The sequence below is a fragment of the Syzygium oleosum genome, unplaced genomic scaffold (assembly GCF_021117445.2).
Source record: "Syzygium oleosum isolate NSW1041296 unplaced genomic scaffold, Sole_v2.1 Sole_v2.01, whole genome shotgun sequence".
Classification (NCBI taxonomy): domain Eukaryota; kingdom Viridiplantae; phylum Streptophyta; class Magnoliopsida; order Myrtales; family Myrtaceae; genus Syzygium; species Syzygium oleosum.
In genome coordinates, this window is record NW_026607485.1 from 33,332,466 (window position 1) to 33,393,366 (window position 60,901).

At 42.4% G+C, this 60,901-nt stretch overlaps 10 protein-coding genes across 12 annotated transcripts; 7 read left to right on the top strand and 3 right to left on the bottom strand.

The window, feature by feature from the left end:
* The first annotated feature begins 365 nt into the window (after positions 1-365).
* LOC130134542 (probable polyol transporter 6) lies at positions 366-2,069 on the top strand. Its single transcript, XM_030606727.2, has 2 exons — positions 366-539; positions 619-2,069. The coding sequence occupies exons 1-2, from the start codon at positions 422-424 to the stop codon at positions 2,004-2,006; spliced, it is 1,506 nt and encodes a 501-aa protein (XP_030462587.2). The 5' UTR covers positions 366-421; the 3' UTR covers positions 2,007-2,069.
* A 1,493-nt stretch (positions 2,070-3,562) lies between these two features.
* On the bottom strand, positions 3,563-7,137 carry LOC115682498 (uncharacterized). Its single transcript, XM_056310041.1, has 3 exons — positions 6,740-7,137; positions 6,384-6,593; positions 3,563-3,906 (listed from the first exon to the last, which is right to left on the bottom strand). The coding sequence occupies exons 1-3, from the start codon at positions 6,986-6,988 to the stop codon at positions 3,841-3,843; spliced, it is 525 nt and encodes a 174-aa protein (XP_056166016.1). The 5' UTR covers positions 6,989-7,137; the 3' UTR covers positions 3,563-3,840.
* Positions 7,138-8,666: 1,529 nt separating this feature from the next.
* On the top strand, positions 8,667-13,238 carry LOC115682494 (plant-specific TFIIB-related protein 1). Of its 2 annotated transcripts, XM_056314777.1 has the most exons (4): positions 8,667-9,327; positions 11,086-11,244; positions 11,850-12,680; positions 13,092-13,238. In XM_056314777.1, exons 1-3 carry the CDS (start codon positions 8,707-8,709, stop codon positions 12,654-12,656), a joined length of 1,587 nt encoding a protein of 528 aa, XP_056170752.1. In that variant the 5' UTR covers positions 8,667-8,706; the 3' UTR covers positions 12,657-12,680; positions 13,092-13,238. The 2 variants fall into 2 exon arrangements, with proteins under 2 accessions (XP_056170752.1, XP_030462585.1); XM_030606725.2 differs by lacking the exon at positions 13,092-13,238 and having other exon boundaries at positions 11,850-12,820.
* Positions 13,239-13,697: 459 nt separating this feature from the next.
* Positions 13,698-19,291, top strand: LOC115682536 (proline-rich receptor-like protein kinase PERK4). The gene is made up of 9 exons (XM_056314769.1): positions 13,698-14,356; positions 15,021-15,692; positions 16,193-16,744; positions 17,054-17,137; positions 17,211-17,281; positions 17,400-17,476; positions 17,636-17,780; positions 18,098-18,259; positions 18,718-19,291. Exons 2-9 carry the CDS (start codon positions 15,119-15,121, stop codon positions 18,952-18,954), a joined length of 1,902 nt encoding a protein of 633 aa, XP_056170744.1. The 5' UTR covers positions 13,698-14,356; positions 15,021-15,118; the 3' UTR covers positions 18,955-19,291.
* A 1,678-nt stretch (positions 19,292-20,969) lies between these two features.
* LOC115682514 (U1 small nuclear ribonucleoprotein 70 kDa) lies at positions 20,970-28,111 on the top strand. Its single transcript, XM_030606754.2, has 10 exons — positions 20,970-21,297; positions 22,041-22,155; positions 22,245-22,324; positions 23,404-23,479; positions 23,557-23,621; positions 23,717-23,779; positions 25,141-25,222; positions 25,353-25,521; positions 25,943-26,011; positions 27,276-28,111. The coding sequence occupies exons 1-10, from the start codon at positions 21,199-21,201 to the stop codon at positions 27,919-27,921; spliced, it is 1,464 nt and encodes a 487-aa protein (XP_030462614.1). The 5' UTR covers positions 20,970-21,198; the 3' UTR covers positions 27,922-28,111.
* Positions 28,112-32,565: 4,454 nt separating this feature from the next.
* Positions 32,566-37,176, top strand: LOC115682515 (sulfite exporter TauE/SafE family protein 3-like). Of its 2 annotated transcripts, XM_056320123.1 has the most exons (12): positions 32,568-33,022; positions 33,123-33,282; positions 33,628-33,828; positions 34,083-34,151; positions 34,236-34,271; positions 34,488-34,549; positions 34,654-34,740; positions 35,027-35,077; positions 35,833-36,054; positions 36,275-36,368; positions 36,567-36,707; positions 36,812-37,176. In XM_056320123.1, exons 1-12 carry the CDS (start codon positions 32,783-32,785, stop codon positions 36,892-36,894), a joined length of 1,446 nt encoding a protein of 481 aa, XP_056176098.1. In that variant the 5' UTR covers positions 32,568-32,782; the 3' UTR covers positions 36,895-37,176. The 2 variants fall into 2 exon arrangements, with proteins under 2 accessions (XP_056176101.1, XP_056176098.1); XM_056320126.1 differs by lacking the exon at positions 33,628-33,828 and having other exon boundaries at positions 32,566-33,022.
* Positions 37,177-43,521: 6,345 nt separating this feature from the next.
* Positions 43,522-52,145, top strand: LOC115682513 (vacuolar sorting protein 39). Its single transcript, XM_030606753.2, has 12 exons — positions 43,522-44,097; positions 44,432-44,643; positions 46,036-46,167; positions 46,262-46,405; positions 46,495-46,607; positions 46,909-47,344; positions 48,227-48,556; positions 48,710-48,931; positions 49,190-49,432; positions 50,611-51,066; positions 51,196-51,294; positions 51,476-52,145. Exons 1-12 carry the CDS (start codon positions 43,629-43,631, stop codon positions 51,674-51,676), a joined length of 3,057 nt encoding a protein of 1,018 aa, XP_030462613.2. The 5' UTR covers positions 43,522-43,628; the 3' UTR covers positions 51,677-52,145.
* LOC115682537 (uncharacterized) lies at positions 52,047-53,301 on the bottom strand. The gene has a single exon (XM_030606774.2). It carries the CDS (start codon positions 53,299-53,301, stop codon positions 52,375-52,377), a length of 927 nt encoding a protein of 308 aa, XP_030462634.2. The 3' UTR covers positions 52,047-52,374.
* A 1,532-nt stretch (positions 53,302-54,833) lies between these two features.
* LOC115682485 (60S ribosomal protein L6, mitochondrial-like) lies at positions 54,834-56,450 on the top strand. Its single transcript, XM_030606710.2, has 2 exons — positions 54,834-55,031; positions 55,942-56,450. The coding sequence occupies exon 2, from the start codon at positions 55,971-55,973 to the stop codon at positions 56,283-56,285; it is 315 nt and encodes a 104-aa protein (XP_030462570.1). The 5' UTR covers positions 54,834-55,031; positions 55,942-55,970; the 3' UTR covers positions 56,286-56,450.
* Positions 56,451-57,309: 859 nt separating this feature from the next.
* Positions 57,310-58,563, bottom strand: LOC115682538 (F-box protein At1g67340-like). Its single transcript, XM_030606775.2, has 3 exons — positions 58,460-58,563; positions 57,814-57,976; positions 57,310-57,711 (listed from the first exon to the last, which is right to left on the bottom strand). Exons 1-3 carry the CDS (start codon positions 58,561-58,563, stop codon positions 57,310-57,312), a joined length of 669 nt encoding a protein of 222 aa, XP_030462635.2.
* Between the last annotated feature and the right edge of the window lie 2,338 nt (positions 58,564-60,901).

Below are 60,901 nucleotides of genomic sequence, written 5' to 3' on the forward strand. Positions count from 1 at the left end.
GCTAAGGTGTCCGTTAATTAGAGGGGAAAAGGGTATTCTAGTAATGAATAATCAAGTGAAGGATGCCACGTCAGCGGGGATGAATGTCGGGTCTCGTCGGGTATGCAGGTCGAATGGTCCCCTCTCCCGGTCCTTGTTCTTAATATCGTCAAGCCGGTTTCCTACATTTGTTCGATTCTGCTGGTGGGATGTATCGGGACGGGTTTTGGCAGTAAATACACATCGTTCTTGAATGGGATTACAACCTCTCTAGCGTCGCGTAGAAAGCAACCACTGCTCAGTGTGTGACTGTAGCGTTGTGCTATATAAAAAGGGTCAGTTGGAACTGCGATTGCTTAAGGATGTTTATTATATTTGTTAGAGAGGAAGAGAGAGAGAGAGAAGCGGTAGTTGTAGTGAGAGTCATAAGCAGAAGATTGCGATGAGCATGGATGAATTGAGTGATGGTGGTGGTGAGGCTGAGAATCTTTCTGGGTTCAACAGATATGCCTGTGCTTGTGCCATCGTTGCTTCCATGATCTCCATCATTTTTGGCTATGGTCATCTCTCTCTCTCTCGCCCCTCATCGTTGTCCTTTCTTGTACTGATTCCACTTTCAATTTTGCAATTTCACTCCAGATACTGGTGTCATGAGTGGGGCCATGATTTTCATTAAAGAGGACCTCAAGATAAACGACACGCAGGTTGAATTCCTAGCCGGAATCCTAAACATTTGTGCCCTTGTGGGCGCCCTCATCGCCGGAAGAACGTCTGACTACATTGGCCGCCGTTACACCATCGTTCTCGCCTCCGTCATCTTCTTACTCGGTTCAGTCCTAATGGGCTATGGGCCATCCTATGCGATCTTGATGACGGGACGGTGCATCACTGGCGTCGGGGTCGGCTTCGCCCTTATGATTGCGCCTGTCTACTCTGCAGAAATCTCCTCCGCCACGCATCGAGGATTCTTAACCTGTTTGCTAGATATAGCCATAAGCCTAGGGATCTTGCTCGGCTATGTATCGAATTACTTCTTCGCGAAATTGACCCTAAAGCTGGGGTGGAGGATGATGCTAGGTGTTGCAGCGATCCCTTCCCTCGCCCTGGCATTCTGGATCCTTAAGATGCCCGAATCGCCGAGGTGGTTGGTATTGCAAGGCCGGCTGGCCGAGGCAAAAAGGGTCTTGCTCCTAGTTTGTAATTCAGAGCAAGAAGTGGAAACCCGATTCCAGGACATAATAGTAGCAGCCGGGATGGACGAGAATCGCAATGAGGATGTTGTCGAGCTCGCGAGGAAGACTCGCAGCGAAGGTGTGTGGAAAGAGCTCTTGCTAAGGCCCTCGCCCTCAGTGCGGTGGATCTTGTTGGCCGCGGTCGGTATTCATTTCTTCGCGCAAGCGATAGGGATGGTAGCAGTCGTCATCTACAGCCCACGAATTTTCAAGAAAGCCGGAGTGACCAGCAATAATAGGCTTTTGCTTGCCACGGTTGGGGTTGGCCTCACAAACATCACATTCACAACGATAGCCGCATTTTTGCTTGACAAAGTTGGTAGGAGGAGATTGCTCCTAGTTAGCATAGGAGGGATCATCATCACCCTAACTGGATTGGGGTTTTGCTTGACAATGGTGGAGCACGCGAAGGAACAACTCTTGTGGGCTCTCATCTCGAGCATCGTGGCCACGTATGTGTACGTGGCCTTCTTGTCGGTCGGGATTTCCCCAGTCATGTGGGTCTATAGCTCGGAGATATTCCCGTTGAAGCTGAGGGCTCAGGGGGTGAGCATCTGCGTCGCGGTGAACCGGCTCATGAACGCGGTCGTGTCGATGAGCTTCCTCTCGATATCGAAAGCCATAACCATCGGCGGGAGCTTCTTCATGTTTGCTTGCGTATCCGTGTTGGCTCTGGGATTCTTCTATTTCTTCTTGCCTGAGACGAAGGGCAAGTCCTTGGAAGAGATTGAGATGCTCTTCACAAGGAAGAATAGTAAGGCCATGAACAAAGGCATAGATCCAACCAATGTCTAGTGTAGACTGTACAACTTGGATTAGTGTGGTATATTATGCAGCGTATATAATTTGAAATGTGCAAGAGAGCAAGCTTTAAGCTATATCATCAAGAACCTTGTAATTTAGTTCAAATATCGTTGAGAAAGTGTACATTTCTCCAACTCGGATCAATATTAATGCAGCTTTTCCTTATCCCTCTATCTTTTAAGTGCTTCTGATCTCTTAAAACTTCAATTTACTCATTAACTGGGCAGCATTTCAACAGCCTGTACCACAATTGATTTCTTGTATATGTGAATGTGGACTTAGCATTGATGGTTTAAAATCGAGCCAAGTTGATCATATAAAATAATAATAATAATAATAATATTGTTTGGTTTAGGATGATGAAGCCATCTTGACTCTTCTCCGGTTACCGAAAACGACTCTTGTGTCTGAACTTTTCAAAACAGGGATTTCCATCATTTGATTATCCGTAGATTCTTGCGTGATTTTCGGCTCTTGAGGATTATAAAGTTTTGAATTTGGATCATCCACTTGTGCATGTCACCGACTTTTCGAAGGGCTCATTCTTAACTCGGTTTCGGGCCATGTCATGTGCTGGTCATGCGTGATCCTGTAATTGAATCATGTGCAAGGGTTGCGGCAATTAATCCACGAAGACGAGGTTCGGACATCGAGCGGAATAGAAAAATTGAAAGTTTAAGGACTAAGACTCCAGTTTCTCAAAGATCAGAGACTCGCAAATGCGAAAATCATCGAGCTCCGAGGGTCCAGAATTCAATTCGGTCGGTCCTGATATTTGATTAAGTTTGGGAACAGATCTTCCATCCTTACTGCATGTTTTGGTTTGCTAAAGGAAATAAAAAGGATCAGAATGATAATCCCACGGATACCTTTCAATTCAGATTATGTTTGTATCAGTAATGTCTTTGGTTTACCAACTTTCTAATCATCCTTCAAATGCGCGAGAATTACGTGCCGCTTAGAGGCCCCGAAAGGCACAATTGATACAATTGGCTTCGCCATACATTTGATTCAAGAATCGCGAAAAGCACAATTGGTACAATTGGTTTCGCCATACATTTGATTCAAGAATCGTGCACGGTCGTGTCTTCCGTAGCCTCGATGGCCAATACAAGCTCGCAACGCGAACCAAGATCGAGCTCAGAGTTCGGCTCGTTCTTAAATTTCCAGTTGGATCTGCAATGCCGGTCCGATTCTGTCTTTCTTTGTCTTTTCGTCGGTCAGGTTCTTGCATTTGACTGTCTTCAAGTACACCAACCTCTGCACATTCAAGTTACTTTGCTCATCTCTGACATATTCCATTTACAATCTCTCCAGCCTCAGCTGCCAAAATGGAAATTAGCGTGCAAGGAAGAAAATTTAGCATTAACCTAGGCGCAAACGTCACCTTACAAAGTAAATTTTGTCGACATGCCTACTTATGACATACATGTAGTACCAAAACATGTAAGTAACATCATGTGTAAGGTGTCAATCCTAAGCTTTTGAGCAAATAAATTCCACGAGAAATGAGCAGAGCTCTTGTTTCTGTTTGTATCCAAGGGGGATTGACTGCAAAAGAATATAGGTAATTCATATGAAAGAAGAACCATTCAATGAATTTCTCGACGTATCGGCTGTTCCAATTTACAACCATCAAAAAATTTCTCACATCAAATTGAAAGAAAACAAAATTCCCGTCTACATACATACGAGCTTGTCTCTGCCATAGAAATCTAGTGCTTCATGGCCACCATGAGGCATCCAGCAGCTGTGCGATGGATCATCATTGGAGAGGACAACGATTTAAAATTTCGAATCTCCATAATTTCTGGTTTATGTGTAATCAGCGAGCCACCACTGCCTCTCCTCTCTCTGTTATCTTGAACCTCTTAGTAAATTCTCGAGCATTCTACAAAAGGGAAGGGGACAGTTCTGTTAGATTTTATGAGCTACAAAAGGCTCGCAGCATAGGCAGTTTTTATAAATGCCCAATCAAAAATACAACTGAAAGATCCATGTGATTCGAGAAACAAGAAACACGAGCCATAGGATCAATCAGGCTGTCATTCATGCATGTTCTCTTATAATTCATCACTAATGAAACCGCTTTCAGGTTCTAATTACTCAGATTCCAGAATTGACAAGAACAAAATTCAGTTCCCACTTTCCCAGTACACTTCACAAATTTCTGTTAATCACTGGTCACGAGCCAACATCATTTGAAACAAAAGAACAAGCAGGAACTGTATTTGCAAGTTCATGAGAACCACCTGCCAAAACTCACTAACTGTAAATTGGAACAGCTTATGCTTATGACACGAAAAAATAGGAAAAAATGTAACTTGCAACAAAAGATCAAGGATGATCTCACATTCCCCTAAATTGGGCATACAGTTAGAAAAGGCAGAGGAGATAAGGGGAGGCCTGAAATCCAGCTGGTTCAAAAGCCAGAGCAGTAATTCTGTTTTTAGTTTTTTATTCGGTCACATATGTGCAACTATTGGCATAAAATTATATCCTAAATGGTGACCCAAGCCTGAAAATTAGATTTTGTTTTAAGTCAGTCTCTGACTCTCTACCAATCTCAAAGATCAAATTCTGATTATCCGAGCATGCCGTAAGAAGATTTGCATACATCAATTGACCCTCAAGTTCTTTTCATTTGATAACAAAGTAAATTTCATTTGATAAGAATTGCACTTGAGAAAAGCACATCAAGTGCCAAGATCACTCTTGAGAACATACTTGGTAAACCTTTCCACAGAGCAACTATAATTTCTAAATGGGAGCTTCAACCTCATTAGGCATCTAAAAAGAGGTTCAGAGCAGAAGTTTCTGAAAACCAATGTACAAGTTCCTAAAGGAGCTTCTCTAGCTTAGCTTTCGAAAATTCAAATGTCAATCTATCCTCAAAAGTATGAAAATTTCATTAGTAACTTTTAGAGCTTGGATAACATGAAAAGACCAACATAACAGAGAAAACATATGGGTCTTTTCTCTCTTTATCATCTTATAACATAGTAAAGTTGCTATCGATCCTCAAATGTTTCCAAAGATTCCTTCCATCTTTATCATCTTATAACATAGTAAAGTTGCCATCGATACTCAATTATTTCCAAAGACTCCTCCATGAATAAAACTCTTTATCCTGCCTTTAATTATCAATTACTTTGTAGCTTCAAAGCCTTAGATTAAAGCCCTGAGGCCACAGCTGCATCAGCACAAAACAATTGCAAAGGCACCTTTGCATGATTAGTGATCTCGCTTAGAACAGGTAGACAAATTTACATGCTACATCTACCTCCAAACTGCCAAAAAGATATTTGCTAAATATGAATTAAATCATTCGATGAAAGCAACCTACGTGCTACAGCAGAAAACAGGTCTATAGACAACTGTTTTGCGTGCACCTGCGCACGCTAGAAAGAGAGAGTTATCGCTCCATCCTAATGACCAGCTATAAACCTTGTACATTGGCCAATAAATTTCTGTAAGTGTATCAAAATAGAAACCTTATGCCAGCAAACAATAAGAGAAGTGCATTTATACACTAGTTTGACAGATTAAAGTCTAGTATCAGCTATCCAGGTTAAAATTCCTGGAGACAACATTCATGAGGCCAAATCAAACAAAAGCACCCACCCATTTGTTCACTTTCTTTCATTCCCTCCACATTTAGCTACTCTCCTAACCAAATGCAAATATTTCAGAGGCGACTACACTACTGATTCCACATACCGATGAATTGGCATTTGAGACATATCGAATGCAGATCTGTTTTAAACGGTTTTGTGTTAGATATGGATGTATTTGACATGTGATGTGAACCTCTAGCTCTGTCCAATGAGTTAGTAAAAAACTTCCGGTGGACAGTTCAAGCCCAGAACTCAGCTATAAAACAAACTCAGAAGCAGCTCTATATCACATACTCGAATATCTAAACTTTCTCCAAGTACAGTTGTTTATTCCCCAAATTCATCGGTTTGTTGAAGACAACCACATGATTACACCAATGATATTAACACTTTGCCAAGGGAAATAGAAATGCTACCAAGAGGCCACCCTCCCATTTAACTCTCCAAGTCACACTAACAAATGTGGCTTTCTAAAAGTCATTTTCATCTAAACCTCCTATTCCATCTTTTAAAACGCGTACTGATCGAAAGGATCACACCTCTAAATTGGAGGATCCATATCCTACTAAGCTATATCAGGAAAAACTGCAAGTCTTTTCAAGTACGCTCTTAGTACATTTCCAATAGTTTAAAAGCCTCATTTGCAGTCCAATTTTTACAATTTGAAGCATTACAAACTAACAACTCGATGAATGAACAAGGAACACAAAAGAACAACAATGAAAGGAGATCGTCGAGCGTTCGCACTTACCGTGGATTGAGCTGGAGGGGGATCGATGAACCGTATGGACATCTTAGCGATCTCTGCGATCGCATCCTCTCTAACACCAGGAACGTCACTGCTCAAGTCCTCGAACGCGGCCTCGAACGCCTCCTGCCAAAACTTGTGCATTCTGATCCGCCTGCTGTTCGTGTACACGTCCCACATGTGCTTCACCAACTTCTCCCTCTCCTCCATCTCCTGCACAAGCATTCACACAGAATCCCACCCCAAATCAACCCGACGAGATCCAATCCGAACCCTAGCGACGACGCAACACAACCTCAGAAACCCGCGACGCTCAAGAAACGAAAGCGCAGAGAGAGGGGGAGGGGGGAGGCACTGACGAGGACGTCGAGATCGTCGCGAATGGGGGCGTCGAGGTCGTCGGAGAGGTGGTTGAGGTTGCCGGCGGACCACCGGAGGGTGACGGTGCCGGTGAACATGGACCAGAAGGCGAGGAGGAGGATGGCGGCCAGCGCCCAAATCTTGTACCGGCCGCGGCCGAAGGGGCCGGAATCCGGGCTCTCCCTCTTCGCGTTGGCGACCGCCGCCGCCGACGCCGACGATATGGGGAGTAAATCGTCATCCTTCATGTCGGGAGACGCCGGCGAGCTCGGGTTGGGGCGGGTGGGGGATTCGACGGACTGTCCGACACTAACTCGCGCGTTGGAGCTACGGGGAGAGAGAGAGAGAGAGAGAGAGAGAGAGGGAAAGAGACGGGATTTGGGAAGGAGACGATCTGAGGAGAGAGAGAGAAGAGGGGTTGTGGCTTTGGGGGGAGGGGGGCAATTGAAACAATTTTTTTTTTTGCGGGCCACCGCATTATTATATTGTTTTTGCTGTGATCTTTCGTTGACGTCGAATCTGACTCCGGGTGGGTCGGTCCATCACGTGAGCGAGGGGAGGTCGGTCGGTCAGTCGCGCCACCCGGGAAGTCCTAACCACGAGGTTTTACCACCCCCCCGGTCCGGTGCTGCGGGTCTAAGTCTGCACTCCGATGGGTGGCGGAGTCTCAGCTCTTGACTGGATCGATGGGTGGGCGGGCGCACTTGACGAGACCGCCGCCGCCGACGCCGACGATATGGGGAGTAAATCGTCATCCTTCATGTCGGGAGACGCCGGCGTGCTCGGGTTGGGGGGGGTGGGGGATTCGACGGACTGTCCGACACTAACTCGCGCGTTGGAGCTACGGGGAGAGAGAGAGAGAGAGAGAGAGAGAGAGGGAAAGAGACGGGATTTGGGAAGGAGACGATCTGAGGAGAGAGAGAGAAGAGGGGTTGTGGCTTTGGGGGGAGGGGGGCAATTGAAACAAATTTTTTTTTTGCGGGCCACCGCATTATTATATTGTTTTTGCTGTGATCTTTCGTTGACGTCGAATCTGACTCCGGGTGGGTCGGTCCATCACGTGAGCGAGGGGAGGTCGGTCGGTCAGTCGCGCCACCCGGGAAGTCCTAACCACGAGGTTTTACCACCCCCTGTCCGGTGCTGCGGGTCTAAGTCTGCAGATCTCCGAGTCTCGCTCTTGGACGGATCGATGGGTGGGCGGGCGCACTTGACGAGCCCGCCCGAAGAAGAGGACTGGAGGGCCGAATTCTCTTACCGAAGGGTAGCCCAATTTTGATGAAGATCGAACATTTTGATATGCGTTTTTAATTTTTGAATGGAAACTCTCACACTTTTAAGATCGATCTTATCTAGCAATCACCTTACTTAACTTGGACGGCTTGTTGGGTCCTTTGATAGAGTTGGACCAACTCTAAAGTTTCAAGATCGAGAATCAATTTGCACAGTGCAAATTCTGGGGATCTCAAGACCAAAGACCGACTCAGTTGCCTTAAGAACTGGGAGAGGAGCGGCCAAGTTGAGCCATCCTGGACCGATACTCTTGGTTTGGGATCTAGAGTCTAGGGATGCAAGATTAAGTATTCGAAACATGAATTCACCGCTTGCTCTCTCCTATGAAATTATTTTATGGGACGAACACACGATTAATATCCGGCATTCTCTATTTTCTATTCCAATTTTGTGTCGGTTTTGTTGTCGTTGAGAGGCACATCACTGAACATGAAATCGTGCAAATTGAATTGAATTGTTGGTTTTCGACCAAAAAAAAAATTTGAATTGTTGGTCATGTTAGATAAGAAGGATCCAACTGAGTAAAATTAAAGGGTGAAGAATAAATCCAGCATTTTTATTGGATAATTAGGGATTAAAATCGAATTGCTATATAAGTAAATTCATATTAACAAAAATCAGTAATCCGCAAGAGAGAGAGAGACAGTGACGGCACAGACTGGGGAAGGAGCTGGAAATGAAGTGCCCGTACTGCTCGGCGTCGCAGGGGCGGTGCGCCGTCACCAGCGGCGGCCGCCCGATCACCGAGTGCACCTCCTGCGGCCGCGTGGTGGAGGAGCGCCACCACTTCCCCCACCACCTCTTCCACCTCCGCTCCCAGGACAACCCCCTGTGCCTCGTCACCTCCGACCTCCCCTCCCTCCCCCCGCAAGCCCTAACCCCCGCCGACGCCGACGACGATCCCTTCGAGGCCACCGGCTTCATCACCGCCTTCTCCACCTGGTCCCTCGAGAACTCCCCGCTCTCTCTCCGCTCCTGCCTCTCCTTCTCCGGCCACCTCGCCGAGCTCGAGCGGACTCTCGAGTCCACCAACCCCTCCTCCTCGTCCTCGTCGGCGAATTCCAGCTCGACGCCGTCGTCGTCGTCGACGGTGGTTGTGGACAATCTGAGGGCGTACATGCAGATCATCGACGTGGCGTCGATCTTGGGGCTGGATTGCGACATTTCGGACCACGCGTTTCAGCTGTTTAGGGATTGTTGCTCGGCGACTTGCTTGAGGAATCGGAGCGTCGAGGCTCTTGCTACTGCCGCTCTGGTTCAAGCCATTAGGGAGGCGCAAGAGCCTAGAACTCTTCAGGTGATGCCTCAGCAGATGTTTATTTTGTCTCTATGTCTGTTACTTCTAGATAAACTCATGCGATGCTTTTGCAATAGAACGTGTTTTTGTAGAAACAATCAGTGGTATTTCATATGAAAGGTGTAGTTGGATGCTCCTATGCATTGCACTTAAAGGGTGCACCTCAGGTTGATGGTGATCCCTGCATCACGTACTTTTTTGTTTACCCATACTAGTGTGGTGGATGTAAGACTTCATAGATTATTAGATGTGATTATCTTGTGTTGAAATGTGTATCTGTAGGGGAATCCCTGTTCTGCATCTTATAGGGGCTGGTTTAGTTGGAACTATACTGCTATGCATTAGACTTTAGTTCGTATGTGGATTCATGGTGGCAGCCGTCATCGCATACCGTCTTAGTGAGACCTTTGATGATGTGACGTGGATACTTGTTTGATCTCTAGGGCTCTAAACATATGTTTTTTTCTTCATAATTGAACTTTATGCAACGCATGGATCTTGAGCTCCATCAATATCAAGGCAAGTGCCCCTTCCGTTGCCCAAGTTATCAAATGTTGTATGTGAGTGGCAGTTCCACACATTTTCTGCGCTATGTTAGGATGATCCACGTTTCTCGTAGGTTGAAAATTCTTAACTCATGTTGATTTCCACTGTTTCTTGGTAGTAGCAAGAGTGGGTCTCGGGACTAATTAGACAAAGAGGGTAGGTTAAAAGTCCGTTGTGCTATAGGAGATACTGATAAATAAAACCTTTAGAAGCCTGGATATCATGCAAGCTTAAAGAAATCGCCATCAAGTGCGCGAAGTGGTCTTTGTCTGATAATTGTACATCCACTCAAAGTTGACTGTCACTGTCTTGCTTTACTGGCTCTGGTTGTTCCCCAAGTCCTATTGCCAACTGATATTGGCAAATATTTTCTTACAGATGCATGTTGATCCGAACACTAAGTCTGGGCGTCGGCTCAATGAATAACCTCCTTGTGTCTTCTGATTTTGTACTTGCAACCACTATTATCCATTAGGAGTCTGTTTTAGATTTGCGGTAGATCAGCTTCTTTTCTGTGCTATTTTTTATTTATTTATAAAATTGAGTTCAAAGTCTGTCGTAGCTTGTGAAAGAACAATGATTGGGGAAGAGTTGTGCATGTTAAACCTTTTGGCGAGATTTAGTTATGTCGACACTCTCATTAAAATTTTCACTTTCTAACAAATGAACATAGAAACCAGCAAACTCTCTCGTAACTTTTTGGACCAGCTGACATAGTCATCCAGGAACACACACGTTGCTAGCCATACACCTCAACCAAATATAGCTCAAATAGTACATCTTTTCATATGCCAATTGACTTTCAGAAGGTTATCTTTTGGGTAGTTATTTTTGTGGCATTTACAGTATTAAAACCCAATGATAGATCTTCATACATAACAGAACATATGAGCGCTTGACTGACCTTATGATACTTAGGAAGAATTGATGAGTTTTCTCTTGCTGGCATCAGAAAACATGTTCTGGTATGCTTAATGATTTGCTTTTTTGGTTTGAGCACAATTTCTATTATTCAATGCTTTTCTCGCGTTTCTTATTTGTCTGTAATTTTTCTGGTATTTGCTAGTAAATTGCCCTTAGAGGGATTTGCTACAAGTGACTTGTGTTCTACGTTCTGTCAATGTTAATTTCTTTGCTCTTTAAATACAATCTTGGAGCGTCTCAAACTTTCTTCCTTTCCTTATGGGATCTAACGTGAACTTTAATGTTCAGGAAATTTCAATTGCGGCCAATGTGCCTCAGAAAGAAATTGGGAAATATATCAAGATACTTGGGGAGGCTCTCCAGTTAAGTCAGCCCATTAACAGCAATTCAATATCTGTCCATATGCCAAGGTTTTGTACACTCCTCCAACTCAACAAATCTGCTCAGGTATTCTTGTGTTTGTAGATTTTACCATAGTTCCTATTGATTCGAGGTTGGCTATGTTGCCTCGTGTAAAGAGTCGACTTATGTTAGATGATATGATGCTATGGGCCACATTGTTAAGAGGAAAAAGAGCGATCTTTCTTGTCTTGTTTAGGAGATGGGGATCAAGCAGGACAATAAAGAATTAGCTGCAATCAGTCAGCCGTGTCTAATCATGGGTAAATTCCAGTGGTTCAGAGAACTTCCCCAAACAATTGTTCATAAGCTTCATATTTTAAGTTGACTGCATCCTATGAGAGTTTATGTTGAAGAAAATGAAAGCAAGACGTTGAGGAAACCTTTTACTTGACACACTGTAAAATAAGTTCCACTACATGGAAAGAGATTTTGGATGATTCAATTTTTTCTGTCCTATTCGAATCATTTTATTCATCTAATTGTGAGAAAAATGACAGTCTCTGGTTTGGTTGCATCTCTCTCTCTCTCTCTCTCTCTCTCTCTCTCTCAAGGGTTCAAAGACCACTCTGGAATCTAATAAATGTTAGAATGTGTCTTCCCCTTAAGGTTGCTTTTCACCAAATTATGCAGTAACTAGTTTCTAAATTCAGGAATTGGCTACTCATATTGGGGAAGTCGTGATCAACAAATGCTTCTGCACTCGTAGAAACCCGATAAGCATCTCTGCAGCCGCTATATATCTTGCGTGTCAACTAGAAGACAAGCGGAAAACTCAGGCTGAAATTTGTAAAGTGACTGGTCTGACTGAAGTCACCCTCCGAAAGGTTTACAAGGAGCTCCTAGAGAATTGGGATGATCTACTGCCGTCTAATTATACTCCAGCTGTTCCCCCGGAGAAAGCATTTCCAACAACTGCAATTACCTCAGGCCGGACTTCAATCAAAGCTGAGACAGCTGAAGTAATTGTACTGGACAAAGATAGCCAGGCGGAGGCTAAACCAAGCAAAGATAAAAAGGCGGACAATAAATCAAATAAGTTCAATGAAGTCCCTGACATGAACCATCGGGCCAGGTCCATGGACGAATCTGAATGTAAGGGTAACTCTACAGGAGCAGATACACACTTGTCAAATCAGATGCAAACTTTCATTCAGCCTTGGCTTTCTTTTGGGCCTTCTGGTGTCAGTTCAGCCGGAGAGAAAGGTCAGAGCGGTAGTTCGGCAGTAGACATAAAGGAGGCACTGTCAAAGCATCAAAGGCCCGAGAGCAAGGAAGATAAGGAGAAAAAGGTCACTTTTGGCTCTATAAAGCCAAATCCTATATCAAGTTCCTCTGCTACTGCAAGCTCAGTTACTTGGCCATTCTTTGCCTCACAATTTGGGGAAGCGCCAAGAGGGTTGCCTGACGATGTTGAAATGAAAGAAGTTGAGATCCAAAATAAACATAGAAATGCCTAGTGCGGAGATATTCGAGTGTATAAGGTGAGAACTGAGAAGCAACCCTGTTGTGTCTTTTTGTCTTCATAATGTATATAGTCACAATTTCCCATGTAGTTTGTTGTTATGAATCATGACCACCTTCTTCTTAAAAATTTGGAAAAAAAACCCTGTTAGTACTTTCAGTTTCAAAGTCAATGCCCATCGCATGACGCCCTTGTGATTACAACTGACTGAAGCTTTTTGAGATAAGCAAGTGCTGCGCTTTTTGTCGAGGATGGAAATTGAGATTGCTTGTGATAACTAATAATATGACCGGCTACTTTGTGAGGTTTTTGATGGCTCTTGAGTTCCTGGATCCAGAAAAGTCAAGTGAGGTTGGCATTTGTTACTTATGGACTGATTGTATTATAGGAATAATATGTAGGCCCTTGTAATCGTAGCTTGTTTTACCAGATTCTGCTGAAAAGAATATAATGCTTTGGTAGTGTCTTGGTGACGAGGTTCGAGCTGCTAATTGTTTGGGGACAAAAAAGCGAGCCCGAAACAACTTGGATGCTGAAGTCGGGATATGAATCGGTTCCCTCTAATGAATACCAGCATTCGCCTTCGTGGTATGGTAATGATGAGAATCCTTTGCACGCTTTATCCATTCATTCTTTCCCTTCCATATGATATCTAACCGGGAGGGCTCCCATTTAATGATTTAGTACTGTGATGGATCAAATGTTCGCTTGGTTTGAACGACATGGAATTGTTACCATGTGCTACTTTAGGATAAAAACTGACTAACCCATGCATGGCAAGTAAGATATCGTCCCAACTTTGAACTGATTGTACCTACTATAGCCAAATTCGTAGAATGTATAACTGGCCTCCCGATCGGTTAACACATCAAACTAGCCATCCATTCACCGTTGGAGTAATGAAAATTAAGGCCTCCAGCTGAATCTATTTACTAGTCACTTCTATGTAATACCATGTCGTCAATTACGGGTCATTGGTGGTGGTCAATTACGGGTCATTGGTGGTGGGCATTCAGACCTTCTAGAGTCAAATATGACGCGATACACAGCTATATACTAAGAGAGATTGAGCTATACTAACAAAAATTATTCAGGTTTCATGATATGTATAGTCTCTGTCTATTTGATGTACGATTCACTAGAGATCGGACAAGCTATGAGTGCCTGGCATGCGAATCCACGAGACATCAGGCCCCTTTGATACCATAACAAATGATTTTCAGTACCGCGCCTATTAATTTTCCATTAAACAGAGTATATAATTGTAAGTTGGGTAAATTTTCAATTTCGCGCCCCGAGTTGAAACTAAGAAACTGCGAGCCGGGTTCAATTCTTTAAGGGTAATCGCTTGGTATTATAGATAAATACACTCACCCACAAAATCTGCGCCTCAATCAACTCAAAAAGTTTTGCCCACTGTCCCTTGACCAACGTGGGTGTCCAAAGAAGGTAAGACAATACCTCAGCCAGGAATTGGTAACAGAAATAACAGACGAGGCTCCAAAACTAGAGGTGGCAAAAGACAAGGGTTGGAGAGAGAGGGAGAGGGAGAGCGAGAGAGAGGCCCTCCTTTGTAGGAAGGAAGAGGAGATGATGGTGATGGGGGTTTCTCTATCTAAGATGCAACCATCACTATGCTTCACCCTTTTTTCCTGGTTCCTCTGAGTGACAACTCTCCTATTTCGTTCTGTCCAGGTAAGCCACTTTTGCTTGTCCTTCATCATCTTAAATCATTGATATTCTCCTTTCATCTCCATGGAAGATGCTGCAAGTGTATGTATACCCCCCTTTAAGTTATTTAACCTATAGGAAACCATTTGCTCTTGGAAGTACATCTCGTGATCCTTCGTTTTTAATCTCCTAGCGATAATCCTGTGTTTAGAGCCTGTTGTTTTCGCGATGATTTAGTCACCCGACCTGCCCTTTAAGCACCTGTATAAACTGTGATAGGAAAGGAAGAAAATTCAGCATCTTCCTCATGCAACGCACGTCGCGCATTTGCTAAACAAGTAGAGAGAACCATTCTCTTGCATCAGAACTTTATTCGTTCCGAATCATTTTCCCATCTGATTGTTTTGTGTTACCTGAGCGAAATTATCTTTTTTCTTTAGGAGGTGGAATTTGATCTCCAAATTTGCAATCACTTAATGACTCTAATCCTTTTCTTTCCTACGATTTAGATTTCGAAAGCCTTGTTAAATGCGGTTGAACATTGTGGATTCTCTTTTACATTTAACTTTCTTAGGGATTGAGCACGTTGACGATTGTTCTCTTAATGACAATGCTTCTGTTGCATGGAACTGTTTTTTTTTCTCTTTCGCGCTTATATCCATATCATGTCATGCAATCTTCCTTTCAGGGGTCGTCGATCACAGAGGCGAGCAGTTGCGGGAGTAGTGGAGGTTTTCGCTTAGAAAGCCTAGCGGGAAGTTGATGATCTGCCATTGACAATACAAAATGTCTTCATCAAACGAGACTGCTCCGTCACCGGATTCCCCATCATCTCCCATTGCTCCACCACCTCCCAAATCCTCGGACGGCAACAATACTGGCTCGTCCTCCCCCCCGGCCCCGGCAGCATCCTCACCCCCGGAATCATCACCCTCCCCTCCACCGCCCTCCGATTCATCCTCGCCGCCCCCTGCCTCTTCCCCACCACCAGCTCCCTCTAATGAATCATCTTCATCCCCGCCACCACCTCCCTCGGATGATTCTTCTCCGCCTCCGAACTATGTTCCACCCCCTCCCCCACCGCATTCTTCATCCTTAGCCCCCCCACCACCACCAGGTACAAAGGCATTGTCGCCTCCACCTCCACCTGCACACCGGACACCTCCGTCATCGAGTACATCTTCTTCTTCTTCATCATCTTCGTCGTCGAGCAACTTGCCAATAGTAGTTGGAGTCTCGGTTGGATTAGGGTTGGTTCTCATTATTTTTATTGCTAGCTGTATCGCGTGTGCCGTGAGGAAGAAGAAGAAGAAGCGTGACGAGATGCATTATTACATGGATCATTCTCATGGTCACAAAGGTCAGTTATAAGCTTACTGTGTGTGCTTGCATGCAAATCCTCTTCAATGCCTCTTTTCTGAAAATCTAAGAACGCTTGGCATGTTAATAATAAATAGACCAAAAGATATGCATTGCTTACAGCATATCTCAATATTATTAAATTTACTCGCGCAAGAACTTTGGACTTCCCAATGAATTTGCATTGACAAAATCTTATAAGTAAAGCATTTTCTTGTTAGGTCCCTAGTTGTAAGATTTATGTTCACTTGCGTGATCCAATTAAAACATTATAATGTAAATTTGGTCAATTTATCAATGGCGGACCTTGAATACATTACAATTTTTTTTCCGTATCTTCAATTGGTATGGATGTGTGTTCTTGCAAATAATTTGAAAGCCATCAATAGCTAAAGAAGTTCTATTCAACCATCAAAAGCTGATCATACATCAGACGGTTGAACATTCATCTATAAACGTTAGACGATTACAATTCCTGTTTCTCTATCTTTGATCATGCAGTTGGTCATGATTACTACCACAGCTCACAACACCCGAACTGGCACAACAGGAACCCCGCATCCGACCACGTCGTCAAGCTCAACCCGCAGTCTGGCATCATGGGGTCCCCTGGCGGAGGTGGCTGGCTGCCGCCGCCGCCCCCTCCGCCGATGATGAGCAGCGGTGACATGAGCTCAAGCTACTCAGGCCCGCGCCACCATCCGCCACTTCCCCCTCCTTCGCCGAGCCTCACCCTCGGCTTCAACAGCAGCACCTTCACGTATGATGAACTGGCCGTTGCGACCGGCGGGTTCGCACAGGCCAACATGTTGGGTCAGGGCGGGTTTGGCTACGTGCACAAGGGGGTGTTGCCAAACGGGAAGGAGGTCGCTGTGAAGAGCCTCAAATCGGGGAGCGGTCAAGGAGAGAGAGAGTTTCAAGCTGAAGTGGAGATCATTAGTAGGGTTCATCATCGCCATCTTGTGTCGCTTGTTGGGTATTGCATTGCTGGTGGACAGAGAATGCTGGTCTACGAGTTTGTTCCAAACAAGACCTTGGAGTACCATCTTTATCGTGAGTTTTATTTAACAAATCGCATTACATGAAATCTAAACAATTCATCAGACAAATCCGCCTTCAATCAATTCTAACTTGGAAAATCATTCTTGATCATTGAGTGATTGGTAAAAAGTACCTTTTTCTAAGTTGTAAATCATCGAAAAGTTGTTTTCGCAATTCAGTGAAAGGTCAATGATGTGCTGAACGAATAAGGTTTTTGAGATCAATAATCTTAAACAAGCCATTAAATTGTCATATTATCTCAAAGACATCTGGGTCAATTTTCCATTCTCATGTTAATCTATGCATCTATGGTCATCCCAGGTGATGATCCGGTGATGGACTGGGCAACTAGGCTTCGAATTGCAATAGGATCTGCTAAAGGACTTGCTTACCTTCATGAAGACTGTTAGTCTCTCTCTCTCTCTCTCTCTCTCTAGAGTGCGCGCGGATGTGTCCTTTTACACAAATATTTGTGCAGGCCATCCTCGCATTATTCACCGTGACATTAAAGCCGCTAATATCCTCTTGGACAACAACTTTGAAGCTATGGTAATGTTGTTAACTACAATCATCTATAGTTAACATCATACTTTTTGCATCTGTAATTGAACCATCTTGTGCAGTTGATAATCTCATATAACTATGGTGTTTGATGTTTTCCTTCCAGGTGGCTGATTTCGGATTAGCAAAATTGTCTTCCGACAATTACACACACGTATCTACGCGTGTTATGGGAACATTTGGGTGAGAGATTATTATTTGTCTCATTAAATGAATTGCTGTGTTAAGTCTACTACGAAGGAATCCTTGTGTATGATTGACTTTCACGAGACCGCCTATATGATCTTGCGATTCATGGCGAGTCTACTTAGAGTGCTTGTTGTCTGATTCTCCCTAATGCAGGTATCTGGCGCCAGAATACGCGTCGAGTGGCAAGTTGACAGAGAAGTCCGATGTTTTCTCTTTCGGGGTTATGCTCTTGGAAATAATTACAGGACGAAGACCCGTGGATATTCATAATGTTATGGAGGATAGCTTAGTGGACTGGGTACGCTGCTTCTAAATCATTCCTCAGTATAATTTCCTCATTATCATTCTTATTCTCAAATCCTCAGTAGACAGGCAACATGTTAGTGAATTATGGGAAGAAAAATGACAAATTCTAAAATGTGATGATGGGCCTCAGCGAAACTCCATAGGAATGTGATTTTTCCGATCATATAAGCAAAAGGTGATCTGTTTTGGCGGCTCTCCAGTAACAAACTTCTTTGGTGATGCTCAACTTTAACGTAGTAAAGCTTTAGCCGATTGATTTCTCACTGGACTTGAGGAGATACTCAAATCTTGAATTTGCTTGTGCTTCAGGCTCGACCACTTCTAACGCAAGCATCGGATGATGGGAACTACAATGAACTGGTGGACCCAAGGCTGGAGAACAATTTCAACCCCCATGAGATGGCTCGCATGGTCGCTTGCGCTAGTGCTAGCATTCGTCATTCTGCAAAAAAGCGCCCGAAAATGAGTCAGGTTCGAAACTTCTCTCTGTGAATTCTCCTTTGCAGTGACTTCATACTTTATGCTAGGAAGAATTTATGTAGTCTCTTCTCAATTTCAGCCACATTTCCAAATACTTTTTCACTTCACAAAGTTTCAATCTATATATCACTGTAACTTAGTTATGTCCTTTACTAGATAATCACTTATCAGACAATCAATAATTTCGACTTAAGGTTTCTAGAGCTGTTGATTTAATCCATTTGACCATTCATGTGATCTATATACTATATCACCTGAAATTTCCTGCTGAAGTCCTCTGTCCCGCACCCTTTATTTAAGATCTTGCGAAGATAAGTCCTACCAAAGCCTGGCAATAAGTTCTTAATTTGTCCGTTGCTTCTGATGAGATTGCCTGAAGTCATCCATCTCAAATTGGGATGGTGAAAGAACAATTCTATACATGTGAACAACCATTATGTGGTTTGCAGATCGTGAGAGCGCTCGACGGAGATGTGTCCTTGGACGACCTGAATGAGGGAGTGAGGCCCGGCCAAAGCTCGGTGTTCGGCACAAATAGCAGCTCTGACTACGACGCGAGCTCGTACAATGCCGACATGAGGAGGTTCAGGAAGGTCGCTTTGTCTAGCCAAGACTTCGGAAGCAGCGACTTCGGGGCTTCAAGTGGCGACTCTAGGGAGATGGGCCGCTCTCCAAACAAAGCCTAAAACATCGAAAATTTCGAAAAAAACTTAATGCCAAAGAATAAGAAAAGAAAATGCCGCGAAAACGGCAGGAAAAAAAAAAGCATTTTTAATATCGATTTCGATCTGTTATCGCGTACTAATTGTGATGTTAAGTTAAACATTCCCATGATCTTCCCCGTGTCAGAATTTCTCTTATTCTTTATGGGTGTAATACTCGTTTTATTACACAAATTGATGGGCATGTGAGTGCTTATATACTTCAAGAATTGAGCAAAATTAGCTCAGTTGTTAACTTATATGATGTAATAATATGTGATAATATATGTCTTCTTACAAGACTGAATTGGGTTTACCAGTATTTGGACTGCTGTTGTTACGCAGAGATGCAAGCAAAATTTGTAACCCGTGCTTAGAATAGGATCCTTCAATGTGAAATGGAAACTGACCAAAGAATTATACAATTCAACACACCCATTGAAAATAAAGACCCGTTCAAAATAAAGGAATATAATCACAATTAAATCAAGGGCAAATACCATAAAAAAATAAAAAATAAAAAACAAAATCCCAAACTATACATGCCGTGAAACAAATATTCGAAACTTTTTTTTGTTACCAAAGGTAATAAACTTACCCACCATGACAAAACTACTTCCAACTTTTTTTGTGTCCCATTTATACATGTGTGACATATATATCTTCTACTTTTGTTTCATCCATGGTATGTTTGTCACACTCATGATTTTTTATGGCACAAAAATATTGGGGTATTTATGTCACAGTTAGGGGTGGGTGTTTTGAAAATACAAACCGAATTGTTAGAGCGTACACTTGAACCCAACCAAAAATCCCAATTCGGTTTAGATCGGATCGGTTTGGGTGAGAAAATGAATATTAGTGTTTTTCATGGCGATTTCGAGATATGTGAAAAAGAGCATTCAAACCATCATTCCATATCATTATCAACGAGGATCCAGGTAACATACACACACTTCGTTTGCTTCCGGAATGGCCGAAGCCATACCCAATTCTGAAAAGGGATAGCAAAGAAACGACAGATCTATTCACTCTATCAATAAGTTGAGCAAAAATTCATAATTTCTTGTACTTCCGTTTACTTCATAGGTGATTATTAGCTTATTCTGTTTATTAACTTTTTTAAAATATGGTTAATATCACGAAAACTTTTAAACTGATACACCTATGACAAATTTACCCAAAACTAATTTTTTGATCACAAAAAATCACAAACTGATATACTTGTAACAAATTTACTACAAACCGATTTTTTTTTTATCACAAAAAATCTCAAACTGGTATATTTGTGATAATTTTACTTTCCATTAAATTGGATTAATACCACGAAAAACCACAAATTATTACACATATGTTAAAATCTTGAACTGGTACACTCATCAACTGTCATGTATAATTTAACTCAGGAATTTGACCGTAAAATTTAACGGAAACTGACGAAAGATAAATTTTTCACAGATTTACCAGTTTGGGGTTTTTTGTGGTCAAAAAATTAGTTTGTGAAGGTGGTATTAACTAGGAGTGTGCAAAAGAACCGGGACCAGCCCGGGACCGCCCGGAACCGGTGGTTCCCAAGGGAACCGGTCGGTTTCGGTTCCAATTTTGGAACGGTGGGTCTGCTCCTTCGGTTCCGAACCGCCACCCGCCCACCCGGACTGGTTAATATAATAATAATATATTTTATTTTTTTAATTTTTAACTAAAAATCTGACCAAAAAAATTTAAAAAAGAAGAAAATTTGTTATCATGTCTAAAGGTCTTGTGTAATTGGGATAACCTTGGTCATTTTTCCCAATAATTAATGGGTACCCACTTGATTTATGGATGATGCGGTTAATATAACCGATCATAGTATATGAAAACCGCCCACCCGGACCATGCACACCCCTAGTATTAATCCTTTAAAATAATAATAATAATAATTTTCTAGAACCTTTAATTTCTTCACCACTTCTCCCTCCTCCAATTCGCAGGCTATAAAATCGCCTTTACCAAAGCCCAGCTCTCATTTTCAGCCGAGAGAGAGAGAGGGAGAGCGGTGGAGACTCTGCAGGACCCCCCGCCGCCGCCGCGCGCCGCTCCCCGCCGCCGCCGCATCGCCGAATCGACTCGTATTCTCTCTCTCGAAGCCGATCAGCCTGAGGCCCTTTTGTATCTCCTCCTCCTCCTCCTCCTCCTCCTTCTTCTTCGCATAAACCCTAGCTCGCGACGATCCCGAGCTCGCCCGCCATGGGAGACTACAACGACGCCATGATGCGCAACCAGAACGCCGCCGTGCAGGCTCGCACCAAGGCCCAGAGCCGCGCCAACGTTCTGCAGCTCAAGCTGGTCGGTCCCCTCCTGAACCCTCTCTCTCTCTCTCCCTGCGTCGCTCTTGCTTTGTTGCGATTTCCCGTCCGTTTGTGCGGTTTTGGGCTTTCTTTTTGCTGTTTTCGATTGTTCATGCGTTGCCTTTTCTTGCGATGTTGATTGTGGGGATAGTCTCTTGATCTGGAGCTTTGGTTGTATTGAGATGGCATGTTGCGGTAGAGGGTTTTGTCGGCGTGAATTTAGCTCTCGTAGCGAGAATGATTTGATCTGGGTCTTTACAATATCGTTGATTTGGCGGGGCTTGCGCGAACAACGTGTCTTCATTGAAGAGTCGGTCGGTTTCTTCTGTGCCTGTCTTGTTCTTGGTGCCCTGTCAATGGAGGAATGGACCTTGAAGATGCTCGATCAAATTTGTGAAGTAACACTGAGGACAGCTCTTTTGAGTTTCTGCAATCTCTTGCTCATTCTCCGCTTCGAGATCCTTGTTAGGTGTTCGAAACCAAAGACCTAGCGGAACCGTTTCACCCAACATAGGATTACCTGTCCTTTCCTCTTCGCGAGTTTATCGCATCGAAATATCTCGAAAGGATTTGTTCTATTCCTGAAAAATACTCGGCATTATGCATCGAATTGGCTTTTTTCGTGTTGGCAGCTCCTTATTTTGCTAACTCGCCTTACTGAGTTAATTTTTTTAAGCATGTTGATGCCCGTGCTTATGGAATTTGTTGAGTGGATTTTAATGGTGTCTAATTGATTTGCAGATTGGGCAAAGCCATCCCACAGGTTTGACGGCTAATCTGTTGAAGCTCTTTGAGCCTCGGCCTCCACTCGAATACAAGCCACCTCCAGAGAAAAGAAAATGCCCTCTGTACGCAGGTACTGCTAGTACTCTATCGATATTGAGTAAATGTTGGCATGTAGTTGTTAAATAAATAAAAATTTATGCTGCTCTTGTGTATGGGTAGGGATTGGGCAGTTTGTCAGTCATTTTGCTGAACCTGGTGATCCTGAGTATGCTCCGCCTGTTCAGAAGGCTGAGACCCCTGTAAGAATGTTGATATTTTTTGTCATCTTCAAATCTATTTGCAAAAAAGTACTGGTGCTCGTGACGATTTCCGTTCTTGTTTAATGCATTCCTCTGTCTTTGCTTTGCTTAACTTTGATGGCTTTCCTTATTTTCCTGTCATATTTCATTATCTTGCTTATTCTGAGACTATGGTGTTTTACAAGATTGGGTTTGTTAATTCAGAATGTCGGAGTTTTAATTTTGAATCCTCCATTTAGGGGGCAATCTCACGTTGCATCCTTTAATTTTAATGTATTATTATACTTCCTCTAATTTGATGGAAACTTTTCACTTTACATCAATCAATTTCCTTCAATTAACCGCTTGAATAAGTCTGTAGTTTACGTGCCCACCACCAGTACTAAAAGCATATAAATGTCCTTTATAACCTCTGATATGTCTCACTTATTATTTTGGCCTAATCAGCTCATTTGCTTTTGTCTCATTACTCACTTCTCTCTTTACACACTTGCTCTCCCTTCAATGACACTATCTTTCCTCTAGTATTGACTCTCGTCTAACTATAATACTGTTCCTATGCATGCCAGAGGATTTCATTCTTTTAACAATGAGAAACTAGAAATTAGCTACTCATCTTTTTCACCGTCCAATTTTGTCATGTTCTAAGGTGAAAAAAATGTGAATTAACTTTCAGTGAATAAGTGTGAGAAGTGAATCAATCGTGAAATTTTTAAGTAAATGCACTTGTGATGGATGAAAAGGCCTAAGAATGTTAAGTGGATGATGGAACATGATAATTTAAGACTAGGGCATTTGATGAAGGTGAACATACCCCAAAAGTTTGTTCCCAGTCACTTCTTTGTTGGTGGCTGCAGGAAATTTCTCAGACTTCTTTCCTTAACTTCTATTAATTTCTGAGAAATTTAGTGTGTTGCGTTTCTTTATTTTGTGACAGACTATGTAATCATGTTCATCTTACACGCTATTTCATTATAAGAAGAAGAGCTCGATTGTTAGCTCTGGAATAATTGGCACTTTTCTGTTTTCTCCCTCTTATATGTCGTGTATCGTCTTCTTGTCATGTTCTATTGATTTAGGTTGAGAGAAGGGCTAGAATCCACAATTTGCGTCTGGAGAAGGGTGCGGAAAAGGCTGCTGAGGAGCTTAAGCAATGTACCTTTTTTGTTCTTGTCTTGTAAAGTGGATGATTGCTTTCATGGATTTCAATGTTTAATGGTTTTCTGGTGCAGATGATCCAAACAATGATCCAAATATTTCAGGAGATCCTTATAAGACACTTTTCGTTGCGAAGCTTGTGAGTGTTGTTTGCTAGTGGTATCAAGGTTTGTGCTTTCATTAATTATTGGGCTGATGAGAATAATTTGTGACTTTGTTTTCTGTTTGTTGCAGAGCTATGAAACTTCTGAAAGTAAGCTTAAAAGGGAGTTTGAATCATATGGGCCGATAAAACGGGTAGGTACTTCTGAGAATCCCTGTGTGGGATTGGTAAGAACAATATTTGTATCACTGCTTTTGATCAAATGTTTTGAATTTGAAATTTCTTCAAAACTCTTAAGTTTGAGAAGTTTATTTGTTTCAGTTTGTCTCAAAGTTCTCTCTCTCTCTCTCTCTCTCTCTCTCTCTCTCTCACCTTCAAGGAAAAAATAAAACCAATGTTGACGCATTTGCTGTCCTTATTTTCACGCAATGATGTTAACTTTTGCAAGTTTGAGGGTAAGTGGTTGTTGTTTTTGTTCTTTGTGAAATTTGAACATAGTAGCTCCACTTGTTTGCAAGACCTCAATACAGTTCCATTCAACTATGATCTGTGAATCGTGGTAATCTGTTTCCTCACTATGTTGATTTTCTTGAACTTTGTAAATAATTTTGCTGCACCCGATTTCATGTTCCTATTTGGACTATTGGGGGAGGATGTTAGCTGGCATAGTCTCTCTTATGTATATCCTCAACAGTGTGTAAAGTCATCGAGAATGGGGCTGCTTCTTTTTCCATGGTTTTCCTGCCGATGGAATGATCTTTTCTTTTTTAAAGTGGGTACTGCATTTAGGAATTTCTCTAGGTTAGAATATCTGATCCAACAATTATCATGGCTTGAGAAATCTCTGGTAAGGCCCGTCTATCTTTACCTTTCTAAATCTCCGTGTCTTTGGACACCGGTAAGGTGGTTTTCTCTTCACTTGTAAAAGTAAAAACGGAAAGAAAAGTGAGCAAAGGAGGGTCTCCACTTCTTGCCCCCTTCATTTATGTGGGGGTGTGCTGGTGGCTCGTGAATTTGATTGCACACTTGCTTCGTCGTATATGGCATGTATTGTGCCTTTTTGGCCTTTTTTCCTCAAGCAATCAGAGGGGTTGAACTTCTCTTTCTGCAATAGGTAAACGATATAGGTAGTATCAGCTTCTATTCCTCTTTTAATCGGATTTTCCAGTAACTGATTCTTTTTGCTAATCGGGATTTTGCTTTTGGCTTTAAAGGCTCAAAAATCTATCAGCAGTTGGAAACAAGTCCTGGTATTTCCTGCGTTTAAATTCCTTGTTAATTGTTATTAGAAAAAAAATTGTCCCCTGGTAAGGGAAGGTTAGTCCAAGTTGAATTCAGTTTTCCTGCGATTCTGGTGGTGATGCACTTTGCAATGGGAGGCCCTATTGATTAAAGGTGAGCACGGCTAATGAGGCAAAGTGCCTGTTTGCCGTGCCATTTAGGATTTACTGTTTGTAGGCTTAGCTTTACATTGACATGTAGTCAATCGAGGTTCTACAACTTTTTTCACGGTCATGGAATCTTTTAATTTACTGATTGACTTTGACTTTTCCAGGTTCGGTTGGTCCAAGATACAGTGTCTCAAAAACCAAAAGGCTATGCTTTCATTGAGTATCTGCACACCAGGGACATGAAAGGTTACATCAGCTTGGCCTTGTGAATTTTTTTTTTTTTTTTTGCATCCTGGTTGACCCAGCTTGGTATTATTGAATATAAATTTGGTATTGTCCATGTCCTTCTTTGATCATTGCTGGCATATGTCTGCAGCTGCCTATAAACAGGCGGATGGAAGGAAGATTGATGGAAGAAGAGTACTTGTAGATGTTGAACGTGGTAGAACAGTTCCGAATTGGCGACCTCGCAGACTAGGAGGTGGACTGGGGACAAGTCGTGTTGCAGTTGGAGGTGAAGATGCTAGTCAGAGGCAGGTTGGGAGGTAAACTAGCTTGATGACTTTTAACATATCTTCTGATGAAATACAGTTTTAAAGTTGCACAACTTGCGTAACAACTTGGATTATGGGTCAGCTGGGAAACGAACTATAGACTAAATGGTTGAATTGCAAAAGTTGTATATCATCCATATGACCTAAACTAGGTTAAGTTTAGTGGAAAATCTGCTGGTTATCCTGTGTGATCCTGATATTATCCCTGAAATGAGCGGACATTTTATCTTGTTAGTTTCAGACAACCAACAATTATAGGTAGGCTGGTTATAGAGCTCCTCAAATTTCAGAAGAAAATGAGAAAATATTCTTTATTGTCTCTTCTGTTGATTCTTATCTTTAATAGTTTCAAAATTTCTTCTTTCTGATTAAAAGCAAATCTGATCTGATATACTTGTGATAAATCTTTAAGGGAGCAACCACCACCTGGAGGACCATCTAGATCGGAGGAACCAAGGGCGCGAGAGGATCGATATGAGAGGTTAGAATTGTTTCCCATTTTTTAATCCCATTATTGTTCAGTTCTCAAGGTGGTGTATGTTTCTTAGTATTGGTCAAAATAGTCAAACTCGCTTTGGTATATGAGATTTTTAAGACTCCCATAAACTTAAATTGTGAGAGATTATTGTAAAATAAAAAAGTTTTACTGGACTTTATAAGTTTATATTTTAGCAAGACTGTCCATATCAAATTTCTAACTTCTTCCTGTACATACAAATAGTCAGGCGTCTTTGCTAAGACCAATCCAACCAAGCTTGAAGTACCACCCTTCTACTTATCTCCATGACGCCAATCTACTTCACATCACTTTGCGAAAACAACAAGGAGCCTCTCAGTTAACAAAGTACCAAATTGTTTATGTTGGAAGAGAAATTTGCTAAATGAGCTAACTAACAAGCAAACTGAAACAAACGCTTGACAGAAAACCTGTTTACATATAGAGATATACCGCAAAAGCAGAAACTATTCCCACTAATTAGACCTATAATTGTATATAATAAATGAAAGTTTACTGAAAAATTAAAATTTATAAAATTCTGATTAAATAATAAATGAAAGTTTACTGAAAAATTAAAATTTATAAAATTCTGATTATGATAAAAGAACATGCAAGAAACAATTTCATTAATTCTTGAGAGGAGAATTGTCTCTCATTATGACAACTGTTAATCTAGAACTCCATAAGAAACAACAATAAGGGTGTTTGTTGTAGGTAGGACCTCATGTTGGTTTGGTTGAAGGTGCTTGTCACCATAGGAGTCGCCTGTTTCTGTGGATGGAGTCAAGTTGAGGCACCACTGTCCCCATGGCTGGACTGGCCGACTTCATTAGGGAAACAGTCATTTGCCAAAAGCACCGTATCATGCCCTTCCATATGGTTTGGCCCTTAATAAGCCCGAAAGAAGGACAAGAAAGATTCAGTATATGATGAAATTGGTCTCAACACCCAAAACATGATTTTATTGTTTTTAATAAGTCAATTGCAATTCTAGGATGAGATCTCTTATCTCACGTTTTTAATCGAGCTCACAAGGTTTCTTTTGTCTATCGCTTGCTAGAGTGATTTTGACCATGTTGGTAGCTTGATGCAGGTGGATGATAAACTATGTTAACTCTCCTTTTATAAATTATCTCACAGTTATCAGAGGACATACAAACTGTCTCATCTATAGGAGCTCACCTGCTTATATTTTCGTCTATATGTCTTGATATGTTGCTGACTTAGGAGAACGTATTCTTTGTAGGGAGAAGTCTCGGGAAAGGGGAAGAGACAAAGAGGGAGAACGTGAAAAGTCCCGTGAGCAATCTCATGATCGGCCAAGAGATCGTGATCGCAGAGAAGATAGGCACCACAGGGACCGTGGCCGTGACCGGGATAGGGATGGAGAGAGAGATCGTGGCCGTGACCGTGACCGTGGTCGCGATCACCGTGATAGAGACCGTGAACGCGATCGTGATCGTGACCGTGACCGTCGTGATCGCCCTCGTGAGAGGGATAGAGAAAGGGATAGGGAAAGGGAATATGAAGTTGACCGTGATCGGGACCGTGGCCGTTCTCATGATAAGGAAGCAGACTATGATCGCGTTGAATCAAAGCATGATCGGGACAGGCATGCAGGGAGGGAGCGAGACTATGATCATGCTGAAGCTGAGGATGATCAAGGATATTACAGACATTCGGAGCATGGGCACGGGCAGGTGGAGGCTGACCGCGACTACGAGCCCTATGATAACTATGAGCAGCACCATGGAGAGCGGGGTCGCTATGACCACTCTAGTGACCGTGTTCGTTATGCTCATTATCCCGAGGATGCTCATCACTATGATCAGATGGAAGAGGACAACTATCACTACGATCGCAGTGCCAGTAGAGACCGTGATCGGGAGTAAAGATGGAGAGTTCATATTTGCGGGATTAACAGAATGTGCGCTCTTCTCCCCTTGTTACTTTGAATTCGCTGGATTGTTTCGTGGGTGGTGCAGTTTGTTTATTCGAATCAGTCGTAGACTGTGTGGTTTGTTAAACAAAACGAAATGGCTTTTTGGGGACTTCTAATTTGAATTTTCGTGTTTTTGTTTATTGGACAGAGTGGATGCCTCACATGCTGTGCTTTTTTCAATGTTTTTTCCTGGTGGTTTTAGATCAATATAGATCTGCATAGACTTGCTTATTACTATTAGCAATGACCATGCTCAAGCTGCAGTAAAATGCTAAAAAGCAAGAATTGGAGAAGCGATTTATACTGGGAATCTTGAGGTGTGTTTCCTGGACAATCGATTATTTTGTTCATGAAACAGCAGCAGAAACAGTTTCAAGTTGAATCACTTCGGCTTCGAAAATGAGAAAATTGGCTTTAGAATCATCCAGCATGCCCGATGAATTGCTTGTAAAGAAAAAGTAGTCGGTGGTCGTCTTGCCTGTGAACGTTTGGGAAGGCTTATTGTGTTTGCTTGAGTTGGAGGCGGCTATTTCCGATGAGACCCGAGGACACGACTGAAATCCAACATGACATGACAAAGAGTGGACACGTTGTTACTCATTTTTAATGGAAATTTTGTATTGTCCTAAAATGACATGACAACCAATTTGGTAAGATTTTCATCGGATATGAACGTGGTATCCCTCAATTTGAGTCCTCTTGGCACGAGACTCATTTTCTCGAGCCTTATCTCCAACAATGGCAATAGCTATACCATCTAATTTCGACATTTTCTCGATCACTTGGTATGCACCACCAACTCTCTCAGTCATGCTCTTTACAACTTGCTCTGATACCACTTGTCAAGAACCGACACTGAGATTGTGATCATGCCGCTCTTAAGCTTCCTTTAACCTGATCACTCCATATTAGAGTCGCCTAGGCTCAAGCTTTCTTTTGAATTCGATATGACACGACTTAATTCGAAATTGTTAGCATTAACACGTGTTTTCTTTCACTTTTAAAAACAAATAATTTTCTAGCAAAAATAATAAATTTCTAATGCAGTTGAGATATTTTTGTTATGACACAGAATAACACGACTAGTCGACACGAACATGACATATGAACATGAATTGCCAGCGGCAAATATCGACATAGTGTATTACTCAAAAGTTCGTCTCACACGCAAGGACACATCATCGATCATCATCCTTTGTCGCTTTAAATATTGTAACAACATTTGATCGGTTGAGTTATATGATGTAATAACATTGGATTGGTACTGATACAGTAAGAAAATGTTATATCCCAGTATAATTTGAGTAGAGTACATAATCATGAGTGATGACACTGATGGTACAAAATGTTCTCAATTTAATCTGTAAGTGTGTTTAAATTTGTTAAACTTGGTCTTATGTAGAACCATGATTGAAACTTCGATAATTAAATGACTTAACTAAACTGTCGTCGATTGTAGATCGATAAGCGAATTTTAAGATAGCACATTCATTGTAGTTGTGCAAACTTAAATACTATTTGCAGTCAAGTGCAAGCCAACAATCAAATTATAGGCTTAAACTTACAAAATATATGGTTAAGTTCTAAATTAGACATTACGTTGTCCTCCAATAATTTAAGCTTTTAGAGATTATGATGCCGAAGCGCGATAGAAAATTTGACTGAACAAGAAAATTCGACAGAAGAACAATTCGTTCTCCAAATATGATTATCAAATCAAAATATTCAAAATCTGCTCAAAGGAAACCCTAAAACAAGCTTATATATCCCCAAACCTAACCCTATTAGGATTAGTAAACATCAAAACGCAAAATTACGAAACTGCCCTTTACTAAATTAACCCATAAAAAATACTAAAAAAATAGAAAAACCCATCTAAACAATCTCGAATCGCGAAAATCCATCGTTAGTCACGGCCAAAGGCGGTGAGTATTGATCAGCACGCCGTTTCGCTTCAGCCGATCAAATTTGAGCTCAATCTGATATCGTTGACTTCAAACCCGCCGATTCGTCCAGTCGCATAATGGGTCCGCCGGTCCCCCCTAGGTGCATCAGATTATAGGATGGTATCATCGTTATATGACTCGGATTTTTCAGGCCAGTTTCTCTTCATGTTTAGGTTCTCTTACATCATTCTCTTTAAGAGATGAACCCCACGTTTTCCATCATAAGACCTATCCTGCTTGTCATTTTCAATTGATTCCTTCTTTCAACCCAATAAAACGAATCACAACAGTAGGTCTCCAGGTTAGCAGATAATGTTTCGCATCTTGACGCGATGTGCACGGTAATCTCAGTTCATGCCAGATTATATTTGTTGCGGGCATGCTTTACGGGATACTACTACATCGATCACGAGACGGCGCGTGTTTTTTATCTGAGCTTCAGTAGCGGAGAGGAAGCGGACGAAGATGGTATTCGCCGAAATGGGCAATGGACGAACCTTCTTCGCGGGTTTATTGCTGCTTCGGCCATGTACACATCTTCCCATGTCAGTACTATCATCACCAGAGACGTGTATCATTCCCTAGCCATGCAAACAAACACACAAGGAGACTTGCTTGTGATGCTTCCGGGAAATTTCCTGGAAATTCCGTTTCGGTTTTGTTTTGTTCTTGAGAGAGTCTTGTTTAGATGTTTACTGTTGGAAGTGATCGGATGAGTGAAGAAATGGAACATCTATTGTCTTGTAACTTGTGAGTTTAGCGTGCACGTGAAATGAATCTGCTTAATCATATGTGCATTAATAACAGCTCCATCAACAACATAGCTCAGGTTTTGGAATTTCTTGAAGAGAAGTTTGAATTCCATTCGGAGTGCCATGCAGATGATATAGATGGAGATAGTCATGGTACATTCGTGTCACATTCTGCAAAATGACTTTCGAAATCACTCTAACCAATTTATGAGTACCGATTGAGAATTAAAAAAAAAGTATTATGGGCAGTATATCTGATAATAGTCCTAATTTCATGGGTCAATTTCGTTGTTAAGAATTGATTATAAATGCGAAAAGTGTTGGAAAAGTCCTAAACATATTGTATTTGTGTCAATTTAATCCTAAATCTTTTTTGTGTCAATTTAGTGTTAAACATTTTGACATATTGCCAATCCAGTCATTCCAGCTAATTTTGACTGTAATTGATACTGTAAATAGCCCTAAATCAACTTTAACAATTAAGTGGAATTGAGTCTTTTTAGCAAAAAAAAAATTAAGTGGAATCGAGTCGAGTCTCGCTTGAAGTTATTAAGTAGTTTCTCGAGATTAGTTCAAACTTGACAAATGGAGCTCGATAAAGCTTGAATCTAGTCGCGAGCGTTGCGTAATCGAATTGAGGTGAAGCTCCAGTATTGAATCGGATCAACTTCATCCGACCCCATTACACTCCTAGGAAAGGGGTTCGGGACTCCGACGTCTCTATTCCAAAGGTTAACAATGGAACCCGTGGATACATCGAAAAAATGTAATGGACGGACAAGGTTTTGATATCCCGTATTATCGAGAGAGAAAAGTAAGGAGAGCGAAATACACAGAATAGTCGATATCCCCTTTTCATCTCGGATTCCAGAAACATCTCATTCCACCAGAATTTGGACGAGAGATTAATGTTATTGACAGATGTTCAATCCGGTAGCGGTGCATGCTACGAAACTACGTTGTGCAAACGACAGTTCCCGCATTCCAAATTCCAAGCTACGCTGCCGTTCTGTTTGGGGAAGAGATTTTGAACTTGGAGACCCTGCGCAGTTTCGCACGACCGTACCAGCATCAGCCTCTTCCAGTTCCGTTCCCAATTTGACGTCTTCGACCCTCATTTCAGTAGCTCGGCAAGAGGGTCGCAAGTTGCGGTAAGAACTGGACAAAAGAAGTCACCGTTGCTGCGAATTGTTTTGTCGTGGCAGACCTCAGCTTCCACGAAGTTTCAAGAAACAGTACCGGAACTGAAAGAAGACAATGCACCCTGCGACCACCCTTCACTCCACTTCACTTCCCGCTTCTCTCTTTCAAATCCCATCATTCGAAAATCTTTGTGAACTTGGGATTCCGTTGCATGGCGTGGAGTAGTACTTATCACTGTTCTGTAAACTCGCTCCAGTTGAGAAAGTAAGCTATCTTGAGAGGCACTTAGAAAAGGTTAAAGTGCATAGAGTTCAAACTACCATTTTCATCCATCTAAAACCTGAATTCAGTGCTTCAGGTGATTGCCAAATAAGTCACTAAACTGTGTCTGAGCATTTTCCAAGAATATACAACATAAGTTATTAATAATAGTCAATAACCCCGACCGTTTGCAATCCGTGTTAAGCGCATTAGATCTTACGACGACGATGGGTTCCAGAGCATGTTCACTGCATTTTATTATTTGATTAGTTCGTTTAATACGAGACAAACGAAAAGATTGTCTACAACCCCCTTATCAAGCAACTTTAATTAGCTGATATGGACTTTCATTTTCTTCAATTGATGGAATAATCAGATCCGTGCAGGACAGAAACAAAACATGGACAATAACACCCTTTCTTCAAAAGTAAAATGGAAATATAATTTCAGTATAAAAAAATCTTAATGAGGACCAAATAATTGGACCACAAGCTCAGAGAGAGAGAGAGAGAGAGAGAGAGAGAAGATTTATAAATGTAGAAGAGAGGTACTGAAGAGTGCACCTTCATATAATCCATGCAGCAGCTTCCCACAACCAACTCCCGCAACCCTGCACAGAAACGATAGGCCTAAAAGAAGAGCGATTAGCAATATCAAAGCTAACCAAGAAGTCGAAGAAATAGTATCTCTTCTTACCATCTCTGTTTCCATGGCAGCTCGAACCATGGTGAACCCGAGAGCATTGGTAGTGTCAGCAGGAGCATTAGCATGGTTTCTGTTGTTTACAAGTTTCGTCATCTCTGGCCACGCTGTGCGTGCCGAAAGACCATTACTACATGATAAAGCGCCAGAGGTCTCTGTGGAGGACACCCCGACACCGGGGTTCTTGGTTAGGGCTGCGAAATTCTTGTGGCAGAGCGGGAAGTCCTCCTATGAGCCAGTTTGGCCGGTGAGTTCTGGTTCTCTTCTCTGTTCTTTGAAACTTTGACAATCTTTGTCGTGTCTTGATCTTAGAAAGTAACACAACATGAGACGAAACATATTGACAGGAAATGGAGTTTGGATGGAAACTGGTGGTGGGATCAATAGTCGGCTTCTTTGGCGCAGCACTGGGTAGTGTTGGAGGGGTTGGTGGCGGTGGAATATTCGTGCCAATGCTCACTTTGATCATCGGCTTCGACCCTAAGTCCTCTACTGCCATCTCCAAATGTCAGTATCTATTCATTTTCCACTTTCTCCTACTTCTGAACTTCAACAAGACAATCCATCGACTAATATGCAATTTCCTACAATCATGTTATGAATGTCCTACTTGTTCTGATTTGCCCAAACAAAGCTTCACCTTGGCATGGCTCATGAATGAGTTGAACATTTCTAGAAATAAATGGGTGCAACAATTGGATGCGCAGACATGTATATGCATGAATTGTTCACTAAGGACGCAAGTGTCCTGATACATACTATCTTACTAGTGCATATCTTGTCACTATAAACCTACATAAGTACATACATATATTGCCTCCCTTACTCTTGAAAAAACTTCTCTTGGGAAAGGTATGATAATGGGGGCAGCAGGATCGACCGTCTACTACAATCTGAGACTCAGGCACCCAACACTGGACATACCCCTCATAGATTACGACCTGGCTTTGCTCTTCCAGCCCATGCTCATGCTAGGAATCAGCATTGGAGTGGCCTTCAACGTCATATTTGCTGATTGGATGGTCACTGTGCTGTTGATCGTTCTCTTCATCGGTAAAGATAGATCTTATGACAAATTTTAATGCATCTATCTGATCTTATGACAAATGCTAATACATCTAACTTCGATGCGTGCATGCATGTCCTCATGATTCACTCCCGAGGCTTCACTAATAAATTAATAACATGCACAAGAGGTCCTAGGAGAATCTTTGAGGATATACTAAAGCAATGAATTATTCTGGAAATAACCCGATCATATTTGCAAATTTATTCTTAAAATGTATTCAGAGTAATTTTAATCACAGGTACTTCAACTAAGGCATTATTTAAAGGCATAGAGACATGGAAGAAGGAGACAGTAATGAGAAAGGCAAGTTTCTGCGCTTCTTTTATTGTAAAAAGTCTTCAATCATCTCCGTTGGACAAAGATTTTGAGATTCTTATTAATTTTCAGGAAGCAGCTAAGTTGATGGAAGCAGAAGTAAAGCATTATGGTGAGTTGATATGATCTGTTCCAAAAATAAACATTAGTCATTTCTGTTCCAAAAAAAAAACATAAGCATCAAAACGTATCTGCATCCTGGACGTCAGGATCATTATTAGTCACCTATGTTTTAGAAACAAAAATTAGACCCTTTCATTTTGAGGAAACATGAAGGCCATTGAGGGAATTAACTGGAGAATGTACTGTGCTACCTCTTAAACCACAGAAGGTTCCAAGGAAGATTACAAGCCACTGCCCAGCGGTCCAGCTGCCTCACATGATGAACGGGTAATTCAAGTTTCTCCGTCTGTCTACAGCTTTACATTATCTCAGTTATCTCAAGTCCTATAATGCTCCTTATAACTGTTGTACCATCCTTCTGTCTTTGACAGATTTCCCTCACAAAGAACATCTACTGGAAAGAGTTGTCGATGCTTCTTTTCATATGGATAGCTTTCCTAGCTGTGCAGATCATTAAGGTAATAAAATTCTCCATGAAATACTTCTAGATTATATAATCTAATTTTTTTCAGAATTTCTACCTATTCAACTGGATTTTTTTCTTTTTTCTTAAAAGAAATAGCATCTGTTGAATAAATATTCACCAATTCTAAATCAAGTGTCTATATCATGTGGTTTGTAAGATTGACTTCCTCAAACTTTTTTTATAATCTACCTGCTCTGACTTATCCCCTTCTTATGTGCATATCACCATGATATTCTCTCTCCTGTGCTGAATATGCTATCGTCCAATGCTCCTTGCAGACATACACAAAGACCTGCTCAGTCAAGTATTGGATTCTGAACTCTTTACAGGTAAAGGGGACAATCATGCACTGATCTCCATCAGTTGTTGCTGTTTATATCTAAGGAAGCTTAACTGCACATTATAGACTCACATGTATGAACTCTTAACCATGTTAATGGATAGTATGAAATAGGATCACCAAACTAAATGAGAGGAAGGTACAGAAATTTCATGCAAAAAACAGCTGGAGCAATCTAAAAGAACTGTTTTCAACAACTAGCAATCTGGGGTGTTCGCTGATGTGCCCCAAGGTATAAAGAAACCACCCTCCACTATGTTAGTCGGGAAAAAAAAAAGACAGATGCAAAAGTTCATGATTTATGAAGAGCTTTGACATGCATTTCCTAGGATTTATAAGAATCGCTTCTATCAGCTGAGTTGCGCGGGATCACCCAAAAATAGATCAGAAAAACCTTCCTTGTAAATGAAAAAGAAGTTCATCAAACATTTATCATACATGATATGAAGATTTAACCATAAAGACCATAGTGAATCTTGATGGTCAGAAAGTAAGTTGGACATCTTGAATTATCCAAACTGTAATTAATTTTGCAAATAAATCCATGAAGCAAGTGTAAGAAAGTCTCAATTGGAGTTACGACAAAAAATCAAGCATATTTTAGAGCCTGATCTCATTGTAGATCACTTAGGATACCCATTTGTCCTCACCTTGAATCTCAAAAACAGAGAACTAGTGCATAAGTTAATAACTTATCCTCACGAAGTTCAGACCAGTTCAGACGTTATAGTCACTGTTTTACAGGTACCAATTGCATGCTCCGTTACACTCTTTGAAGCAATAGCCTTATACAAAGGAAAAAGAGTGATTGCATCCAAAGGGAAGGAAATTACGAATTGGAAACTTCACCAAATACTTCTTTACTCTTCCTGTGGTATTATTGCCGGTATCGTGGGTGGTCTGCTAGGCCTTGGAGGTGGTTTCATCCTGGGACCCCTTTTCCTCGAATTGGGAATCCCTCCTCAGGTAATTAATCTTCCCCGAGCTTTCTCAAGATAAAAGCAAGAAAGGCCAATCAAAGTGTCTAATGTTTCTACAAGTAGAAAGGAACAAAAAGCAGGCTGCCATTGTCCAGTATTACTTCACTAAAATTTAGTTCATGCATAAGAACCAGACTGAGCCATGTTTTCTGAACTGTTATTATAATGCAATGGCACCGGAATTGATTGTAAACACCCTTTTGCAGGTAGCAAGTGCGACATCAACCTTTGCAATGACATTCTCGTCTTCGATGTCAGTCGTTCAATATTATCTCCTCAAAAGGTTTCCAGTTCCATACGGTAAGTGACGGAAATCTAACAGCATAATTTGGGGTACCACAATCGTAATATGTGGTTGGGAGGTTACATGGCAATGAAGATTAAGACACGATAGATGCTTTCCAACAAAGGCGAATACTAAATCTGGCTCTTCTTGCTGTTTTGCCCAATTGGAAATGAACCATTTTAAATTAGCTCATTTAGCTTCTTCTACTGCAGCTGCATATTTTGTTTTAGTTGCAACTGTTGCGGCCATTGTCGGGCAGCATGTGGTGAGAAGGATCATCGCAATCCTTGGCAGGACATCAATAATCATCTTCATACTGGCTTTGACCATTTTCGTGAGCGCGATTAGTTTAGGTATGAGGCCAATTCTCCAAACAATTCTGCAGACTGAGCATGACTAACGCCCTTGCATCTCCGGTGAATTAGATGAGAAACTCATATCTAATGATTAACTGCAGGTGGAGTAGGCATCTCCAACTTGGTTGAGAAGCTGGAGAATCAAGAATACATGGGTTTCGAAAGCCTCTGCTATGAGTCTTAAGTGCTTCTGCGGATGGTGATTTGGGCTAGCTGCGAAACTTGTTCGCAGACAACTCTCTGAATGTCTTTCAAATTTGTTTTCAACTATAGGTAATGTCTTATATTAGTGGATCCACGATCCACTACATGATGTCTCCTGAAACCTATACAGTCGGAGTTTCATCATGTTTTTTGAACCGTCTGTTTGTTTAGTTTGCCTCAGTTATATTTGCCTAATGAGCTTCAATTCAACATTCATGTAATGGCTGCTATATGGAATAAGACAAACTTTCAGTTCTTTACATATCGCCAGCTCTTCATACTTTCAGTTCTTTATATTGAAAAGGGTGGGACTATTTCCGCGCCCTTTTTAAGTTAGACTACCAAAATTATCCTCCAATGACAAAATTTGATTCGATATTTATTTGCACTAACTATATACCCGTGCATATATACGTACTTCTTTTTTCATCTATGATAATGAAAAGGATAGGTAGATTTACAAAGCATGTAAATAGTAAACAGGCATGTTAAAGCGCATAATATCAACTTATCTCCAGCCATTTCCTACTTGCATGCGATCGAAAGACGACTAAACATATATGGCTTCTCTATGATAAATCGTTTTGTTCTTCTTTCTTTTTGGGTATAAAAGGCATTGCAATGAAGAAATAGTGTCAAGTACCCTTCTGCTATTCATATATATAGGCATGTAGCCGAGGAAGATTGAGCAATCGTTCGGTGTCCTAAGGCAATACTCACGCCTTCTCGCGGAACTGCTGATCGGCTCTTCGAGTTCGCCTAACCAATCCTAGTCTCTCCACCTTCGCCGGGATGGGCCAGCATTGATGGTGATACAGCGGTTCCCGGCTCAGGGACAACCTGTTCCCGCTTTGGATCCGGAAATGGCCGTAGCTGGAGCTTTTGGCGGCAAGAAGTAAGTTGGAGAAAGCGTTGGTCATTTTTTTCCTTTTGGAATATGACCGTCTAAAAGAGAAGATACTAGTGTTGTCATTATTCCTAGGTTTGATCCGAGAGACGTGGACGGCAGTGAGAGTAAGTATTATGTTAGGTCCGTTCTATTGGGGACGTTACTTTGTGTTATTAAAGGAAGAACCTAGGTAGAGTCGGTTCTTGATTTTTGAACGAACCAGCCGGTTCTAGGCAGTTTTAGAATTAATTCGTGAATGGGCCCCAATTTTAAGTAATATTTTTTTTTATAGAAAAACATATTTTTGCGAACAATCTGTGTGCCATAGTGGTTGAGGGAATGACGAATCCTTAATTCGACCCCATCTTCAACACATCTAACCTCTTTTAAAATGAAGAACAAAAAAAGCTCAAAAAATGGTTTTACCCAACAACGGCCACCGGTGTTGTTCACATTGAAAAAATAGTGAACCAAACTGGTCAAGGCCGGTTCCCCAATCTTTTACCCAGGAACCTACCGGCCTTCGCGTGGATGGCTTGGCACCAGGCGTGTAAGAACCACACCCTGATTACCCACCCCCAGTTTAAAGGCTAAATGACATTATAAGTGTTGCAATTTGTTTGTGGACATGTCTTGACTAAAACGGGGACTACATTCAAAAATCAGACGCGACGAAATGAAAGTTTGTGTTACTGTTAAATGAGGAAACGATCACATTTCGAGTTGCTAATTGCTTCTCAATCTCTATTATATGGTTGAACGATCACATATATATTCAGGCATCAAACTATGGGGAAAAAAAATCTGTTTAGACATGGTAAGGGTCCTCGTAATTCGAGATACTTTCGTAACCCTATGATTTGGAAAATGTCTTCCGTAACCTATAAAGCATGTAAATCAAATTCATATCAACCGCTGATTATATTGGATGATACATACTCTGTGGACCAATGCGATAGGAATCAGCAAAGTGCCATGTGGTTGGCACGTAGAGCCCCCCACACAAACACCAACCTCCACGTGGCACACCTGTTCTCTCCTACCTATGACACGTCAACCCTACAAGCCACGTGGCGCGACGCTGATTCAAACATTTCCGACAAGACTCCCACCCGGTCATGCAAAACAAAACATGGGACTCTCTACACTGACCTCGTCCCTCGTCCTCTTTCAATCTCCCATTGGACATATCTAGAAGTCTCTCGGAGACGCAAGTGTAGAAGATGAACATAGCCATAGCCGTTAGGTCAGCGAGATATTACCATTACCACCGCCACCCTCTGAGCTTGTTCTCTCCGCCCGGGCAACCGCCCCGCCTCGGCCGGAGAACCGCCGGAGCTGACTCGTTCAGGAACTTGGCGACGCAGAGCAGCAGACAGCAGGAGAGCGAAGACGACAGCAGCAACAGCAACAACAGCAACAACAACATGGATAAAAGAAAGGAAGAAGATGAAAAACCGCAGTGATCAAAACCGGGTAGAAATGGTTATATCTCAGACTGACGAATCGATCAGCGAAAGTAACGATCACGCGAGAAAATCGAGAAAATAGGCGATGCGAATTTACCTGGGTTCACTCATCTGATAGGACTACGTCCTGCCAAAGAGATTTCACTATATTTTCGGTTTCTGGCCACTCAACTCGTTACAAATGATAAGAAAAAACGAGCAAAATATATATGTGCCCCAAACGGGCCCAAAAACCTAAACCTATACGAAATCTTCTTAATCTCGCACCACACGGGCCAGCTTAAATAAAAGCCCAAACCTGTTGAGGTTGCCAGGCTTGCGCTCGGAGCCCCAGCTCGCTCACTGGGCGAGCTGGAGCCATTGAATTTCGCCGTCGAAACACCGCTCTCGAACCCAGCCTTCACACCGGCCAGCGGGCAGCGGGGACACGCGTGTGGGGGCAGCGCCGCCCCGAACCTCCCGTATTCCGCACGCGGGGATTACATGTCGTCGGATAACACTTCAGGCCTGCTCACGCGTGCACGGTGTGAAAACAAAGGTCCTAAAGTATTCGCCAACTCAACATTCTCCCACTTGGTGGATACTTCACGCAAATGAGCCTTTCCAATATCCATTCTTTAACTTCAATCCAATCGGCAAAGAGAAACTGTTCAAAAAAAACTTCGCACTTTTTGTGATGGCTTTAGTAAGGAAGTCAAACTATTTTCTTACCATGTCGGATAGTTATGGTTGGTCTTAGTTTTTGTTTTTCTTGTTTCCCTTCCTTATTGATGTTTGAATCGTTTATTTTTACGATTGATAGAGTTGAAATATTTTAAAAGTTAAACTTTTGTTGTGGCGGGTCCCCATCCGTTATGGTGAGACAAAGCGATCAATTCGTTCACTTCACCCTTTGGCTGTTTGGAGTTGATCGTTTCTTCTTAGCTCTTTTCGCAATCGTTTTTCATGCATTCAAATAAAAAAAGGGGAGGGGGGAGATCAGAGAAAGTCGGCGGTGTACGGTCGGCTCGAAGGGGCTATTTGGTTATAGACACTGTTAAATGATCGGAAAAATGAGAAATATATGTGCCCAACGGGCCAAACCTAACCTATCGAATCTTTAACTGCCCTGCTCTACCGTTTTGTGTCGACAATGGTTCCCTTTTTTTTTTTCCTTCTAGAGAGGTCAAATTGCGTAGTGTGCTAAATAACAGTATTAGGCTCTCGTCAAAGTTCTCTTCCCAATTCTTGATAGGCATACTAGTCAACTTATGGCATAAATCGACACGATTTTACATCTGCTGGAGCAGACACCGGTTAGTTCGAAAATTGCATGAATCCAAACAGATCACACATCTTAGTATGCTCGGTAGAATTTTTCTCAATTATCATGGGATCATCTGAATTTGATACTTGAATTTTGTGGGTCATCGAGGGACGTGATGGCACATTCGTTTGGGGAAGGGTACGCGACGAGGAGCGACAAGGAAGGGTTTGGGGGGATATATAGAGGCAACGACTCTTGCGAGGTCATGAAGGCCAAAGACATCGATGAGGATCACCCTGGTAAGTCTACTGGTTCTTACGTGTATTACTCAAATGCATTCATTTGCCTACAAATTTAATCTTGGAAAGATGTTACCTCTTGCTCAAGATATAATACTAAACGATGATCCATTCTTTTTGGTCCTGTTTCCGTGGTGGTTGGGGAAGAGTACGACAAGTCGCAGGGAAGTGAAGTGAAAGAGAAGGAGAAGGCACGACACCAGACCACCGCCGACTCATGAATCTTGCAAGCAGAAGATGCGAACTTTAGCTTTTTTAGCTTGCTAATAATGAATATGTGTGAATGCCTTTTATGTGGGCGACTCTAGCGAACACGTTTGAACCAAATGTTGTTTTGTTGCTAAGAATCTCTTCAGGGTCTCGCGACTCTGATCGTTCTGGTCATATCCGTCTCTTCCTTGGCCTTATGATTTGAAGCAGCTTCTTATTCAGGCAGTGACTTGTGCTGAGATCAAGAGGGTGTATTGTGGTCAATGGATGGCGACAAAGCACCTTTTTGTGCAGCTATCTCTTGACTTTTTAACTACTTCAAAATTTTGAAGAGAATTAACGCCACAGTTTAGGCCCATTTGTTGTTGCTGCAACGTTACATACAAATGAATTACAAACATGTTAGCCAAGTGCTGCCTTCTTAAGTGCTGCCTTCTTTATTCAAACATTCACTGAACGTGGTAAATTGAAGATGATGTGCTGGTAGCTCATTAATTGGGGAAGAACTAGGCAAGGCGCTTCTCTGGATGTATGATCAAGGCTGACCTAACGTATGAAATAACTCCAAAGTTTACAGATTCACGTGGTTCGATATGAATGCAAGTATCTAGGAGTGTTCCTTCGGTTCGATTCGACTGCAAGTATCTAGGGGGTGTTCATTCGGTTCGATCCGATGATGGAGAAACGAGTTATTTCACTTTCCTACAGCTTGCATGTTCCTTCCCAGAAATAGTTGTTGCACTGCTCTCCAATTCATTATTCAGCTCAAGCGCATCCCCCCAGTTTCCTCCCCTCTTCTTCATCTCTTCCTTCTTCTCCTTCTTAGCTCCCTCTTGGTGCTGCGAAACCAGTCCTACCTCGTTTTGTTGCTCTTACAGCTACACCTCGCCCTGTTCATCACACGCCGTCGTCCGCTCTGTTGCTCAGCTGAGCAAGCAACGGCCTCTTGAACCGAGCATGGCCCCTTTGGCTCCATCTCTCGTGCCTGATCTTCCCCTGCTTTCCCTCTTACTCTCCGCGTGCGGCGATGCCCGCTGTTTCGACCTGGTCCTCCAAATTCTGGGCCACCCTCTCTTCGGCAACCGGTTCCTCCCGACTTGCTACTGCAGGTTCACACCGTAGCCATCTCTTGCTTCGCCGATCATACCCAGCTTCAATTCATAATTCATGGAGCACACCTTGAGCCTCATGTTTGTCCTTCCAAGAAGTAAAAAAAAAATGAAACCAAATAAGAATTGGCCAGTGATTCTGAAATAGGACGGCGCAACAAGTCCGGTTCCAAGGTCATTTCTGAATCAATAGGGTCAGTTCTAAGCTCCAAAAATTGAAAAAAAATTGAGAATTGGTCTGACAGAATAAGTTCTAGATTACTACTGATCTAAAAACTATCCACTCTAAAATCGATCACACTTATAGATATCTACTATTCGAAGATAGTTGATTGCCAAGAGATCCATTATGAATCTAGAGAATTCAGAATTTATTTACGGTCATTAATGCTCAAGTGGTTGTTAGCTTAGATTACACTAAAGCAGAAGCTATAAGTATTTCACAATTTCATAGAAAACTCACTTGGGAAACTCAACGAAAGAATATCTTAATACTCATTATTTGCTCTACAATGTAATAACCAAGCAGAATCCTTTTTGTATGTTCTTATGTGACTCATGAACTCAATCTAGGAAATGTATTCAAATTAGGAATTCAACCTAGCATGAAAAGTATTTCAATAATTTCTCACTTGTTCGGACGCCACTAATTTCAGTTGGGATTTCCGTTTGAATCGAGTTTTCTTCACTCGTTCAAACTTGAGACCTATTCTCGACAATTTCTGCTTTGGCTCAACATTTTTAGTCTAGTCATAGTGCCGCATCATCCACGCCATCTCTTCTAACAACTTGACAAGCGCTCAACTATCGCAGATATCTATCAATCCCAAGCTGAGTTAGGACTTATCTAACGGAATAAATTCAGTCCACATGTCCCAAGAATTCTCATATACGGGAAGTTTCTTCACGATCATATCCTTTCTTGACATGCTATATTTGACATAAAAATTTTGGTCGCCGATGTATTCGATTCTCTCGCGACACCACATCGACCCGATGTCCCACGCCATCATTACCAACCGAGCCATTAGATCATATTACATCTTCAGTTCCTTCCGCGCTTATGACATCACCGGTCAACGAAACTACCGTCTCATTCACCTATTGTGCATGGCCTAAAGAATATGTACTTCCTTGTGTCCTGCTTCGTCGCGTCGCTTAACACGAGCATAGCCCGGACAACCGAACACTTTCGGTCCGGTGTATTTCCTCAAAAGTTGGTCAATCATTGGGTGCACTTCGAGGGCCAATTTGGAGACAGGCTTCCCAGCACGGGGGTCGATTTCGAAAATTCCCAAACCAAATTTCCGTTTTTGCGCCCGTTCCATCACCCCCCACGGCCGTGGCAGCTCAAAATTCTCCCCTTTTCCTCCTTCAATCATTCCCATCACCATCACCATCTCCATCTCCATCTCCATCCCCATGAATCTCTGCTAGAGAGAGAAAGAAGAGAGAGAGAGAGAGCGGCGCCGCCGGTGGCATTGCTCCGGCCATGGTGCACAGCGCCTACGACTCCTTCCAGCTCCTCGCCGACTGCCCCGCCAGGATCGAGGCCGTCGAGCCCTACGCCTCCACCATCCTCCTTGGCTGCTCCGACGGATCCCTCCGCATCTACGGCCCCGATCCCTCCTCCTCCTCCTCATCCCCGCCGCCGCCGCCGCCGGCGACCGACCGGTCGTCGCCCCCGACCGGCGCCCGCGGGGAGCTCCGGAAGGAGCCGTACGTGCTGCTGCGGAATGCCGCGGGGTTCACGAGGCGGCCCTTCCTGTCGATGGAGGCGCTGGCCGCCAGGGAGCTCCTCCTGACGCTGTCCGAGTCGATCGCGTTCCACCGGCTCCCCAATCTGGAGACCGTCGCCGTCCTCACCAAGGCGAGGGGCGCCAACGTGTGCTCCTGGGACGAGAGGAGAGGGTTCCTCTGCTTCGCCAGGCAAAAGAGGGTCTGTATCTTCCGGCACGATGGTAATTCCAACCCGTTTCCCGTTTCTTATTGTTCTTGACGTGCCTGATTTTGAGTGTCGGTCTAGTTGATTAACCTCTAATGCATTGATGATTCGGAATTGCTTGTTGTAGAATGAGAATTTCATTGTTGGAGAAAGTGGTGCTGAGTTACATTCAATATTTCTGTGACTAGATTGACTTTTTTGGAAAAAGTTTGCCTTTTTACTCGTCGAGATCGTTAAGTGGCTGGAAGACTGTCGCTTGATCAATTCAGAGGAAGAATTCTGAAGCTTTGTGGAATTGTAGCTGTGTCTTCCTCCATTTTGGTGGTGATTTTGCTCTCGTTATGATGTAGGGGGAAGGGGCTTTGTGGAGGTGAAAGAGTTTGGGGTGCCTGATACTGTGAAGTCGATGTCGTGGTGCGGGGAGAACATATGTTTGGGAATCAGGAGAGAGTACATGATCATGAATGCTACAAACGGTGCATTGTCCGAGGTATTTCCTTGTGGGAGGCTTGCGCCACCTCTGGTGGTGCCCCTTCCTTCGGGGGAACTCATGCTTGGGAAGGTACTTTGTTCCTTAGACCCTTACCATTCACTCTTTCTCATCTCTTATTCTGAAGGCTTAGTTACATTTAGACCTAGAATGCTTCTGAAGATGGAGTCACGATGTGTACTGATTAAGAATGAGGACTGCAGGCTAGTCTTTTGATGGTTTAATGTGCAATCCTTGTTCTTCCAATTAGGAACTGGTCTTGGTTATTTTGCGTAGCTTGTCATCTATTCCACCAACAGAGTTTGACTTGAGTGGCCCTTTTTTGATGGCCATATGTTCACTATAGTGTTCGACACGAGTGGCACCCTTTAATGGCCAGGTCATGGTTATTGCATGTAATGTACCATGTTTGGTTATGGAAGTATTTCAGGAAATGTGGACACTATGCGCTGTGTTGGCCAGTACAAATCAGTATGCTTCTTCGTGTGGTTTGAATGCATTGTGTAGCTGAAATACTGACTTCCTGAGACTATTAAGGTGTACTTCTTGATCCGAACATATTCTATTAAGGCGTCGTCCAAGTTAGCAAGGCCCTCGACAACGACAATAATAGTAACAATTATTTACTATTCAAGTCTATTTCCCCTAACTGGGTCGGCTTAAGGAATTATTTGATACCATTATGTTCTATTACATTTCAGGTCCTCTATAAGATCAGATAGTCAAGACATTTCTTTTCAATTTTTATCGTCTCCTCTAGGTCCTTTAAGTTTTCCCCTACCCCTTCCATCCTATAATCACATGTTCCCACTGGAGCAATTTGTGGCCATTGTATATGTACCACTTGTCCAAAAAAACCACCTCAAAAGCAAAGGCCCTCAAGTATAAGTATTTCCTCAAGTGGTCGAGGCCTGATAAAACTTCTTTTAGATTCCATTGTAGCTTTTATATGAATTTTTTTAGCAGTCTATGATATCTGAGAGCATTTAATCTCTATGCATCAACTGTTACATCAGAACTGAAGTCAGATATTGTAAGAAGTGCTTACCCTGTATTTGGACATGAGAGGCTATATCATTCTGCCGAGGCAATGATACGGAATCTGATATCAGCAGAGAACATTTTTGCATTAAAAGAAGAATCTTTGCAACTGGGCTTAGCTGCAAGATTTAGCTTGAAGAACAAACATGAATAAAGAGAAATGAGGAAAATGTAAATCCAGTTGGTGAACTAAATTGTCAACGTCTTGGTGTTTCTTGTATCCTGAAGATGAAATCCAATTCATATTTTCTTCAGGTGCCCGCAGAATATGCTTCAACTTGTTTGCCATTCCATGTGATGCATTTAACTTGAGATATCCCAATGAACTTTGTGGCCAAGTTGGTTTGAGTAATTAAGACTAATCCTTCTCTGGATTACATGGTGGCGTTTTGATATGCTTCAATGAGTTTCTGCCATATTTAGGATAATATTGGAGTTTTTGTGGACCAAACTGGGAAGCTACTACCAGAAGGTAGGATATGTTGGTCAGAGGCTCCTCAAGAAGTTGTCATTCAGAAGCCATATGCAATAGGTTTATTACCAAGATATGTTGAGGTAAGTTGATAATTGTCTTACCAGTTTATTTTCTGTTCATTTTTTTGCATGCTAAGCTTCTTCCAGTCACGTTCTTCATGTTGGTGTACTTCAGATTCGCTCTCTTCGAGTTCCATTTCCATTGATTCAGACTGTTGTTCTCCGCAATGTTCGTCATCTTGCCCAAAGTAACGGTGCAATAGTTGTTGCACAAGATAATTCCGTCTATGGGTTCTTTCCTGTTCCTATTGGTGCACAGGTACTCATGGGGCATGATAATTTTTTATGTATCTTCTTATGTTTTTTCCTCTTGTTATGCTTTTTCCTTAATTCACGTGCTTAATGCAGATTGTGCAGTTAACAGCGTCTGGCAATTTTGAGGAAGCCTTGGCCTTGTGCAAGATGCTTCCACCAGAAGATTCAAACCTTCGAGCTGCAAAAGAGGGGTCAATTCATATAAGGTAGATTTCCTTGACAATCTGTACCCATGATAATAATATTAATAAAGTAACTTATTGCCCTTACTATCAAATTTTCATGGAAGGGGAGACAGATCAATAATTAAGCTCAGTGTATGAGGTTTTATGTTACTGGATTAATTAAATTACCTCACCGTGTGTCCATGTATCTTGGGGAAATTATTGCCTCAGAACTTTGTCCAAAAGTGAAAGCCTATTGTCGAAGTGATTTCCATCCCTGCATTGACTATCTTCTTACAGTAAATCGCTCATCACACCACTGATCTTCCTGAACCTATTACAGATATGCACACTATCTTTTTGAAAATGGAAGCTATGAGGAGGCAATGGACCATTTCTTGGCTTCTCAAGTGGATATTACTTATGTGCTTTCTCTATATCCGTCAATAATTCTTCCAAAAACGGCTTTGGTGCCTGAGCCGGAGAAATTGGTGGACATTTCTTGGGACACTTCATACCTATCTAGAGGTTCCTCTGGTGTGTCAGATGATATGGAATCGTCACCCCCGCCACATTCACCGGATTTCGATGAGCATTCAGCACTTGAGTCCAAAAAAATGAGCCATAATACTCTCATGGCTCTAATCAAATTTTTGCAGAAGAAGAGACACAGTATAATAGAGAAGGCCACAACTGAGGGCACAGAAGAGGTGGTTTTAGATGCTGTTGGTGATAGTATCCCCTCATATGATATCAATCGGTTCAAAAGGACTAACAAGGTATTTGCGTTACCTGAAAGTCCTCATATATTGGCGAAAATCTGATGTACATGGATTAGCTAAATTTCATGTCAGCCATGACTATGGTCAAATGAATTTAATTTGATGCTAACTCTATGCCTAAATTATGCTTTAAGATATATTTGAAAATTGGTACATTTGTTGAACCCATAAAGGAGGGAAACTGGGATTACTCGTGTTTAGGGTTATTGTAAGCAAGGGCATCTCATAGCACGCTGTTCAATTCTTACTTGCCAGATATAACAAATTAAAAGAAATTATGTTCCTCTAGAACTGAGGTTCTGGTTACAAGTAACCTTCATTGTCCAATGTATACTTTTCTTCAAATCAGGTAGCTGTAGAAACAAACTGGCTGAAAGATCTGATATTCGCAATGATTGACCATGTTATGCTACTAGTGACAATTTGTTTTGATAAATTCCGTCATTCTACTCTTTCGCATTATTTTCTAGTTGATCTAGTGCAATCCAATCTAATGCATAGATGCTTGAAGTTGAGCGTACTAATATTACTGCCTGCATGCTTCCGAACTCTTTCTGTGCTAATAGTGCTTTTGTTGGGTCCATAATTTGTCATGTTGGATATGTCGGTTTAATTATTTAAGGTGCACTGGGTATCTACTGTCATGCAGTGTAATTCAATGCATGTCAAAATGCAATTACTGAGAGTTTACAGTTCAGACATTCTTGCTCATGTGTCAACATCAATGTACTTGACCAGACACATTGCAATATACAAGCGATGACATGGATGATTTTCCATGGGGACATGACAAACTAATTGAATTTAGGCTGTCTTCTCTTGTGTCAATAGATATTGTGTCATTATGGTTTCATGTCTAGTTTTGCTTTTGTTCCTCAGGGACGTGCCACCATCGCCATTAGTTCAGTTGCAAGGGACATGGCAACTATATTGGACACAGCACTACTCCAAGCTTTGCTTCTCACTGGACAGTCTTCCGCTGCTGTTGAATTACTGAAAAGCCTTAACTATTGTGATATGAAAATATGTGAGGAGATTCTTCAGAACAGTAGTCATTATACGGCTTTGCTAGAGCTTTACAAAAGCAATTCAATGCATCGTGAAGCTCTAAAGCTTCTCCATCACTTAGTGGAGGAGTCAAAATCAAATGAATCAAAAGCTGTTCTGACTCAAACGTTCAAGCCAGAGATGATAATTGAATATCTCAAGGTACGTTATTTGGTGCTCATGATATGGTTGTGGCATTCAGTGTACTTGAGGTCTTTGGCGAGTTAGCTGTGATCACCACAAGCTGTGATCTCTACCATAACAATGAGGGTTATAATCTTTTAAGTTTGACCATCGATTGGTTATCTTGTGCAGCCTCTCTGTGGAACTGACCCTATGCTTGTCTTGGAGTTTGCAATGCTTGTTCTTGAAAGCTGTCCGACACAAACTATTGAGCTTTTTTTGTCTGGGAAAATTCCGGCAGATTTGGTCAACTCTTATCTGAAGCAGCATGCACCAAACATGCAGGCCACATACTTGGAACTTATGCTTGCCATGAATGAGAATGGAATCTCAGGAAATTTGCAAAACGAAATGGTGAAAACTTTTGCATTTTTTTATTATTGCGGGTAAACTATAATTATGCTTTAGATACCGTTACCAGCATTTTTATGACACAGTAGTTGTTATGTTAACATGGTACTTTTTTCCTTGGAGTCATACTGTTTCTATTTGAGAAAATGAAGACTTCTGCAGTTTTTATTTTCAGCACCTGTTACCAATCAGTAAATATTTTAGAATAGTGGTTTGCATTCTAACCTACCTTAACTAATACGTCTCTTTGAATTGATGCAGGTGCAAATCTATCTGGGTGAGGTCCTTGAATGGTATGGAGATCTTAGTGCTCAACAGAAATGGGATGAGAAAGTCTATACTCCAACAAGGAAGAAGTTGTTGTCTGCATTGGAAAGTATCTCCGGTTACAGTCCAGAGGCTCTGTTGAAACGTCTTCCAACAGATGCCTTGTATGAAGAGCGCGCGATTTTATTGGGGAAAATGAACCAACATGAGCTCGCCTTGTCTCTCTATGTTCATAAGGTACTTTTTACAAGGGAAATTGTATTTTTAACCTCTTACGTTGTTATCGAGTGAATTACAAAGGTGCCACGTAAATTGACTTGATTGTGAATTAATATATCACGAGTTATGTAGTTGCTTTCGTCAACTAAGAATTAGCATTTGCACTTCATTCACAATCATGGAACCTGCAGATTTGCTTGAAGATGTAATTTGTCCTCATCTTCTCAAGTTCTGCAATCAAACCAACGCCATTTTTATCGTTCCAAATTGACTCCAATCTTAGTTTTCTCATCGATATCAACATCTTTGGTTACCTGCACACAGTTTCTCAAGGGAATTTATCCAGGAGGGCATTAACTTGAGAGTATGTACGAGGCCCCAAGACTCATAACTTTATTTAAGCTGGGTTTTTTGGCATTCACTTGTATCAATATTAAGTTACAGATGAACCTGTCTGAGTTCTCCAAAAGTTTCTCTACTTATAGAAGGAGATGCTACCGTGGAGGAGTGAAAGCACTGAAAACGTAGTTGAATTGGCATAACAGTGAGAGCAAGGTAATATATTGATGGTTGATGCAAGATTAGATAACTCTTTTGGGCAAAAAAAGATAGGCGACTCATAATATTTGTTTTAACAAACTTCAACGATATGTTTTGTTCTTCATGACAATTCTCTGCCATAAAATGTAACTGAATCTCATTGACTTTTGACAGACGACAAACTTCATTTTTGGTGTTGTGTGGGAGGGCATTTCTTGGAAATTTGGATGACATTGCAACTAACTCATGGGTTGGGTGTTATTTGAAGTTAACTGCACACGAATTTCTAGAAAAAATATGGTTGAGAAAAACAGTGTTCAGCCAAGATCAAGGCTGAGGCTGAACTTAAATTGGTGTCAGTTGGTGTTACTGGGATTGCTATACCCGTTTCCAGACCAAAATCATGGCCCACCTTTCTGATCGTTTAGAGGCCTTCATTTTTGGTCTTGTTGCTGTTCTCATTGTTTCCACCTGTCATCTCCCATAGTTGGTTTTTCTCATCCTAATGCTATGGCCTACTGGTTGGCTGCAATGCTAAAGTTAGTAGCCGGTGGCGCTAGCTCTCCAGAAGTTTCATGAATGTCATGTTCTTTGTTTAATCATTTCATAACCTGTAGATATTTGAAGTGCTAATTATTTCTCTGCCCTTTTCATAGCTTCATGTGGCTGATCTGGCACTGTCTTATTGCGACCGTGTATACGAAAGTATGGTTCATCAGCCATCTGCAAAATCTCCGGGCAATATATATCTTACCCTTCTGCAAATATACCTCAATCCTCAAAGAACAACAAGAAATTTCGAAAAGCGAATCAACAATTTAGTATCATCTCAAGGCACCAGCGTTCTGAAGCTTAGTTCTACGCCTTATGTTAGGTCAAGGGGAGGTCGTTCCTCTAAGAAAATTGCTGCAATAGAGGGTGCGGAAGATATGAGAGTAAGTCCCAGCAATACTGACAGTGGCAGGAGTGATGATGGTGATGCAGATGAGTCTAGTGAAGAAGGAGCTTCCACTATAATGCTTGATGAGGTCCTCGATCTGTTGAGCCAAAGGTGGGATAGAATCAATGGAGCACAGGCCCTTAGACTCTTACCAAGAGAAACTAAGCTGCAGGTATATAGTTAGCTGAAGCAGGAATCAGACATCAGTAGTTTTTATGCTTGAATATTTCTGATACGTTTCTCTGGGTCGCCATTATATTTACATCGAGCTCTCATAGCAGATGTATTCATCTTTGTGCAGAATTTGCTTCCGTTTCTCGGTCCCCTTGTTAGGAAGTCCAGTGAAGCATACAGGAACTACTCGGTGATCAAGAGTTTGAGGCAGAGTGAAAACCTTCAGGTACATTTAGGAGTAAACTATGGTTCTTCTCTGTGAAAAAGGTCCTCCTTCACAATCTTACATGGATTCTATTTTTCTTCATTAGCACATCTCTGCTAATATGTTTGAAAGGAATATGATAAAGTACTTGCTCAATTCACCATGTCCCTTTGGGTTGTGATAAACTTGCTTATGGAAACAGGTGAAAGACGAACTTTATACCCAAAGGAAAGCGGTCGTGAAGATAACCGGTGAAAGTATGTGCTCTCTTTGCAACAAAAAGATAGGAACGAGCGTATTTGCAGTGTACCCAAATGGAAAGACCCTCGTCCATTTCGTTTGCTTTAGGGACTCTCAGAACATGAAAGCTGTAGCTAAGGGCTCACCCTTCAGGAAGCGGTAACTTTCTTGTTCCGCACACAATGTCGGCAGTTCCGTTGTTGTCAGGCAACTGAATCGCTGAGGGTTATGTTGCGACTCCGCTCCACTGGCAAACGAGTGTTACCTTCATGTATTGGGCATCGGTTTTGCTGCAGAGAATCGCAAGACGGAAAAGAGCGGCAATGAGATGGTGCCCCGACGATTTCTGTCCTAAAGGGACCTTTGTGTAGATGGGATTGTATATTATTTGCTTGTGACGTCTCTTTTCCTCTTTGCCCCCTCTTTGCTGGTGGGTGTTTTTGTCATTGTATCATTCCCTTTGTGCCTATGTAGGTGTGGAATTTTTTGAAGGGTTTGAGGTTTCATGCTTTGATTGGAGCTTTACTTGTAAGTAAAGAAATGTCATCATGAACAATGAACATATGTTCATGATATATATAATATCTATTGAGTTCTCTTGAAGGATACAAATGTGATTAATTTCAGTCTAAGTAATTCTGTCGGCGGGGAGGGCGCGGCTCAATGTTCTAACGTCACGAAACCGATCAATCGCAATGCCCGATCGAAAACCGATCACGGCTGCGATCACGCCTTCATCAATGTAAAATCGAAAATGTGAGGTCGAGCAATGCCTAGAAGAAAGTAACGGTGAAAGCCAATGGCATTTCTCTTGCAACGCACTCTTCTAGCGTCGAACTCTCAATTCGAACAATCAAAATCTCATATCGAATGCGCGGTTAGATCAGCTGAGACGGTGTCCGACGGAGCCGCGCGTTTCGCGGTCCTTTTCCTCTTCCAATCGAAACGGTAGACGGCGACCCCGACCCTCGACCCGTCGCGCGGCTCGTCCGCGTGAATGGCCTCCACGTCGAACGCCTTCCTCGCCTTCCGGAAGAAGGCCGAGTCCTTCTTCCACCTCCTCAGGTGAGCCATCACGAACACCATCTCCTCCCTCCTCTCGCTCCTTTCGAACAGCCACCGCAGCGTCTCCAGCAGCGGGTCGTACAGGTGATCGTAGTACACCACGTCCGACGCCAGGATCACGTCGTACTCCTCCCCCAGAGCCCCGACGTCCTCCGCCTCCCCCCACCTGAGCGGCGCCACGCGGACCGCCCCTCCTCCCCCTCCTCCGCCGCCGGCGCCCGCCGCCAGGGCCGCCGCGTTCGCGTCGACGCTGAACTGGAGGTTCGGGACCACGTGCGGGAGGTCGGTGACGGTGACGTCGGCGCCGAGCGCGACCGCGGCGGCGATCCCGACGAGGCCGGTCCCGGAGCCGAGCTCGAGGACGCTGAGCCGCCGCTTGCAGGGGCGGGGGCGGCGGCGGGGGTCGGCGAGGATCGGGGAGAGGGGGCCCGCGGCGGGGTCGGAGACGTGGGCGTCGAGGAGCTTCAGGAGGGCGGTGGCGGCCGGCCAGAGCTGGAAGGAGAGGCCCCGGGAAGGAAGCTGGCGGATGGCGATGGTGGCGTTGACTGACCGGAGGCGGTGGTGCTCCAGCTGGTCGGTTTCCGCGGGACCGTCTTCTTCCTCCTCCTCTTCTTCGCCGCCGCCGCCGTCGTCCTGTCGAGGTAAGAGGATCGCGAGGAGGGGGTCGACAATGTCGTCGTCGCCGTCGCCGTCGCCGTGATTAGCCACTTCGCCGCTGTTCATCGGTGCCGGCGGCGCGGAAGGTGGAACGTTGGGCAAGTTGCTAGAGCAAATCAATGCTAGGGTTTCTCCAAAGGTCCAAAGTAGCACTTCCCTTCCCCAAAGTTTTTTCATTTTCTTTTAACAACTTGCCTTCTTTTATGAATGCATCATTACAAAAATTCTTTTAGAAGAACTTCCCAAGTTGTTGCCACGCGTTACTCGCGAGTTTTGTGAGCGTAGAAGTAGTGTACTAATTAATTTCTACTTCCGGAGGAGTTGTTAGGAGGAATGATCTCCGGCGGGCCTCGGCCGAGACCCCCTGGTATCTTTGGTTCTAGTTAGTTTTTCCGAGCTTTAAGAAGCCGTTTTTATCGACCGGCCGCCGCCACTTTGCTCGGCTATCCCCTAAGCTTTACGAGACCGATTCGATGCCCGGGTGACAATGAAACGAGCCCTTAGCTTTCCCCGTAACCATTTTCGGCGAGAGAGGGGGCGCAGATGGTTTTCCTTCACTTTGTGCCATATGGTCGAAAATGGAGGTTGCCATCCATGACGATTCATGGAGATGCCTCGTGAGCTGTGGTGTGGAATGCCTCGTATGTCCTAGTTGATCCATTAACTTATTAGTTCAAATTTTCGAGTAAAGGTGGGTCCGACTGAATATGTTGATGAGCTCACATTCAAGCTTCCTCTTGACGATCTCTCTATGTAAAGGTATTGGGATTTTGTTTTTGTGCGATCCCAACATGATGGAGGCGTGCTACCCCGCATTTGAGGTCGAGTTTGAACTAAAATTGCAAGTTCGAACATAAGAATTTTAGCTTTGAAATCATCAGGAACAAGAGCGGACCATATTTCTAGCCATCCTACAATCCCTTAGAACATGTAATACCCGATTCGATGGTACATGGACGACGGGAACGATGCGGATTTTATCCAAAGAACTCGTATTTTCATTCTTCTTTTGAAACTAAAACTATCAAGATTCCTTCAAGCTATCTTTAAAATTACTCGGAAGGAAAATAATCTTCAAGTTCGGTATTTGTAATTCAAAACTCGCCTCGTGAGTAACGAGTTTATAAGATTATCCATGCGGATTTATCTCATATTTAATATGCATTGCGCCGAAGTTTACGAGGATCGCGATCCTTTCCTTTAATTGTCTGCCTTTTTATCTCATCCTCCTTTAAACATGTACGAGAGATGAATAATGTCTTGTGTATTCATTCATCGCACTTGTTAACGCCGAAGTAATTTTTACCCAAAAAAAAAATGTTTTAAGTATTAATCTAAAATGTGTTTCGTTTGTTTCTTTCATTTAGTTGAGATTTATTTTAAATATATATTGTACGTGTGAAACGCAATACCTAGAGCAATAAATTGAAGAGGTATAGCTAACAAGTAGACATGGCAAACTCCGCTTCTAATTTTATTTGTTTTTGGGTCGAATCTCCGCTTTTAATTATTTAAACCATTTTTGCTCTTAAAAAAAAAGAAGCAAATAATTTCTGGTTTTTGCCAGAAAATAAAAAAAAAGAATTTCAGCCGCAGAGGGCGTTACTGTTAGGGTTTCGAATCCCACTGCCACCACCCCCCAGTTCGTCCTCCTCCTCCTCCTCCTCCTTCCTCTGCAGCAAATCTCTGTACATTGTCTTCTCAGCCGGCGACGTCCAGTCCCTCCCGCATGAGATTTCGCCACTGACCCGCGTTTTCCGGCTCTCTGCAAGCTCTCCTGCGTCTGCAATTCAGAGGTACGGTCCCGGCGAAATCTTGTTGCTTTCTTTTCGTTCTCTTTTCTCCAAGCTTTCCGTTGGGGGTCTCGAGCCGTGCTCATTCCGTTCGCTGCTGCTGGGTTTTCCTCAAAATTGGATCTTGAGTTCTGGGGTTTGTTGGAGATGCTTTGATCTCGTGTGTTCTGACCACTCCTGTGCTTAGCGCGTCGGGTGCAGCCAGACAGGGGTTTGTGAATTGAGTGTGCTGTTGCCTGAATTTTTTTTCCAATTTTTCGGTCGCGCGTAGCAGAAGAGCGACTGCGATTAGCTTTATCTTGTTCTCTTGGTCTGTTCTTTCTCTTTGATGCCCGGGGTGGTCTATTTCCATGTCGAAGGTTCTGTTCTGCTGTCTATGAGTGGGTTGCTTGATTTTTTCTGCAATCCAATCTGAGATTTATGGCCTAAGGGATGATCTAATTCCAGCAAAAACATCGGAGTATGTGTAGAACGACAATGGGCGGCCGCGAAGGGAAAGGAAGGTCTGATGACCCTATAACTTCTTGATTTGGCCGGCGAAAGCTCAGCGTCATGAATAAATTGTGTTTTGCCCACGGAAAAATCTCTTACCGCACCACTCCTCTACTAAGACTGGATGATAGTGTTCTTGCTTTTCCACTATGAAAAATTCAGTTGGAAGAGGGCCACTGTGGCTTAAAAGAAATCGGACAGTAGAGGAATGTGTGATGTGGATATAGAGAAGAAATGGTGTCAAGGGACAGAGTGCTCTGTAGTCTGTAGCAATACTTGGGTCCTATAGATTTCTGCGCCTATGGTTCTAGTTCGTCTTGCTATGGTTATCAGTTTTGGGATGTTGTTGTTGCTTCTCATTGATTGACTTGTTGGAAAAAAATGATTCGAGGATGTGCTCATTCTGGTTGTCTGATCTCAGGGGAAATTGAGGCAATCTGGTTTTCTTTGATGGCAATGGAGGCCAAATTCTTTCGCTTTCTCAAGATAGTAGGTGTTGGGTTCAAAGCTAGAGCGGAGGCTGAGGGGCGCCTCTTGTACCTAAAATTAGGTTACAGTCACGAGGTAGAGTTGACCGTTCCTCCCGCAGTGCGTGTCTTTTGCTTTAAAAACAACGTGGTCTGCTGTACAGGGATCGATAAGCAAAGGGTGCATCAATTCGCGGCTGCTGTTCGTAGTTGCAAGCCTCCTGAAGTTTACAAGGGCAAAGGTATAATGTACATCGATGAAGTTATCAAGAAGAAGGCAGGGAAGAAGTCGAAATGAGTGTGCAGGTGCATACTGCTTCTGTAAAATCATTTATAATAAGAACACAAGCCAAAAATCGCAGTTTGCTGTGTAAAACTTGACGGGAGTTTTGTAGCTTGTCACAATCGAATATTTTTGCAATTGATCGCCTAGTTCAGATTAGAATCGAAAATCATGTTTCTATGGGGTTTTTGCTGTTTTCTTCAGTGCTTTTTCTCCCATTTACTGGTCAAAGAACCCGTGCTCCCTTTACAGCCATCAAAGGCTGAATTCATGGCTGTTGACAGATTTATCAACTATCTATGCAACGGCTCGAACGAACTGATTTAATTTGTCCTCTCGTAGAGCATGTTATCCAGAGCTTTTGTCTCATGTTTCTCGCTCCGAGACTTATTTATCTAGATACTAATCGCGATTTGGAGCACGTTCCTTCTTTCTAAGAAAATCTGAAGATGCTTGTATAGCTGTGTTTTTTTGCCAGTTAGCCGAAAGCTGTAGCCTGGTGTGTTTTTGGACTGTCTCTTGGTCATGGTTGTAAACGAGGGAATGCAGCTTACCACCATTGCGCTGGGGTCAATATAGGTGCATGATTAACGTGAGAGATTGCGCAACACATTTTTGATGCAGGTGGGAGGAGCTGTTGCACATGCTTTGCATAACAAAGCTTATGTAGGCAACTCCGCGCCGCCGCAACGTTTCTAAGTTTCCGTAAAGACCGAGTTTCCATTCCAGATGGTTATCTTGACACAAACCAGTAAAGAGGAATTCAATCATTCGAACACATTAACCAAAACTACTCCCCCAAACGGAAGAGAGCGAAGGCTTAAGCGACAAGTTCCCTAGCAGATCTACTTCCGCTCTTCCTGTTTGGCTGCAACTAAACTTTGAAAGTTTCCTCCCGTCGCATTGACTGCTAGTACTATAACCCTTCAACGTTTCTTGATTCAAGTGGCAACGAGACGACAGGTCCAGTAAATTTCGTCCTGAGAACGGAGGATCTTGATTTATCGATCTCGCATTGACAGAGGAAAACCTCTCGTGATCACGAGCGCTTGCCGTACTTGTAGAGGATCTCGATCTCCGATCGGCAAATGCACTGTTCGCATTCGGTGTCGTCATAATGGTCGATGTCGCGTGCCCATCCTCTCCTCTTGCAGTGCTCGCTCTGCATCCGGCAGTCGTAACGGGGAGGCTCTCCTCTGAAGATCGCCACGTTGTTCCACCACATGTTGCGGACGACGTCGAGGTACTTCTTGCGGGATTCCACCACTCGCCCGCTCGCGTACACTTTTCTCAACAGCCGGACTCCGTCCTTCTTTAACTCGCCACCCTCGCAGACGAGGAGGAGCCCCAGGACGTAGGAGGCTCCGACGTGCCCAATATGTGCCGCCCTCTTCAATAACTCCATTCCCAGCTCAAGCTTCATGAGGCTTACGCACTCATACTGCGACATTCACAAAATTGCATATGGTCAATTTCTAGCGATGAACGAAAATAATAGTGAATAAATTAGAGAGATAAATTATGTAATTAATTAAACACGTACTAGTCCTTGCGTGTACAGAGCCTCCAAATTATCGCATTTGATGCACCTCTGAATGAAGGCATTGCCTTCTTCGGGATGCCACCATAGTATTCTTGAAATTTTGTCGAGTGACATTTGTCGGTATACGTAGTCCTCTTCAGCTAATTCATTAAAGATTTTGCAACTGCAGGAACAAGAATAACGTATCAGCATATTAATCATAAATTCCAATGCTAGTATAACAATTGTAATGGTTCTTTGTACTTGACAATTGACACTATATTACATCTTCTAAGGTCGGATTCCACCGGGCCTCTCGATAATTTTGAAAGCGTAATCAAGTCCGTACCGCTAAAATCGTGTTCAAAAATCTTCATTACGATAAAGTCAACTATCTAACGAGGACACACTTGATTGAATGAATAACATCGCACCAACACGATATAAAGCCGCTTACGTACTACTATTAGAATTTCTTCGTCATGTAGGATTTAAGATCAGTAAAGTAGGAAAAGATTAAACACGAGATATATCTACTAGCCCCGGATTGTTAAAACAAAAAACTTAATTAGCCCCAGATAGTTCAATTCTCTGCGATCATCAATTCTTTAATCAATTTAATCACTCGTTAGAGAGTAACTTGTCGACGGTGAAAATTAGACGATACCTTATTTTCGCATTGAAGAAGTCGTCCATGGAGTTGGCGGCGACCGAAGCGAGAATTTCCACCACCATATCGCGAGGAAGAACATCAAAGGATTCGATCTCCATAGCTCTCGGCAGAGTCGTCGTGAGAAGATTTGTGTTTCTTTAATTTTCGGTCTTCAATCGCACGAGGCAAAAGTGGAGGAACGACACTAATATTTGCCTGAATGATAGAAGGAATGGAAAGACACTAAATAGTATTGTGTTGTTTTTTGAATCCTAGTACGATTATACATAGGGCAACTAGAAGTGGACGTTGTCCCAAGTTTCGTGTAAAATTGCCTATTTCCTAATTTGATTAGGAATCATATATATCTATTGGCCAATCATTGAACTAGAGTCTAAATAAGGAAAGTGAAGCACTCGAAGGATTTGAAGTGAGATTAACACGCTTGTTTAATCGACCTTTATGAAATCGAGCCCTAAATATAATATTAAATGAGCTCTTCTGCTGTAAGTCTAGCCAGTTTGGAAGTGCTAACAAACTTCTTTTTTTTTTAACTAATCATTACTTTCCTTTTCGAAATTAAAGAAAAAGGAAGATTTTGAATTATCTTAAATTATGAAAAATTCTATATGTGTGATTCTGCGTGTTAGTATTCGAATATTGTGAAAGGTTTATTGTGTTTCGGGTCAACCAAAAGGAGCGTTGATAAATATTGAACGAAGAGAAAACAAAAATCTCTTATTAGCAACTCAAATAAAAGCTGGTAAATTAAAATCACTTGACAATCTAATGGGAGAAAAGCCGGTGTAATATAAATAAAAGTTGATAAATTGACAAAAAAAAATAAACTTTTGTAAGTTACTAAAACGAGAGTTGGTAACTCCAAACTATTTTGTATTTAATCGGAATAAAATGTTGGTAAAGTCACTCAAATAAATATTAGCAAATTCACGTGAGAGTTTGTAAATTTGAGGGCGTTGGCAAATAAATGCAAATAAAAATTGGTAGAACTAAAAAAAAAAAAAAATTTTAAATTTGGAAACCGTTAAAAAGGGTTGGTACTTTCGTAAAAGCGTCGTTAAGTTACTAACAATTACAAGTTACCGAAAAATCTTGCCACAGACAATTATTTTTACCAACAATTCTTTTCATGATTACTAACTCTTTCAGAAATCTACTAACATAGATAAAAATCCTTCGTCTTTTTTCTGCAGCAACGTTAACACTGTTGCTCGGACAATTGCCGACCAACATCGCACCACCAGCACCGCAAAGCCGGGTTCCTCTTCGCCCTCACCGACACCGCAAGATCCGGCTCCCTAGTCTACGAGTACAGAGAGCCAACTGGTTCTCTAGAGAGGGAGAGAATACTAATCAGGGCTACTTAAAGAACTTCGTTGGCACGTAGGATGAACATCGGGGGATGAAAAGAGCGCGAATGGCAGCAACACGTCCGAACTGCAGCGCTCATGCTACCCGGCCACAGCGAAATCTTTCCTTTGATAATCGGGTCATAAAGAATACAAAAATCAGCTCTAACGCGATAAATTATTGACAACGAGGCTGTCAAGATGGGATGATTTTACATTATACTGATCAAGTACAAGGTGTATACACGACCGCTGAGTGATCGTGGTTCGTGATCGTGAACCGAAAAGCATTTTCTTGGGTTGGGAGGGAGAAGAGGACAGCAGATGATGAAGCACGACTGAAAGTTGTATGAAGTCACTATATACTTTTTAACATATGATGGCTGCGAAATATTTCTATATGGGGTTCATCTTTTTTCGGATTTGAAATTTCATCCCTTAAACAAAGGAGAAGCAGAGAGATGGAGAGAAAAGAACAAGGGAAGATTTCCGATGAAAAAATCGTCAAGTGATGCAACTTGAAGTCCTCGTGGATCAACACTCGTTCACTTCCGATCCGCGGCCACGCCGGTTCGAACCATCTCTTTGTCACTGGCATGACCGACCGGAGGGGTCACCGTGGCATGGCCCGCGAAGTTCTTGGTCTTTATGCAAGGCGCCCCGCCTTTGCTCGGAGTGTAGCCGCACCCATTCCCGGGAGGACGGACGCTGCCCTTTTGCAGTATGTTGAAAAGGTGACGAGGCTTCTGATGTTGGTATTCGTCTCTTTGGTGGAGCGATCTGCACGCTTCGTTGGGTTCAAATCTTAGCAGCACAAGCACCAGGATGGCCACTAGAATTGCTCTTTGGAACTTCATCGTTTCTTGGTGGGTCGATTGATGTTGTTGTTGAGGACGTAGGAGTTTGATTAGGATGCCTGTCTACGTGCTGGTATTTGTAGGCATTATACAGGCCTTTGTCTGACTTCTAATTCTCTTAAGACGTGTTTTGAACGCTGACTTTTTTGTGCTCGAGAGAAATAGAAAATTTCGAAAGGATGAATCGGTCAAATGCAAGGATTGTATATTCGTAGTCATAAACACGAGCG

Excerpts from the sequence above, each read along its gene's own strand:
- LOC130134542 (XM_030606727.2), top strand. The coding sequence starts at position 422 with ATGAGCATGGATGAATTGAGTGATGGTGGTGGTGAGGCTGAGAATCTT. Across the intron at positions 540-618 it reads CTCCATCATTTTTGGCTATG|ATACTGGTGTCATGAGTGGG; the intron begins GTCATCTCTCTC and ends ATTTCACTCCAG.
- LOC115682498 (XM_056310041.1), bottom strand. The coding sequence starts at position 6,988 with ATGAAGGATGACGATTTACTCCCCATATCGTCGGCGTCGGCGGCGGCG. Across the intron at positions 6,594-6,739 it reads GCGACGATCTCGACGTCCTC|GAGATGGAGGAGAGGGAGAA; the intron begins GTCAGTGCCTCC and ends ATGCTTGTGCAG. Across the intron at positions 3,907-6,383 it reads CCCCTCCAGCTCAATCCACG|AATGCTCGAGAATTTACTAA; the intron begins GTAAGTGCGAAC and ends TCCCTTTTGTAG.
- LOC115682494 (XM_056314777.1), top strand. The coding sequence starts at position 8,707 with ATGAAGTGCCCGTACTGCTCGGCGTCGCAGGGGCGGTGCGCCGTCACC. Across the intron at positions 9,328-11,085 it reads AAGAGCCTAGAACTCTTCAG|GAAATTTCAATTGCGGCCAA; the intron begins GTGATGCCTCAG and ends TTTAATGTTCAG. Across the intron at positions 11,245-11,849 it reads AACTCAACAAATCTGCTCAG|GAATTGGCTACTCATATTGG; the intron begins GTATTCTTGTGT and ends TTCTAAATTCAG.
- LOC115682536 (XM_056314769.1), top strand. The coding sequence starts at position 15,119 with ATGTCTTCATCAAACGAGACTGCTCCGTCACCGGATTCCCCATCATCT. Across the intron at positions 16,745-17,053 it reads CTTGGAGTACCATCTTTATC|GTGATGATCCGGTGATGGAC; the intron begins GTGAGTTTTATT and ends TGGTCATCCCAG. Across the intron at positions 18,260-18,717 it reads AGCGCCCGAAAATGAGTCAG|ATCGTGAGAGCGCTCGACGG; the intron begins GTTCGAAACTTC and ends TGTGGTTTGCAG.
- LOC115682514 (XM_030606754.2), top strand. The coding sequence starts at position 21,199 with ATGGGAGACTACAACGACGCCATGATGCGCAACCAGAACGCCGCCGTG. Across the intron at positions 21,298-22,040 it reads ACGTTCTGCAGCTCAAGCTG|ATTGGGCAAAGCCATCCCAC; the intron begins GTCGGTCCCCTC and ends ATTGATTTGCAG. Across the intron at positions 23,480-23,556 it reads TGCTGAGGAGCTTAAGCAAT|ATGATCCAAACAATGATCCA; the intron begins GTACCTTTTTTG and ends TTTCTGGTGCAG.
- LOC115682515 (XM_056320123.1), top strand. The coding sequence starts at position 32,783 with ATGGCAGCTCGAACCATGGTGAACCCGAGAGCATTGGTAGTGTCAGCA. Across the intron at positions 34,550-34,653 it reads CTGCCTCACATGATGAACGG|ATTTCCCTCACAAAGAACAT; the intron begins GTAATTCAAGTT and ends TGTCTTTGACAG. Across the intron at positions 35,078-35,832 it reads GGATTCTGAACTCTTTACAG|GTACCAATTGCATGCTCCGT; the intron begins GTAAAGGGGACA and ends ACTGTTTTACAG.
- LOC115682513 (XM_030606753.2), top strand. The coding sequence starts at position 43,629 with ATGGTGCACAGCGCCTACGACTCCTTCCAGCTCCTCGCCGACTGCCCC. Across the intron at positions 46,406-46,494 it reads CTGTTCCTATTGGTGCACAG|ATTGTGCAGTTAACAGCGTC; the intron begins GTACTCATGGGG and ends TGCTTAATGCAG. Across the intron at positions 49,433-50,610 it reads TGTCTCTCTATGTTCATAAG|CTTCATGTGGCTGATCTGGC; the intron begins GTACTTTTTACA and ends CCCTTTTCATAG.
- LOC115682537 (XM_030606774.2), bottom strand. The coding sequence starts at position 53,301 with ATGAACAGCGGCGAAGTGGCTAATCACGGCGACGGCGACGGCGACGAC.
- LOC115682485 (XM_030606710.2), top strand. The coding sequence starts at position 55,971 with ATGGCAATGGAGGCCAAATTCTTTCGCTTTCTCAAGATAGTAGGTGTT.
- LOC115682538 (XM_030606775.2), bottom strand. The coding sequence starts at position 58,563 with ATGGAGATCGAATCCTTTGATGTTCTTCCTCGCGATATGGTGGTGGAA. Across the intron at positions 57,977-58,459 it reads TTCTTCAATGCGAAAATAAG|TTGCAAAATCTTTAATGAAT; the intron begins GTATCGTCTAAT and ends TTGTTCCTGCAG. Across the intron at positions 57,712-57,813 it reads CTCTGTACACGCAAGGACTA|TATGAGTGCGTAAGCCTCAT; the intron begins GTACGTGTTTAA and ends TGAATGTCGCAG.